General features: G+C 38.5%; 1 protein-coding gene across 2 annotated transcripts; it reads left to right on the forward strand.

Moving 5' to 3' along the window:
• Positions 1 to 1,352: 1,352 nt before the first annotated feature.
• Positions 1,353 to 58,155, forward strand: LOC131067801 (probable amidase At4g34880). Of its 2 annotated transcripts, none has more exons than XM_058002963.2 (5): positions 1,353 to 1,521; positions 3,164 to 3,378; positions 56,744 to 56,980; positions 57,190 to 57,385; positions 57,473 to 58,155. In XM_058002963.2, the coding sequence occupies exons 1-5, from the start codon at positions 1,504 to 1,506 to the stop codon at positions 57,827 to 57,829; spliced, it is 1,023 nt and encodes a 340-aa protein (XP_057858946.2). In that variant the 5' UTR covers positions 1,353 to 1,503; the 3' UTR covers positions 57,830 to 58,155. The 2 variants fall into 2 exon arrangements, with proteins under 2 accessions (XP_057858946.2, XP_057858945.2); XM_058002962.2 differs by lacking the exon at positions 1,353 to 1,521 and adding an exon at positions 1,528 to 2,354.
• Positions 58,156 to 72,089: the final 13,934 nt, after the last annotated feature.

Genomic DNA, 72,089 nt, shown 5'->3' on the forward strand with positions numbered 1-72,089 from the left:
TAATAATTTGATAATCCTATAAAAGTATTCTTAAATACCACCAATCCAAATAGTAGACTACATTAGAGGTCATAGGCATGTACACCTAGTAGGATCAAATTCTCATGATAGAGGATGAATCTATAGATATGGATTCAACCTAGACAAAGCCACAAATCTTGTTGAAATTTGATACTGTAAATAGATAAATAGTTTCTATTCCTATTCTTGATAGGTTTCAATTTAAATACTACATTAATTTTGTTAGTTTCTATTCCTATTCTTGATAGGTTTCATTTTAAATACTACATTAATTTTGTTCCTCTTCATAAAAGATAAAACTAAATACAATTATGTATATCACATTTATTTCCTACTTAACATTTAAATCAAAATTTAAAGTGCAACTTCCATTCATTAATATAAGAAATTTAATTTATTGAAGCAATACAAATAAAAAATTGCATAGAAAAGAGCAACAAATAGGTTTTGAGTATAAAGTAAGAAATAGATGGATAGCTAACAACCCCTCTAGAACTAGAAAGATGTTCAAAACATATGAAACATTACAACATATTTAAACTTTGAAGTTCAATAAATATTGCATCTATTTATAACACAAATTGAAGAATTTGATATTTAATCTCATTCCAATGCTTGTTGATTTTTTTCTATTTTTTTTGGACACTTCTTACATCTAAAAACACAAAAGGACAATTCAGAAAATGACACTAGAGTAAACTTAAGCATTTCTGTTTTCTAATGAATAAATTGTTTTGTAAAATTGCCAAACACCTACTTTTCTACAGATTAAGTAAAATGGTTTGTCTCATAGAACTTGACACAACATTGTCATGGAAGCTTAAGTCCATCCAAGAATCGTCATTTCTATTTTCTATTACAATAGACACACGACTTCTTCCCGACATAAAACATGATAAAAAATAGCAAGAAGGTTCTTGAAAATAATATTCCATTTTTCCCAGGCCCATGAACACTTCCCAAAAATGTGTTTCAAACTTTCATTGTATTGACGAAATAAACATTTAAGTGGTCGAACTATCCTATATTTCATTTCCTTTAATGTTTAGATTGGAAAGTCCTTTGCTACATGGTTTTTGGACTTCATCTATTTGGTGAAACAGATTTGTTGAAGATCAAAATCAGCCCTGTTATTGCCTTTCCAAGACAAGCTTTATCTATTCAATAAAGAGATGATGTTTAGAGATATGTTTAAATGGCATGTCTAAAAGATTTATTGTAACTTAATTATGAATATTTGCAATCCATTTTACTGTAATTTTGAAAAATTGGTTGTAGCCGTGCAGAAATCAGTTTAATTGCTTTCCTTTTAGAAGTTAATTTATACTTACGTGTTTGCATCTTATTAGACATGAGAAGTTCAAGTTTATTTTCCTTTCCAATGATATACTCGTACACTTTTCCGAATGCTTTCTTTGTGATTGTGGAATAAAATCTGAACCTTTTGTTGGCGCCCGACCTGTAGGGCCGAGGGAAAATGCCATGAGGCAGGATAACGAGGTATGGTCAACAGAACTAGTACTTAGTTCTACATAAGATAATAATTAATAATAATAGCTGTACTCTTTCCTTCTGTGTCGAGGTGAGAAAAAACTTGGCCATGAGCGCTGGGTTGTACGCTGAACAATTGGTTTCAATGTCGGTTCATTTCCATGGTTTTAATCCACGAGTTCACTTTGCCAAATTCAAACCAGCCAACTGGCTGATAAGGCACTAATCCCATCAAAGCTGCTGGATATTCTAAGCTATAATTATTGACTAGGCCTCATTCGGCGCAGAGCATATCCAATCACAGAGAAAGGATGTCCTTCTTACAGTTCTTTTTGCTGATAATGTTTTTTTCTATTGACGCTCGCCACAATGCTAATGCTGTCAAGCATCCTTCTTTCCACATAGAAGAAGCAACCATTCCACAAATTCAATCAGAATTCAAGGCAGGCAGGCTTAACTCCACAAGCCTTGTACAATTCTATCTCCATCACATTCGAAAACTTAATCCCCAACTCCATGCTGTTATTGAAGTGAATCCTGATGCTCTACTGCTGGCTAAGAAAGCAGATGCAGAGAGGCTAAGAGCAGGAGGAGTTCTCCTTGGTGGTCTCCATGGAATCCCTGTACTAGTCAAGGACAACATTGCTTCCAAGGACAAGCTCAATACCACTGCAGGCTCCTTTGCTCTTTTGGGCTCGAAGGTCCCAAGAGATGCAGGTGTTATATCGAAGCTCAGGAAGGCAGGTGCTATAATATTGGGCAAGGCCAGCTTGAGTGAATGGGCGAATTTCAGGTCTTCCAATGCATCCAATGGATGGAGCGGTAGAGGAGGTCAACCTAAGGTCTTGTGCTTCTTACCTCATTTAGAATCATTAATACTTTGTCTCTAGATAGAGCTTTATGATCGGAGAGAACTTCATTACTAGCTTCTTCACGATCTGCAAATGTTAGGAGAGTGAGTACAATCATAATCTTGGTATAGGGACGAAGTTTTCACGGTCCAGGAAAAAAAGAAAACAGTGCTTAGAAAGATCATCAGTGTCTTGGATCATATTTCGTAATACACCATCATAATGGAACAAAGATATATGACTCTATGATCCAAAATATTGATAAAATGTCTCTATTTTTTTAACAGCAGCTCATTTTGTTATTAATTTGGGTTATTTCTACCTTTTTCCAAATAAAAAAATAATATCTCTAGACTGAAAGTATGCCAAAGCTGAGTAAATTTAGCAGAGAAATGAGTTCCAGATCTTGGTAGAACATTTGTTATGTGCACATAGCTTTGGGATGTGATTCCATTCTGTCTGCTTTTTTAAGAGGATAGACTACATTTTTTTAAAGTAATGTATATGCTCTATTTCATGAAAAAATAAAAATTGGGTTATTAAACTTAGCAACTTATGGTTTTGTTGCTTTGCCATTCTGTTTCTATTTCATTTTAGTTTCAGGCGCTTCATTATTTCATTTTATTTTGATTATGAATAATTTGTGAGGAAATGCTTTAGTCACTCCCATTATATACTGTGGCCATACGCTTTCTTTTCAGTGCCATTTACCATTTGGCCAATATTGAATATTAATGTTTGAATTGAATCAGACTAATAGCTTAATCTGAGTATATATCTGTGTATGTGAGATTGTGCAGAATCCATATGTGTTTACAGCTGACCCGTGTGGATCAAGCACTGGATCAGCAGTGGGAGTGTCAGCAAACATGGTAGCAGTGTCATTAGGGACAGAAACAGATGGCTCAATTCTTTGCCCATCTAGTAACAACGGTGTTGTGGGAATAAAGCCTACAGTTGGGCTTACAAGCCGGGCCGGAGTCATTCCCATTTCTCACACACAAGATACTGTGGGGTAATTTTGCAACTTTATAAAGTTAATATTTTCTTTCATAGCTCATTGGAAATGTAATGCAGACTACTGGTCTGTCTTTCAAGCTAGCCAATTTCTTACAGTTCCATAGGCTGCTGCTTCTTTCTATTCTGAGCTTGCTGTACTTTTCCAGCGCCTTATTTTCATTATCTGTGGGCATTAATTTAAATTTTCTCTTGTTTCTTTCTTTCTTGCGTTGGAATTATATTTCACTGAAATAGCAAGAAGCTACCATAAATTCAAGAGATGCATACTTTATTAAGGTGTTCATTAAAAGAGCTCAAACTGTCGGTCAGTGTAACATGTAGATTCATCACAGAGAGCTTCGAGTGCATGTACTCTGTCCCATACAACAGTTATTTGAAGCGCTTTTAGGCAATTCTTTTTTTAATCTCTAAGAACAAACAAAACTTCTAACCACACATGCTCCTTTCCCAATCAGAAGAAAAGAAACCTGGTGCAGGAGCACCTAGAACATGAAGATCACCTCGAGTTCAATATGGTATAAGCATAGGATCTTTAGTGATTTGTGTTTTTGTCATGAATAAGGTCTTAGAAGACCGTTTTTCAAGCAATCAAGGTCCTTGAGACCATTATGTAATGTTTTGAGTTCTTAAGGAGTCATGTTGCTATACTATACTTTGTCAAGATTGTCATAAGAGACTATAAGTTGCTCATATTCCTCCCATGACACTTTTTGATGTATTGAGGCTTGTTTGGCCCTTATGTAGACATGTGTGGGTGATTTCAAGTCAATGGTGATGGTTTTGCTAAGTTTTGCGGTCATTAGAAAAGGAGGACAAAAGTTGTCATTATTGACAAGAAATTGTCAATACAATCTTGTGGTGCAACATTGGTAGTTAAATGCATTTTGTTAGGCAAAGTTTAAAAAGCAGTTGTAGCCGTTGGGAAAGGCTTGAGTAGCCTTTAAATGATCCTATCCTTGGCCAATGTGAAGGTTAATGGGCAAGTTGATGTATGAAGAAAGAAGATCAATAAAAACAATCTCTGAGTTCCTTCATTCTCTCTCTCTATCTTTGTCAGACGTTGCAGTCTGTTTTTGGGTGTTTCTCTTTGTAAAAACGTTCTTGTTGTTATTGGAAACCTATTGATCATGAAAGAGGCGTGAGATATCTTCATTTTTCTTTTGGTCCTGTTCGGTTTCATCCATTGTTGAACAAGTTACAAGGGGTTTGGTAAAAACTGTCAATAACCTAGTTCCCTCATTAGAAGCACATGTCATTGGGGGGGAATGATCCTTGTAAGTATGTTTTTGTATTCCTTTGTTTGCAGGGCTCTGTGATGACTTTGGCACGTGCAAAATGTGGTGAAAAGTTCTGATTTTCCGAGTCTCAGTCTGAATTGACAGTGAATGATGGTGGAAGAGTAGTGTATATGCAAGATTAAACCTTAGAAGGTTAAGTGAAGACAGAGAGGGGTGTGTAGGGAATCTAGGGATATCACAAACATGTTCCAAGTGTTGTTTAGCCTTTGAACAAATCAAACATCAAATGAATGTCACTGTCCTCATAAAATGCTTATGACTGTCTCAGTGAACAGTGCTATAGTAGTAGTTCTTTGTTTGGCCTTTTGGGGTGGATGGGGGGGTGAAGACCGGTGGATTTGTGTCTTTTAAGTTGAGTAACATCTTATGCATCCATTGTTGGAGTAGAAGGTTGGAGGATCTTGTGGAGATTTGAAGCATCCTCTTAGTAAGGAGTCCTAATTGCACCTAGTAACCAGGTTAACAGTCCCTGTTGAGCAAAATGTTCCAAAGTAGCCACAAAAGAATTTCACAAATGTTATAGAGTTCCCTAACGGGTGCCACAAAATGCTTTTGGTTGGTGGATATCTGTTTGCGTTGGTGAGTTATGCCTTGTTTTGACAATTTGGTAGCCTAGTAGGAGATAGGCTTGTGTGAGTAGGTTTTCAAGGGTTTAGTGTGATCTAAGTGTTGGGAGGACTCAAATAGGCCTTAGACATGTTTATTGGGCCTAACCTAATGTGTTTCAATGATTGGACAAGGGTTGTGAGGCATGGATCCAATTTTGGGGTTTGTAGCCTTGTGAGGGCTTAGTGGCTTGTTAGAACCTTGTGGGTTTGTGTGAGGAATTTGGATGCGATGTTAGAAGGAGAGAAACCTCTGATGCAAATGTGTTTTGTGATGACCTTGGGGTGTCATGAATCTGAGTTTGGAGTGGAGAACCTTTGAGGGGTTTGTTCGGTAAGTTGGGAGAAATAAATTCCTAGTGGGGGTTAACATCAAACAAGGAGAAGTGAGTGTGTCTATTTTGTTCTTGGGAGGTTATCTCTGCATCAAAAACCCATATGCTTCAGCCTTAGAAGAAACTTTTGTACTCCCATACGCTTCTCACCCTGTTGGAAGAAACTTTTGGACTCCCATAAATTACCCACCCACTTGGAAGAAATTTTTTAAGCTTATTATTTCAATATCCATAATTCTTCTTTTACTTGTTGACCTGTCAAACCTGTTCTCGAAATCAAGCAACTTTGCTATTGTCTCTTGAAAACATCTTCAATCAATATATCATCATCTTCAGGAATATTTGCATCCCAATTGTCAACTTCTTTTTGGTTTGCTTCCTCCTTGACACAAGGCATATTCGACCAAATTTCATTCATCTCATATGCATATCCACTTTGTGCTTGCATATATTGGTGATTCAATTTCATTTCTTGAACAAAATTTTGGTATCTTGATTAATTACATGCTTCAATGCTATCTTTTCACCTGATAAAAAATATACACCACCTTCTTTGACACATTCTTTTCCCCCTGACTCTTCCTAAGTTCTTATATTTTTCAGGTAGTCTACAACATATTCAGCCTTTTACTTATCCTTAATCTTGATGATTCTTTTTGAAACACCTGTCTCTAAATTTATACATTTATCATATGATCTTCAACTATATTTCTATTTTAGTTTCCTTATGTGCGCACAAAATAATAGTTTTAACCACATGAGAATAAGAATGGGAACCTTGTGATGTCAGGCCTCTTCTTTAATTGTAATCATGACTTCTTTTCATTGCTTGTCATCGTCTTTTACATTTCTATCACCACCTCCTTCTATAGAATCTATTTAATCTTTCATTTTTCTAGCAACTTTACTCCTATCCAATCTTAGCTTCCATCTCATTGTTTTCCTTCCTCCTCTTATCTTCTATATTAACACAGTTCATCTCTCTTTTAATCAGTTTTTCTTGGAAGGTGAATCTTCACAGCCACCAAACTTGTCCCTTATCTTAACCATTTTGTCCCATGTCCAAAATACCTACTTTCCTTTTTTAATCCTTTTTTATTCACTCAAAATTTCCCACAAAATGATGCCTGTTTGCCCTCTTGGGTAAACAGTTAAATGCAGAAAGTAAATGCACAAAACATAATGGAAATATATTAAATAATCAGCCTCTATATTAATTCCACAGTCCATGTACAATAAGTGCTTATAACATTACATCTGACACGACTAACATGATCCTTTCAAAGAAAAGGTACACAATATATAATACCCGAAGGGGTGCGACACAACCGTCGCGACTCCAACTACCTACCCGTCGGCTAACTAACTGACCGCCGTAACTCATTATTACCGACAACAACATAAACAACATAACATAATGATTATTCCCGGCAACAATGCCCTTCTTTGTCAACTTGGTGGTTGCAAATTTTAGTCATTACAGAATGATCCTGAAAATATTCTTAGTTCAGTTGGTTGAGATGATCAACTATAAGTATATTTCCCACCACGAGACTAAAGAAGAGCTTAAGGCATGCTCTTAACTTCACTAGAACAAAATAGGCATAGATGTAGTCAGATGAGAAATAGGGGAAATCAGTGCATTGAGGTTTAGAGATGATTTGTACATCCTAGGCTTGTACCAATTGAAGAAAAGGTCGACAATGACAATTTTGGCTAGGGGTAAAACCAAGCAATAGTTTCAAAACTCTCATTATGGAACAAGGTTGCCAAGATTAGCCTGGTTGGGTACAATAGCATCTTACATGAGACAAGATAGTAGAATTCTTGCTTTAGAAGGAAATTCAATCAGTTCTTTCATCTCTCCATATGGAAGGATTTACATTCCTTTGTCCAATTAATTTTCTAATCCCTTAGCATTGAATATCCTGTGGGGTTGAGTAAAGGATACAAAATTATTGAATTGCATTTGAGCATCACTAAACAAGTTATTTATTTTATAGGGAAACATGACCACACCTTTTTATATTGATATCAAAAATAGATTTATATATTCCAAATGGCTGCTCCAACAGAGGGCCCTTAATAAAAACCCTATAGGGTGATAGAATTCATATCAACTCTATATACAGATTAAGCTATTAGATTTTATACCTATGAGTTTATAAGACAACCTTTTAAATTTCTTTCTACATCTGTCATTGTTCATATCTCTTCCTTAGTTTCAGTTTCTTCTCCCAATCCCAAGTTTAAACTTCCTACCTTGAATGAAAAAGACCAATCCAATCTATTGCACTAGCATTACTTCAGAAGCTGCTTTAAGGAATTTGATTTCCCATTTAGCCTTTTGTTTCCTCTGCATTTCATTTTGGCCCACCGCTGAGATAACAAATGAGACCCAAGGAGTAGAATATGGCAGATTGATGGCCAACAGATCCTTGCACATGGCTGAAACCCAAGACCAACCACAACATCGTTCAATATGGCCTTTAGACCCCTTTTCCACCTTGGTTTTATTAAGGCTTCTGCAACAAACCACCCTACTTTTTTTGGGAGAATTTTGAATATAAAATGCATATGCAATGCGTTGACACTTTCTAATCACCTAGATCCTCGAGTGAGCAAGGTGAGAGCATATGGCGCTTCAACCACACTACTAACTAGAATGTATGCAAACAGAATGAAATGGTAGCAAGCCAACCATAGCATGCAAGCAGCACAAATAACCTCAATCGACATTTCTTCAGCAGACGATGTGCGTTAATGCAAGCCAATAGCAGAATGTCTAAGCCGATTCAAACCAAAATGGTTGATCACACCAGCTTTGAACCCGCTTGTTCAATGTCAAATTGGGCTAATGAATTACATTGGATTTAGTGGTGAATTGACCAGGACCTATCAGCATGATATGCATATGAACCATACAAATATATAACCATCAATGGTTTACAAGACAAGCACAGATGCACTACAAAATAGCATAAATGATTGATATACTTCTGGAACAAGTCTGACATAATATTCTGATTACAAAATCTGTTACATCCCACTTGTGCCTCAAATATTTTGATGATGTTTATAAACACTCATACCTGTTGCTTTATATTGTTGAATAGTGATTCGCAATGCACATGTTAATGATTTGGTTTTGATCATTATGACATATGAGTTAATTTTATCAATGTATGCAAATGTTAGTGTTATGATAAGATTTCGGATTAACTACATGAATTTTGATTTAGTGGATGTAGGAAAGACGTAATCCTTCGAGAAGGGAGGGAAAGTATCATCAGGAATGGGAGGTAATAGAAGAAGGATCTAATGCCATCTGGAACCCTAACCTGTAAGTTTTAGGCATGTTGAGAAAGTAGGGTTTGGTATCTTCAGTTCAGTGTCTATCTAGGTAAACCCTACTGGCCAGTCTAGTGGTAGGATTGTTTCATCCTAGTCATGAATTATGTTATTCTTTTAAAACAAAGTATAATCTAAAACAATCGAACGGATGATTATGATCCTTTGGTTTAAATCTCAATGATTCTATCAATAAGATGAATACACACATGATTATGTGTGAGGAGAAAGAAATGTAGTTATATAAATGTGTGTGTGCGTGTGAATATAATATGATAATTGGCGCGTGCGCACACACACACATATATAAGACTTTGGTATTACCGCACATAATCACATATGCATTAACCAAATAACTCTGCCATGATTTAAGTGTACTTAGTTCCATGTAAAACAAGTTCAATTGTAATGTTCCCTTCTCAGTTCTAGACTGATGGATGGAGTCTTAGCCTATTTTGGAAACCCGTAGGCTAACCAGAGATTAAATTAGGGTTTCTATCTTCAAGAAGGTTTTCAAAGAGGTGTTTGTAGGAGTTCTACAGTTTGCTCTCTAGATTCTTTTTGGGTTTTTCGTGGGCTTCAAGATGGTGTAACATGCATTCCAATCAGAGAAGATTTCCGAATTTACTATTTTTAGTAAATAGCGACAGGCTAACGGTTGTTTCTTTATAGGGGTTTTCTAGGTTTTTTGAGAGCTCCAACGTGGTTCGACATGCAAATTCTTTGGAGATGATTTTCGGACTTACTATTTTTAGAAAGTCATGATTGCTGCTCAAAATGTGATGAAAATGACTTTTGACACACTTACTATTTTTAGCAGTGCTATTTTTGGCAGGAGTTCTACAGCTCAACTCAGTGGCTATGTTTGGCAGTGTTATTTTTGGCAGGATCCTGTGTTCGAACTTAGATGACTATTATCTGCAATGCAGTTCTGTACCTTGGCCTCAACTCATTTTGGCAGTATTCAGTTTTTGGAAGAAAAAGTATTTTTTAATACTTTATTATTCCCCATGGCCTAGGCGTAATTTGTGTTGTCACTTCAAGGGGTCGCCATGGTGTTTTTAATTAAATTATAACTTAAAGGCAAGTTGGACGATTTTCTAAGTAAGATTGCCTAAGTTATATTATTATTTATGTCATTTTTGAGCGCTCACTTTACACATTATTGACAATTTTAATAAGGTGACTTTGCTATGATCTTGGACAACTTAGAGAAGGGAAATATTATTTTTATTTTGTCTATTTGGCAAAATATTCCACCTTCATATTGAGACGCCAAAGTGCAATTTCATCAATATTATTTTATAAGCATTATATTTATCAAAATGGCGATTAAGGGTGGATGTGACTTGGGCGATTTGGTGAGGTATTAAAATGAAGTGAAATGAAATGTAAATTAAAGGAAATTTGAATGCCATTGTTTAATCCCATATTGGAGGGAGAAGAATTTCGATTTGGGGAGAAAGTTATAAATAAGTGCCTTGGCCTTCATTTGGGGGTATCCATGAAGAAATTATAATGAAATGTTGCCAAAATTTGGAATGAAGCTTCGAGGAATGCATACCTCCTAGCTACCTCTTGATTTCTTGCTTGCAATATAGCAACTAGTCGAGCTTGTGACCTCTCTTCATTCAGAGGAGTGGATTGAAGAACAATGTTGCAAATTTATGTATCAATTTAAGATGTTTGGAGTGTTATTGAGTGTTCAAGTTGCTAGTTGCGAAGTGTGTAGAAGTAGATTATTGGTCCTTGGTCTCAGTGTGTTATTCTCCTCGTTCTGGGTATTTCATCTATCTCTATGTTTGGTTTAGGCGATTCATTTTGTGAGTTTATAGAGCTTAAAATGGTGTGTTGGATTTTATTTTAGCAAATCGCCCCCTTAGCTGGCCATACTATGTGGCTGAGTGCTTTGGGATGCGTGCATAATGTATTTGGGTCAGTTTGCTATAGTTTGTTGTTCTAGGCTTGATCGCCTACCTCCTAGGAGTCATATGCTTTCAGTCTCATGTCATTCGGTTAAGAATTGAGAGAGTTGTGAGTGTTTTAGTGGGATTTGGTGTTGCTGGTCAGTGTGTTTTCAGCGTGCTGGGAGTATATCAGATTTAGAGATTTCTAAGTTTGGAGTGCTTTTTCTTGTGTGGAGAGTCCCTTGTACTTGTGGAGCTGATTGAGCAATATGTGTAGCTATGTTTAGTGATTTACCTTTGTTGCAGACACGAAAATTATTGTAATGCTGAATAGCAGTACTATCAGCAAGTTATATTTGGAATTGCTCTTCATTTCCCACTGAACAAGTGGAAGAGGCTGGCTTGCCACCTACATTTGAATTTTGTAATACTGTCCTCTTGTTGCATAAGCGGTAGAGTTGATTGTTAATTACATTCCTAGTCCTCCCGTTGGATAAGCGATTGAGTGATTGTTATTTCAGTTTCTTGGCTTGTCCTTGGTCGGTTTACGACCAAGTGTTTTTTTAGTGTTTTCAATATCCAACTGTATAAGCGGAAGGGGTTGGCTTGCCGCCCAAGCATTGTAATAATTTCCAGTGATTTGAAGCTAAGGATCCCCTCAACACTGTATGCTCTCACCTTCCCATGTTGGGCACTTGGTGATCAAAAAGTGGAAGGGTTGCATTTTCAGTATTATTGTATTTTCATTGCTAACCCTAATGAGTCCTTGTTATGTTATAAACTAAAAATTATCAAAAAAAATTGTGGGGATATTATAGTGGTATCAGAGCTGGTTGTCCTGCCAGCCTGTGTAGTTAGAGATTCCCATGAGTGACAGAGTCATCAAATACTACAATAGAGAGCAAAAAAGGCAACAGTATCAGATTCCACAGTGCCAGTTGAAGAGACTTTTTCAGAGGTAGCAGTTGATTCAGTTGATTCTATGGCATAGAGAACAACAAAACAAAAAGAAACCCCTGATGCCAGAGCAGAAAGAAAGTTTGATGGCATGATGGATATGATGTCACAGTTGTTGGCCAAAATTAGAATTATGGTGGGACTCCTAATCAGCCCACTAATGGATCTGAAGCTAGCACTTATAATAACCCTGGAGGAAATGGAAACGAGAGTAACCATGGAAGCAACAATAGAGGAACACCTGGAGGGTCAGTATCAAAACCTTTGCAACCCGTCTTCCTACCCAAGGAAGTGCCTCAAGCTGAAATTGAGATACCAACAATGGATGAAATAAGGAATAGTTACATGGAGTATGCTTCTCTCCCTGTAGAGATTCGGAATATCCTCACCTTGGACCAGTTTATGAACCAAAAGAAGAAGAGAGGTGGAAGATATAATAACCGCCCTTATGCTCCACGAGATTATCAGCAAGCCCTTGGAAAGGTTACTCTAGCCCACTTTGACATGAGTGATAAGTGTTCTTCTGGATCGTGGGTTCGGAAGTTGGACAATTATTTGTCCTTGAGATCAATGTCGAAAGAAGATGAAAAAACAGTAATTGAGGTTGTGCATGATGAATCTCTTAATGTTTCTTATGGAGCTAGTGACAGTGTTGAATGCACTCATGTGCTTCTAGAGGAAGAGGAGATGAAAATTGAAGATGTTAAACAAGAGGAAAAAGATAGAAATTCAGATTGCTTTTGGGATGTCTCCAATGAAGATCATGTAACTTCATATGATAAGGAAATGGATACATCTAAGGATGCCTACATGGTAAATTTAGAAATGGAAAAGGTTAACAGGTTGTTGAATGGAGATTCATGTTATGAAGCTGAACATATTGCAGCTAATGAAGAAGTTCCTAATGACCAAGAGGCTGTCCTATTTTGTGTGTTTAAAATATACCAAGATGATGACATTCAAGGGGCAGATTTAGAGGACCAATCAGAAATTGCATTTTAGAATAATGGTGTTGAGACTCATAGTTTGAAAAATGAGCTTGACCAAATTCTGAAAGTCTTTGACTTGGAGCAGTTTCCTAAATTGGAATTTTCAGATTTAGGACAGCAGGATAGTTGGTCTAAGTTGGAAAAGGGAAATACTTCTCAAATTGTTGATAACCCTCTTTTTGTGATGAGTGTTGATGTGACCTTAGATAATCCACTCTTTCAGTTGGATGATGAGATGGCTCTTAACCCTAATGACATGAATGAGATATGGGATCTAGGAGTGGTATGTAATTGTGAAGTAGAACAGGTCGAGTTGTCTATTGGGCCATCCAAGTTTGTTGGTGACTTACTCTCTTCAGAGGACCATGATGGTGTGGATCGCCATGATTTGATGGTTGACCTTAGAAGCCTATAGTTTGACAAGGAGTATTGCATTGGTGATGAATCTACAAGCATCATTGAATGCATTTTCAATGGGGGCCAAATGGGAATCTTAGGAGTGCAGCAACAACATGGCAGAGCCACTCTTGGGGTTGGTATCTATGCACCAAACCCTTTTCAAGGATTGTTGGTGACGAAAAATGATGGAAGAAGTATACCAGGGAGTGTTGTGAATCTGAAAGGTGATTTTAGTGTTGCTGTTACCTCATATTTCTGTGACCAAATGAGGCCATTTGAGTTCTTGCAAATGGAATGGAAAGAGATTATGAGTAAAACTTGGCTTCCCACCAAGTTGGTGATTCTTGGGAAGTCACTTATAGCACATGGTTTGAAAAGAAAATTGATTTTGGTTGAAGTTACTCAGTATTGCTGCGATGGTTTTTTAATGCAAAGGTTATATATTGAAAAATCAGATTTTCTCAGCTGTAGATTTGAACAATTTCAGTCCAATCAGCTTATTGTCAAGATTAATTTTGCGCTTCAGATAGATTGGATGTCTGTTTGGGCTAACCAGTTTGGGTTTTGGTTGAACATCCGAGCACTAGATTATTGTTATTGCTTACACTCGGCTTGTATTTGCACTTGGGACAACAGATTTGATCTTAGAGACAATTTCTATGATAGAGTGCAAGGAGTGGAGAAGAACATCATTGTGGCTGAGACTTTGTCCAGATGGTCGCATTTGAGTTCGTTGGTTGAGATTATTGCTGATTGGAAACAACATATTATTGTAGAGTATGCCAAAAATCAGTTTGCTACTAGCCTAGTGGAGGGCACTTTGCATGATGGAAAGTATCAAATGGATGATGATTTGATACAATATAAAGGTAGAATCTTCCTAGTATCTGATTCCAAGTTCAAGAAGAAGATTCTTCAATCATTTCATGACATCCCCTTGGCTGGTCATCAAGGGTATTTCAAGACATATTGGGAGATCCAAGGAAGATTTTCTTGGAAGGGACTCAAGGATGACGTCCTTCGCTACATTATAGAGTGTTAGGTCTGCCAATAGAACAAAGATGCACACACTTTCCCAGCTGGTTTGCTGCAGCCCTTACCTAATCCTGATCAGAAAGGGCCAAGCATTTTGATAGCTTTCATCACTGGGCTACCAAGGATGCAAGAGAAAGATTGCATATATATTGTTGTGCACATATCGGCTAAGTTTGCACACTTCTTTGCCATTACCAGCTCATTTTGCAGCGGCTCAAGCTGCTGATCTCTTCTTCAGAGAAGTGTTTAGATTGCATGGTTTGCCAAAAACCATTGTGAGTGATAGGGACAACAAGTTCCTAAGCATCTTTTGGCAGGAGATCTTCGGATTGAGTGGCACAATATTCACTCCTAGCACCAGTCATAATCCTCAGACTGATGGACAAACTGAGGTTGTGAATAAGTGGTTAGAAGGTTATCTCTCCTTTCACAACCCTGTATGGATATGAGGCACCTAGCTTTGCTGATTGACTTTTGGAGATAGTAGAGCCCCTCAAGCGAGGGATATGTTGCAGCAAAGTCAAGACATTCTGATATCTTTGAAGGACAACCTTCAACATGCACAGAATCAGCAGAAGATGTATGCTGATTGGCAGCAAGCAGAGCGCTCTTTTGAGGTTGGAGATATGGTCCACTTGAGGCTTCAGCTTTACTGGCAGTCCACTCTCAAGAAGAGTGGAGCAGAGAAGTTCAAGCCCCATTTTTATGGACCATTCAGAGTCACCAGGAAGGTTGGAGAAGTGGCTTATCAATTGGAGTTACCTAAAACAACAATATACATAATGTTTTCCAGGTGTCACGCCTCAAGAGGGCACTTGGAAATAATGTGGTAGCTTCATCAGATCTACCTCCCCTGGATGAGGAGGGGCAATTGGTGTTGATTCCAGAGGCCATTATTGATTCCAGGGAATGTTTGTTGAGAAGGACTCTCAAGAAGTATTTGATTAAATGGAAAAACCTACCAATTGAGGATGCAACTTGAGAGAATGAGCAGATTTTGCAGCATCCAGCCTTGCTATTGCTTGAGAACAAGCAATTTTGGGGAGGGCGGACTGTAATGTTCCCTTCTCAGTTCTAGATTGATGGATGGAGTCTTAGCCTATTTTGGAAACCCGTAGGCTAACTAGAGATTAAATTAGGGTTGCTGTCTTCAGGAAGGCTTTCAGAGAGGTGTTTGCAAGAGTTCTACAGTTTGCTCTCTAGATTTTTTTTGGGTTTTTTGTGAGCTTCAGAATGATATAACATGCATTCCAATCAGAGAAGATTTCCGAATTTACTATTTTTAGTAAATTGCGACAAGCTAACGACTAGTTGCTTTATATGATAACCGCCCTTATGCTCCACGAGATTATCAACAAGCCCTTATAAAGATTATCTAAAGTTCAGAATGGAATCCAAAAGCTGTAAACATTAAACCTCTCTTAAGCTTTATTGATGGTTGTACTATGTTATGTTTATGCAATAAATCTTATGCAAATGTTTTACATCTTTTCTAGTTTAATTCCTTCTTTCTATCTAAATAAAAAAGTTATCTAGATTTTCAAGTTTCCAATTTTCAATTTCAATGTTGCAAATTTTTAGTTGCTAGTTGTTGCATGTTACAAAATCAGACTGCTGCAATAACATAAATTAGTCTAAAAGACTCAAAATGAAAATGGAATATCATATCGAGAATGTGTGTTCATCAACCCAGCTGAAGTATACATTGAAAGTTGAAACAAGAGGCTGATATAGTGCTGATACAATGCTGTATTGCTGTTACACTATCAAAATCAAAACTGATGCATACTGAAAATACTCTGTTATCACCTTCGATGCTGAAACAAAGGCTCAATGTGAAAGCAAGCAAACATAACCCTTTAACAACAATTGTAAATTCTTCCCAAACACATGAAACTAATCGATATCAAACTGAAATAGAAATCAGACTAATTACTTGTCTGAAACAGGGATCAATGCTAGGTAAAGTAGATACAGATCCCATAAAAAACTCACTGAAATCACCAAATGTTCACTTTTTATTAATTGACATCACAAAATCTTCAACAAATTGTATCAGTAACATTTACCAATCAAAACTTCCTTAAAATATATAAAATATTTCCATTTTGCCAAAACATATGAAGAGAACTCAGGTTGTAGCACAAATATGATCTAGGGTGAAATCATCATATATCTAGTAAGGAGGGTTTGTTACAAGTGCGGTTGTCGTTGCACCAAAAGATCGACCTGTTAATGCCTAATACAACCACTAGACTTATAGAATCCACAGGAGGTGGTTAAGCTATGTCACAAACCCAAGCCCTGCCTTGCACAACACAAGGAGACCAAGGGCGCACACCTTGGAACAATCCCCCCCCCGCAGCGCAAGCGAGGGGTTTGAACATGTGACCAAGCTCTGATACCACTTGTTACAAGTGTGGTTGTTGTTGCACCAAAAGATCGACCTGTTGATGCCCGATACAACCACTAGACTTATAGAATCCACAGGAGGCAGTTAAGCCATGTCACAAACCCAAGCGTTGCGCTGTGTTGTGACCATTTCACACATCGCCCCATTAGAATGGGGACCCCCTCTTTTTGCCTTAGGTTTTGCTTTCTCTTTGCTGGTTTTTCTCTCTGCTTTTAGGGTTTTGAGTGAGTGAGTGGTCTACTTGGGCTGGCTAGATTAGGGCTAAACCTTGGAAGCTTGTTTTAGGGTTTCTTTCAAGCTAAGTCTAGTCTTGTTTTGGGAGGTTGTTAGTCATCTGCCTGAAGCCTCAAGATTGCCAGAATGAAGCATGCGTTTCAAGAGAGTCAAGTTGGTTAGATTAGGGGGCGGGGTGAATAGGTCTCATGTCAGGTTAGGTCTAGAGAGGGTTTTTTCTTGTCAGGGTCCTGTTTGTTTCCCTGTCTAAGTCAGTTGGACAGAACCAGTGAAGAAAAGGAGTTGATGGAGGATGAAGTGAATCAAGGTAACATCTACCCTGGAAATGTCAAAATCGCTCCTAACCCTTCCAGAGGGTCCAGGGCGAAAATCATTGTAAATCTCTTTTTCTCCCATTTTTGACTAAGTGATACTTCCTGGGACATGTTTGGAGGAGAATTGATATGTTCTTGCCTGGAGAGGGATTTGATTGATTTTTGAAGAGCAAGATGATGCCTGAAAGAGGATTTTCACTCCTGACCCTTCCAGAGGGTCCAGAGCGAATTTCATCCTAAACATTATTTCTTGCCTAGGATAGACTTGCAATCTTGTTCCTAGCTTAGAAAATGACCTAACTTTGCCTTGTGAGGTGGTTTGAAACTTGAAGACTGAGCAATTTGGCCTGGAATGGAGATTTCGCTCCTGACCCTTCCATAGGGTCCAGAGCGAAAATCTTATTAGAGCTTATTTTTCACTAACTTTGGCTAAGTTTTGATGTGCAGGGTATCTTGGAGGGAGGATTGAACGTTCCTGTCACATTTGAAGATTTGGAAGCTTGCAAAATGAAAGATTTTTGGACAAGAAGGGAAATTTCGCTCCTGACCCTTCCAAAGGGTCCAGAGCGAAATTCCCAAAAGCTCTTATTATGCAGTGAAGAAGGTCAAGTTTTGGGCATGAATGAAATGAGAATAACTTGCTTTTGCCTCCTGAGGATGTTTTAACTTGGAAAGTGAAGGATTTTGCCCAAAAGGAGAATTTTCACTCCTGACCGTTCCAAAGGGTCCAAGGCGAAAATTCTTCAATCACCTATTTTTCTTGCAAAATCAAGTCACTCTTTGGTTTTTATGGCTTGGATGAGAGGAGAGTAGTGTTTTTTTTCCTTGAGAGTTGAAATCAACTTGAAATGATGATGAATTGAGCCTGAATTAAGAAATTCGCTCCTGACCCTTACAAAGGGTCCAGGGCAAAAATCTCTATAGGAGACATTTCTTGCTCAGTTTGGTCGAATTGAAGTATCAAAGGCATGATGAAAGGAAGAATGAGCATGTTGAAAACCTTGGGCATGTTTAGAAGTGAAGAAAATGAAGGATTCTGGCCAGGAAAGGCAATTTCGCTCCTGACCCTTCCAAAGGGTCCAGAGCGAAATTCTTTATAAACACATTTTTTAGCCTTTCTTGGATATGAAACCTTAATCCTAGCATGATGAAACATGAAATCCCACTTGGCAAAGAAGTTTTAAGGTGAAAAAATGAAGATTTTTGGTCAAGATTGTAATTTTCGCTCCTGACCTTTCTAGAGGGTCCAGAGCGAATTTTCTCAAAATCACCTTTTGCTATCAAATTTTGTTAAGCCAAGTATGGGATAAGGTCAAACATAGAAAGAATTACCCCTGGGAGTGAATTGAGGTTACAAGAAATCATCAAAAAGTGAAGGAATTGAGCCAAATGGTGAATTTCGCTCCTAACCCTTCCAAAGGGTCCAGAGCGAAATTCCTAAAAACACCTATTTTCTTTGCAAGGTTTAGACAACTTTTGGTTTTTATGGCTTGAATGGGTGTGAGGAAGTATGTTATTGCCTTTTGAGGATGATTGAGGTTGAAAAGATGAAGGAATTGACCCTAGAACATGATTTTCGCTCCTGACCCTTCCAAAGGGTCCAGAGCGAAAATCCTCAAAAGTCATCCTTTTCTCAAAATTTAGGCAAAGCTAAACTTGGACAAGGGTATGAGAATCTATTGGAAATGCTTTAGAGTTGAATTGGATTGCCAAGAATGCAAGTTTTGATGCCTAGAGGGAAATTCGCTCCTGACCCTTCCAGAGGGTCTAGGGCGAAATTTCCAAATCTTCCTATTTTCCTTGCAGTTCAAGATAAGATTTTGGTTTTCAGGACTCAAAGAGGAGTAAGGCATGATATTCTATGACTTGGAAATGATTTGAAGTTGAAAGGATGAAGGAATTGCCCTAAAACCTAAAAATCGCTCCTGACCCTTCCAAAGGGTCCAGGGCGAAAATCCTAAAACCAACATGTTCCTTTCAAGTTTGTGCTAAGGCAAGACTAGACCAAGGTAGAAAAGGCCTTTGAGACCACTTGTGAGTAGATGTTTGTTTCAAAATTTGATGATTCTAGGTCAGAGAAGGAAAATCGCTCCTGACCCTTCCAGAGGGTCCAGGGCGAAAATCTCAAAATCCCCTATTTTGCCTTGCAAGAACAAACCAAGCTTGGGTGGAGTGAATGAAGAAGACCATTGCCTAGCTTTGAGTGAAGGATTCAAGACAAAATGATGAAGGAGCAAGCCTAAGCAAGAAAAATTGCTCCTAACCCTTCCAGAGGGTCCAGGGCGAAAAACCCTAAAATCACCTTTTTCTTCCTGATTTGAGTGGGACTAGGCTCGGACTACAATGAAAGAACCTATTTGGAATGCCTTGAAGAGGTTTTGGACCTTCAAAAATAAGAATTTTGAGCTCAGGAGAGAATTTCGCTCCTGACCCTTCCAGAGGGTCCAGAGCGAAATTCCCAAAAATACAATATTTCCTTCAAAGTTTTGATGAACTAACCCAGTGATGAAGATAAATGAACCCTGGAGATTGCCTTGGAAGAGTTTAATGATCAAACTAAGGTAAATTTTGGCCTAAAATGTAAAAATCGCTCCTGGCCCTTCCAAAGGGTCCAGGGCGAAATTCACATTTTCACCTAATTTCCTCATGTGAAAGACTAAAAATTGAAATGCAAGACTTTGATCTGGGCAAAACAAACATGAACTCGCCTTCCGGGAGATTTTGGAATGAAGGGAATAAGGTATTCAAGACCTAATTTGAAAAATCGCTCTTGACCCTTCCAAAGGGTCCAGGGCAAAATCATCAAAAACCTATCATGCAACCTTGATTGATTAAGTTTAGGGCAAATTGCAAGATTGTAAAGACAAAGACATGGAAATTTGCAAATGTAGGTTGAGAAAATTTCAATTTCATCAAGAGAACAAGCGTGGATAAGGGGTTCAAACAAGTCTTGAAGTGAATCTAGACCTTCATCACTTGGAATATTTCAAAACTTAAGGAGAAAGGAAATTTCATTAAGCCTCAATTAAACCTCCATATTCCTAAATTTTCACCAAATTTGCCAAATTCAAGACATTTGGGAGGTTAAATTAAGTTCGCATAATTTGAGGCCTTTATAATTGAATTAATTAATTTTTAAAGCCTTAAAGCAAATATAAAATCCACCTTAGAGGCCTTGAAATTAATTTTAAAATTTTAAAAATAAAAGGAGAGCACTTAAAATACATTTATTTGCTTTTACAAGCAAGTCGGCCTCCTTTTAAGTGGGATTTTATCTTCTTTTTTTTTTGCTAAATACCTAAGTCGGCCTCATGAGGATTAGGATGAGCGCCCTATTTAAGGGAGATGCTTTGTGGTGAATTCAAATTATTCATTCATTCCTTCTTATGCGAATTTGAGGAGCAGATTAGAGGAGCGAATTCTAGCAGATTGGAGGCGAATTTTTTGCTAAGTGTTGGAGGCTAGTGAAGGTGAAGTTCTTTTGAAGGTTAATCAAGACGTAATTCATCCAAGGAGGGCCAGAAATTCAATTTTTGTCCAGCAAAATCTGATCTTCTTTCTTCCATTTTCCAAGGTTCATAGTTAAGCATTCAAGAGGAAGGTATGAAGAATCCTTTTTGAAGTTCTTATTCAAGACTTGTTTTGATTTCCATAGCAATCTTTTAAAGTCTAAGTCTTGAAAAAATCTAATTTCCATTCATAATTAATTTGAAAATTTAGAATTCCTGGATTCATCGTGTCATTTTCAAATTAATGTTTTGAATCATTCCCTTTGAAAGGTCTTAAAATTCTATGCTTTAAGGTATGATGCTTAAAGACTAATTTTAAATTTTGGTGTAGGCATCAAATGACAACCCCCAAAGCCAGAGGATCTACTAGTCGGCAGGCTCTCATCAAGGAAGATCAGAGGAGCGACGAATTGGAGACCAGGATCGTGTCCAAGTGGAATAATATCGGAGACACCAACTTAGGAAACTTCAATATGAAGAAGTTTCCAGAGGTCCCCTACATTGGCAAGCCATCACTTGTTGCAAGGAGGATAATTGAGAGTGGCATCATCAAGACTGCAGGTTTCCCTCCCGCAGTCAAGTATCATGAGTTGATGATCGAGTGTGCCCGCCACTATGACTCACAATCAAGGACGATCGTAACCAAAGACGAGAACATCTTAGCCTACCTTTCAGAGGAAGCTATAAGCGAAGCTCTTCATCTTCCGGACCATAAAGACATGATCTACAAGAGCTTGGAAGGAGCAAGGTCGATCTATGAAGATAATCCTGAGTCTTGTTTGAACTTCATCAATAAGAATTGGTTGCTCAAAAGTCGGCCTCGCCTAAACAAGATTCCCAATACACCACATAGGATTGACTTCCAGGAGGAATACAGAGACTTGATAACTTTGCTCAATCGAGTTACAGGTGCTTCTCAAGCCGCCTTCTTCGACAAGTGGATGTTCTTCTTCATACAAGTGATAGTCCAAGGAAAAGGAATGCTCCATTGGGCTAGAATCATTAGCAATTGTCTAGATGTACAGTTGAGAAGGCTAAGACCCACCAAATCATTCCACATGAGCTCATATGTTATATATGCCTTGATCAGAAGTTTTGAGTATGCAAGGCTACCTCACAGAGGAGTGATTGGAAGAGCACCCTAAGAAATAAGAGTTTGTGATTCTTATGTTCATCTGCATCATCCGCCTAGGAGTGACTACAAGTTAGTCAATGACACCTTCACAATGAACATTACCAAGATATTGCAAGGTGGGATTCACAATCGACTGTCTCTGGATGCACAAGAGCTTGTGAAGAAGTATGGTGCATGGTTCATTCAATTTCAAAAATTCACATACATCAGAGTTCATGGGTGTCCTTCACCTCCCTACATGTTGCCAAGATATCCAACAGACAAGATAGTACTACTTGAGGTGACTAGACAGTTGGCAGCTTATGCAAAGGCATCCAGACACAAGCATGGAAATGGAATTCCCGTGCCCATCATACTAGGGAATTCAGTCGAAGTGTGTCGTAATACTCAAGCCGCGGAAGATGCAGAAAAGAAATTATCTTTATACTAATTCACATCCTTTGCCTCGCGAGAGAATTTTGATCCTCATGGTTATATGGAGGAGACAGTCGGCAGGAAGTACAAGCATGAGTTTCAGGTAGAGGACTTTTGGATGAATCTCCCAGGTGATTTAGAGGTCAAAAGAAAGATGCATTTTAGGCTACCCTTAGATCTGATCAGGAAAGGCAAAGTTTATAGAGTAGCCGATCAAGCCCAAGATAATGGTAGATACCTCCAGTCATCCTATGAGAAAGAAGGCAAAGAAGTGAAGATAGATTGGAATGAGCTCGAGGTTTTAGACTTGAGAGCTTTGATGGCTCCTGTTTTATCCTGCACTCGCAGATGGGTGGATGTACAGCATCAAAAGTTGAAGGAGCAGAATGTATCAATGACATTCACTTTGGAGGCAAGACCAGAAGAAGGAGAAGCAAGTGTGAATGGGAATACTTCTCATTCCAAAGGCTCAAAGAGGAAAGAAGGACCTGAGAAGATAGAACCTTCCAAGAAGAAGCAGAAAACAAATCCTGATCACCCACCAAGCACATCTTCTAGGCATGAAAAGGAGGCGAGTCAAGGGGAAGATCAGAGGTAGATAGTATATGAAGTTGATGAGTCTATGGAATCCATGATACAGAATGATAAACAAGAGAAAGGACAGACACCTCAGCATTCATCAAGTCAATCTCCCCAAGTTGGTGCTAATGAGCAACACGAAGAAAAGAATGATAATGAAGCAACATCTCCTTTCCGAGAAGATAGACCACTACCTAAAGAAATACAAGTGAGGGAAACAAGATCTGCCATTGCTGATTGGCTGAAAGAGAGACTAACAAGGGTAGTTGTGGTTGAAGAAGAAGAAGATGTGTTTGACTTGGAAAGCCTTATAGGAAATTCTCATGAGGTAATGGAGAAGAAGAAGGCCACAAAGATGTCTAAGGTAATTAGAGATGAGACAGGATCCAGGAAAGTGCAGGTAGCTACACCAGTGGTAGACAAATATGAGGATGAGATTCTTGCAGAAGAGTATGACTTAGAAACATTTGAGCTTGGTCCACTTACCTCCGAGCAAGCGATGGAAGAAGCAACTGATTCATTTGAAGCACTTAAAGACAAACTTAAAGAAGAAATGGAAAAGAATAAGAAGCTTAAGAAGGAGGTTAGTGCTTGGAGGAACTATTTTAGTCATCTTAATCAGCCCTTGAGACGTCAGGATCTAGCAGTATCTCCTTTACAAGCACTCCCTCTTGAATCAGTAGGTGAGGCAGAAAGGGTGAAGAGCTTGGTTCAACTTATGAGTTCTTGGATTGATAAATCCCACAAGGTAGCCCTTGAATTTGCAACAAGAATGATGAAGACAGTTCATCGAGCTATCCAGGTCCTTGAGATTATCCATAATCTAATGATAACTGTAGCTGCATTCACTCACACTAGAGATGTTATCATTCCAGTCTTACAAGTGATAAGAGAAACACCAAGACGGATTCTAGCACAAGAAAAGATAATGGATGGAGGAACCCATAACCTCCTACAGTGGTCAGCTCTGCTCCAGATGAAGGAGGTTCTTTTTGAAGACGTCAACACCAGATGCAGCCGAGTTGAAGGCATCATTCATCCAATTCAAGATAAGGTGTTTGAGGTGTTGTGTACCATTCTTGACAGGCGAATCGAGATCAAGACAGATGTGGACATCCAAGAGTTGGAGGATAGAATCAAGGTCATCTTTTGCAAAGAGGAAAACATCATCACAGATAAGCAACGAGATCAAATGTACACTACTATGTTCCTGATTAAGAAGACCAAAGAACTTGAACCTGGATGGGAGACAACTCTTCTCACTGCTTTTGATCAAGTCCTTCACGTGGAAGAACGAATGAAGAATCTTCCTAAGATTCCCATTGTTGAGATTGAGGGAATTGTGTCCAGATTCATTGAATATGCTAAGAAAGAGCATAGGAAAGGGAACAAAATTCTGGATGAAAAGTTGTTATAGGATGATGTGGCAACTTAATTCCTATTGGTCTATGTCTCCTCAGTATTTGTGCCAATTCTTTATTGGCTATGGATTAGTGATGTTTATCTAAATGAGGACTTTTTTGTAACAAACCCTAATTAGGGTTTAGGTGTCAAAATCTCAGCGGTTGATCTTCTTTTGATCCGGGCCATTCATTGTATTTGAGGATGCTATATATACCCTCACTCATTTCATTTTAAAGAGTTAGAAAAGGTTAGAGAAAAGAGAGAGAGCTTAGAGAGAAGAAAGTTAGAAAGTTGTTGTAGCAAGATTGAGTAGTGAAGAAAGAATTTTGAACAATTGTTGTCCATTTGGCTATGAGATCAATAAAATATTGAAGTTATGGTGTTTTATTGCAAAACTTGTAGCTATCTTCATGATTGTTTATCTTCTTGAATCGCTCTCAGTTGAAATAGCATTTAAATTTTAAGTTTGAAGGACGAAGTGTTGTGCTTGATCTTTGATAAGATTCACATTCCAAACCACTAGCTTCTTACTAATTGTGAGGACGCCTTGTGTGGTCAACTGGAAACATTGAGATTGATTAAGAATTCAATCATTTTTGGAAGTATTGATATGTATCTCTATGATAGTATCTATACCCTTGATGATTTGAAAGTTATTAAATCCCCTTAGAAGATCGCATCAATTTCAGTAGAGTTGTAATTTCTTGGCGATACGGAAATTGGTAGAATCTTATCAAATCTAGTCTTCATTGAGTCATTCTTAGGATTAGTTCAAGTATTCCTTCCTTGAAACCCTTATCTTTTGATATTTTTGAAATCTGTTAGTGTTAGGAAAATCCTGTTCCTGCATTTGGAAAGAGAGTAAAACGGACAAGCTTTCTCTGAAAGTACGTAAGGCCCCTTGAAGAAACAACATACACAACGACCACTGGTGCTTATCCACACGTAGAGATCCTACAACAAAGAACCTTGAAGTCATCCCAATTGATCCTTTTCGCGACATCTTCAGCATTCGGAGACTTTATTCAAGAGAGGATAAGATACCTCTGGGTATTTTATTTTGTGTTTGGTCGTGTACAAAATACACATCAACACGCTACACAGCACAAGGAGACTAAGGGCGCACACCTTGCAATAGGGTTTTCGTCCTTGAAATTGGTATTCCAAGAGGGTTTTTGTTCTTAATAAATTTGAAGAATTTACGTTCTTTCTTAGAGCATATGAAAATGAAAAATAACCAATAACCCTTCTTCTCAAGACCCAACCTCCTATATTCACTACTTTTTCGAAAGTGCTTTTTTGTTTTTTCCAAAAAAAAAAGTTTTTTTTTCTCTTTTTGTTGCTTTTTCTAAAACATGTTTTTTTTTTCTTTTTTCATCACTTTTTGAGAAAGACCTTTTCCTTAATAGAATAATATTAAGTGTTCTTATGATCACTTTTCATCACCTTGATCCTATCTAATTTTATTTGCACACTGAAAACACCATTTTTTAATAGTTAAATTTAAGCTATCAATTATAATATTGAAAAGTAACTTTTTGAAAACTTAATTATTTAAATTATTTTCCCTTTTCTAATGCCGATTAGCTTATAGGAAAACTTTGGAAATAAGCTAATGGCTAAACAATTGCTCGTGTGGGAAGGAGACATTACAACTTCAACTATAGTCTTGATGACATCCTTTGACTCCCTTGCCTCAAAAAAATCTGCTACAAACATTGAAGAAACATTTGTGTTAACTTTGTAATGGTGGGATGTGGAGAGGAAATTATCGACCAATGTGTCTCTTATCACATGGATGATGGTGATGTTGATGTGTCTTTTGTACACGACCAAACACAGAATAAAATACCTAAAGGTACCTTATCCTCTCTTGAACAAAGTTTCCCGACTGTTGAAGATCTCGCCGAAGGATCAGTCGGAGTAGCTCCAAGGTTCTGATTGTAGGTTCTCTACGTGTGGATAAGCTCTTTGCGGTACGATGTGATTTTGCTAGAATCACAAGGGGACTTACTTTTGACGACTTGAACATCTGATTTGCTTTGGATATTACTGGAATGTGGAATTTCACCGGCCCTTGATTTTGAAAAAAGGAAAAAGGATAAGGGTTAGAACAGGATCTATTTCTAACACTAAGAACGTAAGAGCAATGAATGACCTTTGATGAAATTCTGACTAAGTCTTGCTTTGACATCCTAGGATCATCTCCACAAGATTATTGTGATCTTCTGAGGCTCGCCCTGAAGTGTTGGCAAAGCCTTTCTTTGTCATCATGTGGTAGAATGAGGTCTTGAGGCTAATTTGAACTCCTTGAACACCCCTAGTCTTCCAACGCTTCAAAGCACCTTGAGTCCTCCCTTTTTGCATGTGGAACGTCCTTGATGATGATGGATTGGAAGAGGTTGTCCTTGCCTTGGTCTGGTCTTCTTCCATCTGCAAAACCAACCAAAAGGTGATTAAGGACACATAATGAATTCATTCTAACACAACATTTTCTACCTTAAATCATTAATGAGAAGACATCAAAATGGAATTTCGTTCAATATCCTCTCTAGGGACAGGCCCTATAAAAATTTCGCTCTAGAACCTTTGGAAGGGTCAGGAGCGAATTTTGACAAAGTTGCTCAATCAGACCTCATTTTCAACATTACTTCACCAAGATCAAGTCATTCACCTCCAAAATTGCCAAGCAATAGGCTTTTCTCAAGGACCTAGGCAAAATATTAGACCACTTAGGAATTTTGCTCTGGACCCTCTGGAAGGGTCAGGAGCGAAATTCTTGTTTAGGCTCAAGTTCTATCACTTCTCCACTCCAAAATGTCTTCCAAGGCAAGCATACACTAGTCTTCTCTCCACCAAGGCCTGGGAATCCATCTCTTGACCTTCATCATGAGCAAACTAGGTGAAATTGAGAATTTCGCTCTAGACCCTTTGGAAGGGTCAGGAGCGAAATTCTTGACTTGCTTGTTTTCCTTCACCTAAGTCTACTCTTTTCACTTTCCATACCTGGAATTTCATTTTTGGATCCCTCTCTCAACATGACAAAACTTGCTTGACCGTCAAAATGGCTAGAAAGGAGAATTTCGCTAAGAATCATGGCTAGGGACAAGACCTATTTAGGATTTCGCCCTGGACCCTTTGGAAGGGTCAAGAGCGAAATCCTAGTTTAAGCTCAAAATCTTGATCATTGGTGGCCACAATCAATTCAAAGGCATGCCTAGGGGTCCTTCCAAGCTCAATCTACCTTGATCCACACTTAGCTTGACACAAAAATGGAAGGAAAAGAGGGATTTTGGGAATTTCGCTCTGGACCCTTTGGAAGGGTTAGGAGCGAAATTCTAGTTTTGAGCACATTTCTTCATTTTTTCAACCCCAATCCACCTCAAAAGGCAAGGACACATCATCTCACTTCCACCCACGCCATAAAAACCAAGGATTTGACCTTCTCCAAGGGAAAAATAGGTGTTTGCAAGAATTTCGCTTTGAACCCTTTGGAAGGGTCAGGAGCGATTTTCTAGATTTAGGCTTGATTCTTCATTCCCTTCACCCTCATTCACTTCCTAAGGCAAAAACATGTTGATTTACTTCCAAATATGCCCAAGGGACTAAGATCTTGGTCCGAACAAGGAAGAAATGGGTGTCTTCTTGGAATTTCGCTTTGGACCCTTTGGAAGGGTCAGGAGTGATATTTGCATTTTAGGACAAATTCTATCGTGTCTCTCACTTCAACTCACCTCAAAGGTCAAGGAAACGTTGCTCTATTCTTCCCTAAGCCATAAAAACCAAAAGTTTGACTTGATTTGCAAGGGAAATAGATGATCTTAGGAATTTCGCTCGGGACCCTTTGGAAGGGTCAAGAGCGAAATCCTAGTTTTTGCTCAATTCCTTCAAATTTATTGATCACTAGCAACTCAAAGTCATTCCTAAGGACATATCCAATCCTATCTCACCCTGACCCACACTTGACTTGGCACAAAACTGAGAAAAAAGAGTGGTTGTGTGGAATTTCGCTCTAGACCCTTTGGAAGGGTTAGGAGCGAAATTCCTACTCTAGGCTTGACTCTTCATCTCTTCAACTCCAATCTTCTCTGGAAGGAAAAAATACATCACTCTCCATCCAAGGAACAAGGTTTGTAGCCTAAGCAAGGGAGCAAATGAGGTTTATAATGAATTTCGCTCTGGACCCTTTGGAAGGGTCAGGAGCGAATTTCATTCTTTAGGCAAAATCTTCATCTTCCAATGCTTTCAACCACTTCTCAAGGCAAGAACATATCAATCCACCTTCCAACATGCCTTAGAAACCAACACTTGGCCAAAACTAGGAAGGAAATGGGAGCTATGGGGATTTTCGCTTTGGACCCTTTGGAAGGGTCAGGAGCGAAATCCTCATTCTTGGTTAATTTTCCACTTCATTCATCCAATTCTTCCTCAAATGTGATCAATTCAACTTCCTTCCACCCTAATCAAGGCAATCCACCATCAAACTAGCTCCAGACAAGGCTAACCTAGGGCGTAAGGCAAAAAAGGTGGTCAAATGGAGGATTTCACTCTGGACCCTTTGGAAAGGTCAGGGGCGAAATTCTCCTTCCAGGTTGATTTCCATCATTTCATCGCCTCAAACCCCCTCTCCAAGGCAAATATGCATCCAAGTCTTCCAAACCATGCCTTAGAAGTTCCAAACTTGGTCAAGTTAAAGAGCAAAATAGAGGAAATATGAATTTCGCTCTGGACTCTTTGGAAGGGTCAGGAGCAAAATCCATGTCTTAGGTCAAAATCTTCATTCCCCAATGCTTTCAATCACTTCCTTAGGCAAGAACATATCAATCTACCCCCACCATGTCCAAGGAACAAGGATGTTAGCCCAAACAAGGGAGAAAATAGTGTTTAGGGAGAATTTTGCTTTGGACCCTTTGGAAGGGTCAGGAGCGAAATTCACATTTAGGCTCAAATCTTGACTTCATTTCTCACATTTCTTCATCCAAACAAGTGTTTTGCCCTCAATAATGCCTGGGAATGAGTTAGTTCTAAGTTTGGGTCAAAGTAGAATGTCTTACGGAGAATTTCGCTCTGGACCCTTTGGAAGGGTCAGGAGAGGAATTGAAATTCGCTTTGGACCCTTTGGAAGGGTCAGGAGTGAAATTTGACATTTTGGTCTTTCCGTCAGGATTCCATATATACTGTCAGGATGTTTGAGAGTGGTTTCAGACCTCCAGGAGTTATAATGCAAAATCTAGTTTTTGGAGGATTCTTCAATTTTCCAGACTTAGTCAAATTTCAGGATCAGGATGACATTCTAGACTTAGCCAAATTTCAGGACATTTGAAGATCAGGATGACATTCCAGACTTCATCACTCACCAATTTGACCTAACTCAGATCTTCAAAGATGATATTCACTCACCAAGCTTCATTGACCTCCTGAAACTCAAACAAGACACTATTAGCAACAAGAGCAAAACTAGGCCTAAGGAAGACTTTCAAAGATGACCCTAACCCGAAGCATCCACTGACTCACCTTTAGCTAAAACAGAGCCTACTATCTTAGTGATCCCTCTGGCAACACTCAGCATGCAAAGGCTAATAGGCAAAACCCTAAAAGACCTAGAAAAACAAACCCCAGAAAGCAAAAAGTAGGGGTCCCCATTTGCAATGGGGCGATGTGTGAATACGTCACAACAAGTAACCTCTCTAGTCTTAAAGATCTTTTTCAGCCTCATTGAGGAAAGTGATTTGCCTTTTCTTTGTGGTTAGCCTCATTGTGGTATCCATAGCAAACCATAGTTGGACTCAAAGAGTACTTGCCATTTTTTCCTCATCGAGTAACCTGCAGGAAAAATTGCCAGTTTGACTTGTTGAGTACTTGCCAAAAACTTGGGGAGTCTGACAAACAAACTTGCCAGATGCATTAAAAATTGAAAAAAAAAGAAAAAATAGTAAAAAAATGTTTCATTTTTACCCTTTAAATGCACAAATGCCCCTCACACTTCTTCACACAACACTTGAAGAGCAAATATACTTAACAAAAATGTGTCAAATACCTAATTTGTCCCTTAAGTGATAAAATTGTGAAAATGGTGTGCGATATGAAGTTTTTCTTGGTTTCAAAGGCCTTCATTTAGGCTTGGTAACATGGGCTTTGCCCCTTGACCCCACCCTTTATTGCAACAGTGAATGCAATAGGGCGTTGCCACCGGACTACATGAGTGGTGTTGCCCCTTGACCTCGTTGGGGGCATTGCCGCCAAACCCCCATTAGGGGCGCTACCCCTCAACCCCGTCGAGGCATTGCCCTCGAACCCCAATGAGGGGCATTGCCCTCGATTCCGTTGGGGGCATTGTCCCCAAACCTCCATGAGGGACACTATTTCTCATTATTGTCACCAATGGACTCAATCCTTCAGGATCACCTGCAAAACCAAAAAGATGCCTTCCACAAGAGAGCAACAAGAGAAAATAATGCCTAAATATGAGCACAATGGATTAGATTGATATTGGATAGTACATCACAAAATGCACTTATGATGCTTTGTGTACAACAGGTAGGTTGATAGGTAGGATTAAACAAGATTGTGACGTGTCTTTATCCTATACAAAGAGAACTAAGATGATAAATGTTTAATGACCTAAGACTCAAGAATTAAATATCAAAATATAAGATAAGTTCTAATTTAAAACTAAGGCCCTGCACGAATAGCAGAGTTGGCTTGGGCCATGGGTTTCCTCCCCATTGGTCTTGAGTTCGAATTTGAGGCTTGGGCTTACCCGATGCCTGTGGTTGGTGTTGACGTGGCTAAAGTCAGATTAGCAACTCCTTCCGGTCAACACAATAGAATTCGCTGAGTATCCCATCCTCTCTTGCGTAAGGAATCCCTAATGCTGTTTAGATGATCAAAAGGGACAACCTCAAGATTCACTTCGTTAGGTCATGATTGCGAGATAGCTCAATGGTTTGATTTGTTTTGCTGGTAACACAAAGGGGACTTACGTTATTAGATATAATAAGCTTTTTGGTTTATGCAAGGTCCCTAAAACTCTATAGGTCTTGATTTCATCAAATAACTCATGGGCTTGATGTTAATTTTACAGTTTGCAACTTTCAGATTTTCTAAAAAAAGGGAAAAAGAGAGAGAGAGCAAGAGAGAAATGCTAATTACTCTTTAAAATAGCATATTTGGATAAATAGACTGAGATCTTAAATTAACCATGTTTTACTTTGCCAGTTACTACACAACTAAATAAATTTAGTGCAATCTTCAAAGATAGAAATAGATTTTCTAGTTTTTAAACACTAGTGCTGAATTTAAACATTCACCCATCTAGCATTTAACAACTAAACTAAGCATATGAACAAGTTCAGACTAACCATACAGAGGGATTGACAATCAACCAATCCTTAAGGGTATGAACTCAAGACCTCTATCAAATACAAACCCAAATATACTAGTTGAAAGAAAAATGCATAACATAAATTAAATGGTGAAGAAGAGAATCATGCACTCACAAGAAATAACAACAACTTTAAACTCCATTAATTTTGTGTATATTTCGACAGAGTTCCTGCAACAATCCAAGAACTTACAAAAATAAGGGAAAACCAGTCCCTTTAAATAGACTTTCAAAACTGGATGAATAGCCCAGATTTAATCATACAAGTGGCCCAGATTCATCCTAAAAGGAATGGCTGCCCATACCTAGTAAATAGGGAACATACCTCCCTACCAACTATCAACTAACTATCAATTACCAACCATAAAGTTGTCCCCCAAAAAGTGCACCTGCACGGAGCTCAAAATCTAAAGAGTGTACTTGGGTAGTTGGGGAGAAATAACTAACCTTGGGAATGCACTTTTTACCATCCCAAGATAGATATTTTCCCTTTTTACAATAAAAACTTATTTTCTCCATCGAAGTACTTCTTCCAGATATCCCGGCCTACTGCACGCTCTGCTCGAACACGATCTTGGAACTTTATGCAGATGGATCTTAATTCGTGAAGAGGAGGCATAGGTGGGATATTCATCTTGAAGCTAAAATCTACACAGCGGTCATTTACCTCATTTAGCTGTTCAAGCCAATCGAAATCATTGTCGTTATAATCTTGGATGGCTACGTGGAATTTGCTGGCGCATGTTAAATCATCTTTAGTGTATGCAGCCCCTTCCTTCTTTGCCTGGCTCCTCCAGCGTACTCCGAACTCATCTGCGTCCATATCTGGTCTCCATTCACCAACCAATTTTTTCAAGATACCTGCATAGTTTTTCCCGACATGGAGCAGGGTTGCTTCACTTTCTTCCCATCCCTCATTTAGGAGGTCTATGACATCACCTTTCATCACCATAGCATGGTACCAGCCCACAAAAATGTCAAGGTTGTGAGGTTCAAAGATCAGCTGTGCTGTAGGATTCCAGGAATGAGTCCAGAACAACGCCTTCATAATGGGGAGTAGCCTATCAAGTGCCTTTCGCGTCCCCTCAATGTTGCTCCTGAGTGCCTGTATTGTCTTGTAGGTCCTCTTTGTATCCCGCTCCCAGTAAAGCAGATCATTAATTACTTAGGTTCCTATCTTCGCCAAATCTTCCATCCATTCCCCGGTTTGCTTAGCGGTGTCTCGGACACTCTCAAACTCAGCAATGGTTTTTTGTGCCAATGCCTAAGGAGGAACATGAGTCTCGGTGGCATGCTACAGTGGCCTAAGTAGATGCTCTACGTAGCTTTCGGCCTACTCAACACGTGCCCTATACATCTCCCACTCGACACTCATTTCATCCAGCTGTCTCAATATATTCTGCACAGAGTCCTTGAACTCTTCCCTCTCTTGCTCTTTTGTTGCTTTTCCCAATGGGATAGATGTAATGCTATAATCAACCAAAGTGATCTCTTCAACAGGTTTGCCTTCGAGCGGAGCAGCAATTTGAATTGTCCGATTCCTTTGTGCATCCTTGGTAATCCTGGAATAGGTTCTCGGCTTCTTCTTTCCTTTAGCTCGAGATTCCCCTATTCAAGAGAATAGGTCTTCCAAGTTTATCAGTGGCTTGACAGTTGCCTTTCGCTGGGCTTGAGCTAGCAACCACTCGTGAGAGATAGTTTGACTTGAAGTTACTACTAATTCCCTACCCTGTTCTCTTGATGCCTCAGCGAATTCACTGCATAGCCGCGGCTGATCGAACATGGAAGAAGGTTGATTAGGTGCTGTATCTTGATCTTTGCTTATAGTTGAGTTTTCACCCACCTCACTGAGCAACTGTTGAGTAACTCCTAATGCCTGTTGCTCTCCAGTATTGTGGGACTCCTTAGTTCTGTCTCCAGATTTGAAATTCGGGAGTCTAAGTCCTTTAAATGATCTTCATTTTAAAACACCTCCTTTGCAATTTAACCATTTTGAGAGATTTCAACCTCATCTTATATTTTCAAAATCTTGGCTTATTTGGTTAAAAGGTGAGATCTTTGATTTGTCTTAGGCACTCAGAGAGCCAACTTTTTTCTCAGCTCACAACTTATTGTCAGCTTGGCAATCTAACCTAGTTGCAAAACTCTTCTTCTTCTCTCCAAGGTTTAAACCCTCTAGAATCTAGGATTCAGGCTAGCTCAACTTTAGGTCGGATCATTGTCCCAACGCTCGAAACCTTCACTATTGCGACTTCCTTGCTCAGCTACAAAATTTCACTCAGGATCTCAATGAGGTAACAGATGAAAAAAGGGGGGACCCTGTCGACGACGAGGAGTGTGTGCAAGGCACAACAAATGGCAACTCTGCTGGAGAAATGCTCCCAATCATTTCAAGGTCGTCAATCTAGATCGAACCCAGAATCTTTGGTTAGCCACCACGGGTTAGAAAAAAGATAGAGAAAAGTCTTTCAAGACTAAATGATGTTGCAGGTCAAATCAAATCATGCGTTATCGGATTAGCTAGTGTGCGCAATGAGGTTCATTCTAGCTTAGAAAGAGTTGAAGCATCAATGTTTCACTGTGTCAAGCTACCTTGGGGACTCATACTCCAAAAGCAACCTAGATAGAGCCCCACTGCCAGCAAGCGTTCATAGGCCCGACGAAGTTATCGCTTGTAAGCTCACAAAGATTGCTCTGTTTCCAGTAGATTTTCTTTTTTTGATACCGACAGAAGTGTCTGCACTCCCAAAGCCAAGCTTCTTTTGATATTTCTTTGCTTTTCAGATTTCTTTTCACTTTACTTTTCTTTTTGGCTTTGTAGGCAATGAAGCCTATGTGGGATTGAGCGTAACAGTGGTCGTTGAAGCAGAGCTTCAGATTTTGACATTGACACAATGTCCTTTTGACGAGCAACTAATTCTATGCAATTGTTAAGTGTATTGTGCAATAATCACGATGTTGAGGATGAATTTTGACAAGAAGCAAGATTTTGAGGTGAAAGGTTATCTAGATCGATCCAACCTCCCTATGGGGCGCTCCGGTGATTAAGTGTCTTACTAGAGCCAAGATCAAAGAAATAATAGGTCACCAAACTCTGACTTTGTACACCAATGCCATACAATGAACGCAAACTCTCCTTCCAAAATGACAGAAGACCAACCCTTTTAAAAGCAAACCTAAACTAAAGCAGGAAAATGAAAAGAACTATTCTAATATTTACACAGGAAATGATTCAAAAGAAACCTAAGGCTGGAAGTAATGCTTAAGGAATTGACCGTTTACAGGCAAGGGAACGTCCTCACCTGTTAGGGTCTTCAATCGGAATGCATTTTCTCCAAGAATTTTAGAAATCTGGAAAGGACCGAGCCATAGGTTATCAAATTTTTCATGCTCTCCTTTTCGCTCATGTGCTTTATCCCAACAAAGGACGAGGTCAGAAATGTGAAAGGCTTTCACTTTTGCTCTCCTGTCAAACCAGCGTTTGACCACCTCCTGATGCTTGACAAAGTTGTCAATTGCGTTGTCTCTTTTCTCTTCCAAATATAACAGTTGGGACAACCTGACTTCAACATTGTTATCGATCCCTAGATACTCTTGCATGAACTGCAAGGTGGGAATTCTCAATTGTATGGGGAAAATGGGGTCTAGTCCGTATACTAAGTGATACGATGATGTTCCGATGGCTGACTTAACTCTTAAGTCTCGTGCGGTCTACACAAAGGGCAAACCTGAGCTGGGTATGCCAATCCTTAGGATTCTTGTCAAGCAGTTTTTTAATCACCTGTAGCAGGTTCTTGTTGATGGACTTGGCTAGACCGTTCCCTTGGGGATAGTAGTTGAATGAAAATTTTAACGCAATCCCATAATCAAAAGCCCAATTAGAAAATTTTAAAGATGCAAATGGAGGACCATTAGCACAAACTAAAGCATGCGGACATCCAAAGCGTGTAATAATATTTTTTTCTAGAAATTTAATAATAGCATCAGTATTGCATTGTTTCAAAGATTGAGCCTCGGACCACCTCGTACAGTAATCGAAAGCGGTTAGAATGTACCTGTGTTGCACAGAGGAAGGTGGATTGATCATACCAATAAAGTTGAGCGTCCATTGAGGGAACGACTTCACCTCCATGACTGGCTGCAGCGGCATTGCTTGGGTCCCTTCCCTAGTTGCAGCCACTTGGCAAACGTGACATGTCTTCACGTGTTCATTAGTATCCCTAAATAGGATAGGCCAATAATAGCCTGCCCTTAATATCTGGTGGGTTGTTGGCAAACCTGATCCATGTCCGATTCCATACTTCGTGTGGAACTGCTCCATGATATGCTTTGCTTCTCCTCGATTTACGCATCTTAGGTAAATCCCCTCATGGTTGTTCCGGTACAAGACAACTCCTTGTAGCATAAAGCGGCTTCTTTTCATCCTTAGAGCTCTTTTCTGCACTGGATTGAGGTGTGATGGACATCTCTGATTAAGCAAATAGAATGTGATGTCATCATACCATTCATCGGGCGAGACCTGTTCAAGTAGGTACTGCTGATGTACGATCCTCGAACATTCTGATACGAGGGTCTATGTTAAATCCTGACCTCTAACTAAATTCATAGGCTGGATTTCAATATCGTACTCTTGGATGATGGTCACCCATTTACCTCTCCTTTCCCCCAACTCATTCTGCATCAGCAGTGTCTTCACAACAACATCCGACACTATGGCATGTATCTTACTCCTCAATATGTAGTGTTGGAACTTCTTGATGGCTTTAACCAGCGCATAGGTGTGCTTCTCTGTATTGGGGTACCTTAGCTCTGCATCCTTCAACGGGGAACCTATGAATGCTATTGGATGTTCCCCTTCTTCTTTCCTCTGAGTTAGAATTGTGACACAGATATGCTCAGAAGCAAAAGAGTAGATGTAGAAGGGCCGTAAATAATCCTAGCTTACCAAAAATGGTGCCTGGACAATAACCTGTTTGATCTCCTCAAAAGCCTTTTTGGTCACCGGGGTCCATTCTATCTCGGCATACTTCTTGAGCATGTCATTGAGGGGCTGCACTATATCTGCAAATCCGGTTATAAATTTTCTAACAAAATTTATCTTCCCGAAATATGATTTCAGCTCCTTTTTACTTGCGGGAAGGTTGATCTGTAGTATGGCCTTGATTATGTCGGGATCAATTGAGATCCCTCTATCTGAGATAACATGACCGAGCAACTTGCCTTCAGTTACTCTGAACATGCAATTTTGGGGGTTTAGGATACCCCAAATTGAAAGCATTGCTGAAAAAATTTCCTCAGATCACTCACATGGTCTTCCCTCTTCTTGGAAAATACCGTCAAATCGTCCATGTAAATGATTATACACTTGCCTACCAGGTCCTTGAAACCAATGTCATGGGGCGCTGAAATGTTGCACCTGCATTGATCAAACCGAAGGGCATCTGTCTATAAGCAAACACTCCCCACTTGGTGGTGGATGTTGTTTTCAATTTGTCGTCATACTCAACCATTACCTGGTTGTATTCGAATACCCATCCAGAAATGACATCATTTGGGATCCGTTGACAATCTGCAACACCTCATCCAAAGAGGGCAGCGGGTAGTTATCTTTTTTTGATGCCTTGTTCAAATTGCGGAAGTCTACACACAATCTGATTTCACCGTTCTTTTTCCTTACAGAGACAAGATTGGCCACCCAGGTAGAATGTCTTACTGGAAAGATCCCGCCAGCAGCTTCTTTATTTCTTGATAAATCAAAGGCTCCAAAAGAGCATTTACTGGTTGCTACCTCTGCCTAAATGGTTTTGAATCCGGCCTAGTGGTATAGTATGTGTTATGATTGAGGTATCATAAGTTTTCAGGTCTTCATACCCCCAAGCAATGATATTTGGAAATTCTCTCATGTTTCTAAGAATTTCGTCCCTTTCTTGGGTTGTGCATACTTTTCCTATCAGTACATTATTTTGATCATCCCTCGAGCCTACGTTGATCTTGTCACATATGCCTCCTTCAGAATCTCCTTCCTTGCAAGACTTCAGCTGATCTTAGTCAAAGATCCTTTCCAATTGTACCATCCCTCGAGGAATAGTGTTTGTCTTGAGGTTCAAGACACCTTTGATGTCGATTTCTGCTTCTTGAGGTTCTTCTTCATCAATGATTTGTGTTGTGAACACGTCTGAACTTGTGATGAAATCTATAATGTGTCTGTCATCATCCAATACTTGGAAATTGGTGACATTATCAAGAATGGACGAGACTGATGTCAATTCAACGGTGAACTTTTTAAAACTCTGCATAGATAGTGGTTCCAGCGAGTTTGCAACTTGTGCCAAGGAATCAACAACCTGATTTTGTGATCGGAAAATGGTTTTAATGTTCAAAGCATACAAAATTTCCACTATGTCCCAGACGCGGTTGCGATAACAATTTAGCCTTTTTGTCATGACATGTGTACTGCTTTCTAACCTGTCTGACCACCACTTCTGAATCTCCAAAACAGTGCAATAGTCATGCTCCCTTTTTAATGACCAGCAACAGCCCATGAACCAAAGATTCATACTCTGCTACATTATTGGTACAATGAAACTGCAATTTGTAGGCGGCCAGATAAGAGTCTCACCATTGGGGCTTATCAACTATATTCCTGCCCCGGCTCCACGCTTAGATTTTGAACCATCAAACCTTAGTGTCTGTTGGTTAACAAATTTGTCCTTAAATAATATTAAAAAATGACTCCCAAATGGCCAAATTGAAAGACAAAACAAAGAACCAACAATTGAGTCATTTGTAATGGAAATTGCAAGTGCTCTCTGAATTTTGATATGAAGGTACAACTGCTTTCGTTGGATAAAATGTATGTTTTCTGAATATGCTTTTAACTAGAAAGCAATAAAGGCAAACTAACATCTACCCATAATCATGAAAGTATATATGAAAAACTGATTTAAAATGAAGTGAATGAAGATAAGTAAAACACAATTTAATTACCCACACCCACGGAAATACCCTTTCCAATAGAATCAAAATGCCCTAGACTCTGATCGAGTCTCTCTCATGCCTCAAAGAACAAGGGGGATCAGAATACCCAGGCAAAGAGCTAACAACAGATTTCTTTCCAATTTACAAGTTATTTCTGAAATCAAAGTTTCAGAATCAAATGCATATACACAATTTGATGTAACAGAAAAAGCAATGAAAGGTAATCACAAGAGAAACAAAGTTCAAGGTAATCAAAAGAAAATATTGACAGATGCACAAATCAGCAAAATCTTTTTTATTTCATCAATGCCAAAATGTGGGCTCACAGACTCCACACCACTGTAAAATAAAACTATGCAGTTCAGAAAACTATGCTGCCCTTTCTTTTTATAGCAAAAAAAAAAATCTCTAGCTCTTTCTTTTTATTACATATATATAGCCTCCTTTTTTGAAGAGACTTTCAGTTATCAATAACTGATTCTTGATAAAGGGAATAAAATTCACATTCCCGTGAAATTGCTGCTCTCAAACATATTTTAAAACATCTTAAAATGTTTTAAAATATTATACATAAATAAGTAAGAAAGTTTAATTCTTGCAGCCACTTTTTACTAAATTCACCCCGGATTAACCGAACATCCTAGAGCCATGAAAATTTGCGAGTAGTTATGATATTTAAAATTACAAATGGGTTTTTAACCATCTTTGTACAGCTCGCCAAATCAAGGTACTTCCTTTGTAAATTGACCTTGCCAACCATATTGCTGCACTGAAAAAATATTAAAATAATACATCATATGAGCTCATACGGTCACAAAATTAAATCTGGGAGCATTTAAGACCAAAATATTAGGTGGGTTGTCTTTAGATTTTGAAAATTTGTAGCTTTGGTTTGGCTGCATTTTTTGGTTGACGGATATATGTGCAGAATTGGACTATCAGACTAAACCGTTGAACCTTGAACCTTGAACCGGAGGTTCAACCAGAAATAAAATTCATAACTTTCAATTGAAAAACTCCATTTCCCATGAAATTTTGATAGCAGAATGAATCATTGAACCTTGAACCTTGAACCGCGAGGTTCAATCAGAAGGTTCAAAATTACAGATTTTGCCCACAATATGTTTCATTAATCATTTTTCCTTTGCATTCTCCTGCGCGTTGAACCTTTGAACCTTGAACCTTGAACCAACGAAGGTTCAAAGGTTCAAGTTCATTCTCCGGAACGAACTTTTCTGCACAAATTAGACTTGCCGCGACTAAGGCATAATACAAACAGAGACTCGATGAACCAATGAACCGATGAACTCTTGAACTAAACTCCAGGTTCAAAGACGCGAACACTTAGGCATAAAGATGCATTGGTCGAGACAGACTTGAAGCAGACAACTTAAGAGAATTAATTATGCTGAATTAAACACACATTATCTCGACACAAGTATACCAATGTAAGAAAAATTATGAGTGCAAAAAAAATATGGGGTAACAATTGGCTCTGACTGGGGGACGAGGACTGCAAGGATGAAGAGAATCCAGAACATCTTTGGGTGAGACTAGTGCCTTAACCATTGGGCAACAGGGTCAAAGAAATTGCAGGAATAAAGGGTGGTGCTTTGCAAAGGGGTGGAGGGGAACATGGCGAGAACTGAAAACTAACAAGCCAAAATTGATCAAGCTGAAAAAGAGACTAAATTAACCACAACTCAAAACCGGAAAGCCAAGCCAAAAGACACACAAGAGGAAAAGGAAACTAAGACCCTTATGCACCTGGACTAGGTGCAGCAAAACCAATTCCCAAATGGCTATGCAAAGCCGTTAACTGGCTGGGAAAAATATGAGCCCTTCCTCAGCAATGGACTGTGGCCATGAAATGTAGCAGACGATAATGACCCTCTGGCGACTGCTTCATTGCTAACTCTCAAATTAATGATGTGCAAGAAAAACCTGTATATGTGCTCATCTTCAAAACGCCACCTTTCATCATAAATTTTTGAATTTTCTTGAACTCCCTGCATGGTATTATTCAAGCATTTTTCTATTTTTGATTGCAAATAATAACATTCAGAGATATCTGAAGGGATGGCTGCATTATCTTTAGAATTTCTACTATTAAAATTATCGCTCTTATAAGGACTTTCAGCATTTATACCGAGCTTGGAATAAAGAAAGACTTCATCAAGCTTAAGGATCTACAATAGCTGAAAAAAATTCATATTTCTCTACTGCAATCAGATCTGAAAACTCCCTATCCACAACCAAAGCATAAAATGCATTAATACCTGAGCTTACATGTAGAAGAGCATTCTCCTTCAATGGATGACAAAAACTCATATGATTTCCTCTTCACAAAAAGAAATGTCTTCCAAAACCTTCGAAAATTCTTGAAACTGCAACGCTTTAACAACTTGGCTACTTTCTTGCTCTAGATTCATTTCAAAAGCTTCTTTTTCTTTCATATTTTCAAAAAAATCTTCAACAGAGCAAGATTTTGTTTTATGTCTAACACAAGTCCCATTAGATAAACAACCTTCAAACAACGTTATTGCATCTTCAAAGTGAAATGACTCCAGAATAGATTCATTAAAATCTTGCAAAGAATCTTTCTTACCATCTTCTTCTATAAAATTGAAGGCTACATATTTTGGTTGTGTTAATCTGAAAACTTTCATCTTTAAAATTTTTTGGGACAAGTTGAATTTCAATAATTTCAAAATTGAAACTTTCTATTTCTGGAGAAGAAAAAGATTTCAACGAATCATTATCATTCAGACTCACAAGTCATCCAATGTTGTCTTGGTCATTCTTGCTTAATAATGTTAAATCTTCATGAGGTTGAATCGTTACTCCTAGACTTCTTGCTCACTCAAGATTGGAAAGTTGCAAGAATGAAAAGGAAATGAAATAGCTGGAGCATCCTCATCATCAACTCTTAATTCCTCTTCAAGTTGTGATATTCTCTCTTCATGTGCATGCAACAAATTTGTTCTTTCTTCCAGCTCTTTCAACTTGTGAAACCAAGTGCACAGACTCATCCATAAAAGTGCAAATACATGGTCATCTTCCTTACTTTTTCTTTGTTTTTACAGCTTTAGTAATACTTTCTTTGCAGCGATCCCAAAAGTCATGCAGCACCTTATCATCCATTTCAAAAATTTCTGTAATGGTAGACGGTTTTCTCCCATTTCTTCTATTTTTTTGATTTTGCATAGTTTTTCGATAGAGTCACCAATCTCCTTGCACACAGAGATGTCTTTAAAACCCAAGGAAAGAAAGGACTGATCTTTTGTTTTCAATGTCCCTAGTAGATGATGATGAGATATCATCATGTCCATTTTGCACTTCAGTGTCTTCTGTAATTCTTTCTAAATTTGGAACTGGTCCTGAACATTGAACCAGTAAGACTTCATTTGTGGGGCCCATATCAAGCCTGTAGGTTCCCATATCAGACTCCAAAAACAGAGTCTCGTTGGTCTGATTATATTCCGTGATCATCAACTTAAGCCTAGGTTCAGACTCAATTCGGATTTGGTTTGCCACACCTCTCCATGGCATCCACATGTGGGTAAAGCTTGAGTGCAACCATCCATTGAGGACGCGGGTCCAATCTCTGCTCAGTAGCATACCATGTCTCAGGAAAGTACCACTTGGATGCCAATGTACATCTGGATGCGTGGATCTGCTGTCAACTACATATGAATGTTGTTTAATTCACCCACCGCATTTACTTCAATTTTGTCTAACTGTGTCACTTTTCTGTTGGTCTTGGCGGGGGTTAGGCCTAAAGCAGTGCATATAGATAGATGCATAACATTAGCTGAAGCTCCTGAATCTATTAAACAGTTATGCAGATTTTTACCAAAAATCCTAAGCGTCAACAAGAAAGGTGGGGGTTCCAGGTTTTCTGTAAACAAATTTTTGGTGGGTTCTTTCGGGATTATATCATTTTCTGTCACCGGGGTATTTTGAGCTCTTCCCTGGGCTCTGACTTCAAAACCAGTTCTTATGGATTGATCAACCGAAGATTCCACTTGTGCCACATAATTCATCGTCGCACTCTAGCATTTGCTGGTCCTCTTTCTCTTACTTCATTGTTGATTTTCACAGGTTGCTCGGGTGGAGCTCTCTGTCCTAAGTTCTCATCACCCCTTTTTGCCTAAACCGGCGAAACTTCCCTAAGGCTGCCCAATATTGCGTCCCTTAACTCCTAAACTTTCATTAGTTCAGCGAGCGACAGACTAATTTTGACCTTCCTAAACTCTTCTGCCACCAATTGGCCTAGCCTATTGATTTCTGACTTATCAGAGGGCTGCTCTACTTGAGATGGTTGAGCGGCTGTATTCTGGCTTGAGGCAGTAGTTAGCTAGTTTGGGAAAACTGGTGCCCTAGCAGGAGCTTGTGCTTTCTGAGGTGGACCTTGGTTTACGTATTGTTGTGGCGCCCTTGGATAACCTAGTTTATTATTTGCATTTTGGTCTAGAGGGAGTTGAATGTCCTTTGGAGGTGTGGAGGTGGTATACGGGCCACTGTTTTTGATTTGATTGTTGTTATAGTACCCCCAGTTGTCGTGTTGGTACTGCTAAGAATGCATTCACATCTATGGGCTAGCTTGCATCCGGCACTTCATTTTCTTCCTGATTAGGGAAGAAAGGAGGGATATAGGTCTCTAGAACCAAGGTTGTGTCAAACCTGGGCGACAAAACTATCTCATATACAGTAGGAGGAGGTGTCGACCGAGATGCTGTATGTTCAACTTCTCGCTGGAATATGTTTGTTGCCACCTGAAATTCGTCACACTGTAATTCTAAGTGTTGGTTGGTGTTATGCAACCTACACCAATTGGATAGAGCGGCTTTGGCAAGGAATACCATGTCTGTTGGTCTGTTTTCAAATGCAGTCGGGTTGTCTAGTGGCGTAGGAACTCTACCATTATTAGGACGGGTATTCCATGTCCTATTTGGCCTTTGATAATTCTGCTTTTGGTATTGGTTCTAGTGTTGGCCTTGGTGCTGATTCCTTTGTGCATTCTGCAACTGATTATTCTGATTGCGTAGATAAGTGACTTCAGTAGAAAGCTTTTTCATCTGATTAGTCAACTCCCGCATCTCATCCTTCTCTTCCTATGTCTTGGTAGATGTTGCGGTATTTTGCAAATAAACAGGTTGGCTAGGAGGTATTTGAGATATAGGTGGTCCAGGATGGAGCACCAATTGATTTGCAAGCTGCGAGGATTGATATGCTGGTTGCGGGATTTGATTCATGATGGGCACTTGGTGAGCTAAAGCTTGACTGATTCCCTGAATCTGGTTGAGCATAGCAGGCGGTCCTAATTGGAGCAAGGGTCCTGCAACATTCTGGCCTAAGTTCTTATTGATCTCCATGGCCTTAGCATATGATTCTGTTAATGTGGTTGGGGTAGGCTGTGATTGTCGGATAAACATCGTTGTTAGGTAATCCAGGGCCGAATAATAGATTTCCCTTGCTGAAGCGTCACTTACCACATAAGGATCTTGCAACCTGGTGAAGGCCTTGTGAAACCTGTTGTTAAAGGAGCGGATTGGTTCACGCTCCCGCCTCTTTACTTCTACCAACTGTCTATACAGCTCCGTGGGTGTGTTGGGGATCCGATATTTGTCAGTGAAGGTTGTTTCAACTTTTCCCAAGAGTCAATGGAAGATATTGGTAGGTGGATAAACCAGTAAAAAGCGTCTTCTCCTAAGGAGTAAGGGAAAAACCTACATGCAACATCTGCATATTCAATCTGCCTATTGCGGAGAGCATCTTCAAATATCTTTATGTGTTCCTCTGTGGTTCTGTTTAAATCATTTGGATGGAAGATCGAACAAAATTTATCCGGGCTCTTAGGCATATCATGGTAGTTTGTGAAAATTAATGGGGGACAGATTGTCGACCAACCAAGTCACACCATTTGGAGCAGGTTGTTGGTGGGCCATTTGTGGCTAAACAAGTGGAACTAGAGGAGTTGTTTGAGTGATATATGTTGGGACTGTATAAACTGTGCTCACCGAGACAACAAATCGTTGACTTAACGAACTGGGTTTGTTTGGGTCTGCAACCCTGCGGTAATTTTTACGCTTGTAGAATTGAAATCCAACAAATCTTTCTCATTCAGGGGTGGATCTTAAAACCCTTTCAAACCTCTCCGGAGAAAAGGATCCGATTCTATCCAGCTTGGACCATCCTTCTAGCGCCAATTTTGTTGACGTGGCTAAGGTTGCATTGCTACAACTCTATCCAGCCAACGCAAAATAGAATGTTTTGTTGAGTATCCTATCCTCTCTTGTATAAGGAATCCCTAATGTTGTTTTAGTTGATCAGAGGGGACAACCTCAAGGTTCCAAATGTCAGTTCATGATTGCAGGATAACTCAGTGATTGATGTGTTTTGCTAGGAACATAAGGGGCCTTACGTTTACAACAAGCCAGTCTGTTGCAATTCTCAAACTGCGAAATAAAATCAAAAGGGAAGGGTTTGGGCATCCTAAGGACAGTAATGATAACAACTAATGCAGCGGGTAGACAAATTTTGATAAACCAATTCTTGTTTCACCAGAGACACCCTCACAACTAGACAAGAACGGTGCAAGCTCCAAAGGATAAATGGATTTTCAGACTATGGGGATTCATCTAGGGACCCAATTCTGGTGCAGCCTAAAATGAACACCTACAGTTGAACTAAGCACAACTTTGGGTTCAGACTAACCATGCACGGTGACCTACAATCAACAGATCGCCAATGGTATGAACCTGAAATGCATCAAATACCCTCACACTTTGCTATTAAAATCATTGAACTCTAACTAACCAATTGAAGGGAAACCATGCAAACAGAAGAAAACAAAGACAACAAACACCATATTTCAAAGTTCATATATTTGCTTCAGCTACCATTACAATAATTTCTGCAGCAGTTCTATGCTACTCCTAATAATCTAACTACTAAAATCTAACTTTCTACAAAAACTCAACCCTTTACAATGAGAGGCATCCTGCCTTTTATAGATTTTACAATTTGAATCGAAGGCCAGGATTGACGGCATCGAACAGTCTTGATTTGCCTTCTAGAACTTGGCAGCTTTAACCCATACTTAGTTATTCTTAGCTGTCCTCCCAACCACTTTTCAACTACCAACCACTATTTGACATCAATTCGATCAATCCAATAGTTGGAAATAACTGACCAATGTCCCTTCATTTTGAATACATTAGGTGGGGCCTATAGGCAACCCTTTACATTAACAATTTAGTTTTTTAAACTGATTATCTGCAATTAATTCCAGTTGTGTTTTTGAGAATGCATACTCTTGTAGCATTCTATGTGTTCTTTATCTTCAGTCTTGAGGGTGGACTTCATCTTGTGGTCTGGTTGTGGTGCGTTTCCCCGTGATTGATTGTTGTTTTGATCCTTTGCGCTGCATCTTCACTTTCGGGCTTGATCGCGATCCTATCTTCAATCTGCACGGGGAGCTTCGGGTTTGAAAGCACAGGAGTGCGATTTGTTTTTCTTAAATGCCTCTGTCTCTCCCCTCTCACATGGGCAAACTTCAAAAACAACGGGGGTCCCTCGAAACAGGGGCGTGTGTGCAATGAGCACAACAAGAGTCCCATGACTCGGTCGAGCAGTGTTATCATATCCCCATACTCCTGAATGAAGTCGCTTCGATAGGTCTTCTTGGTGATCCTAGTGCTCAGGGGTCTCCTCACTTTAAACCATTCCTCATTTACTTCCCCCCTGCACTTATTGGGATCGATATCATAGGCTGCTTGGGCTTCATCCATAGTCACTGTAATTGCATCCTCAAGAAGTGGGATGTCGAATGCCTCTCCAATGGCCTCCAGAGTGAAGTGGGCCATCATCATTCCATTTGCGACTACCACCTAGCTCTCTGGCTAATAGTACTTCGTGGCCTCTACCACAAGCTCATAATTCTGAATAGTTTGTGGGAAACCTACAACCTATGCAATGCCACTCTTCGCCATCCGCTTCGGCTTCCCATATGCGTTTGGAGCATATACCCTGTCTTTGAAATTCTGGAGGTCCACATGTCTTAAATTTGTATCCCCAATAATTTCCCAATCGCTCTGGACCTTCGAATCTCATATCACCCCCTGATACTGATACTTCATCTTTTCTAGCTTGCAAGGAAAGTTAGCTTTGGGTGCCTGCGATGTCCTTGGTGAGTCAGGTGCCTTAAAAGATTCAGCCACTTGGCAAGGCATCTATCCTGTACACTCGAACACGAATTACGAGGCATGCTTGAGGTAAAAATAAGGTTAGCGGTGCTAGAAGATGGCGTTAGTATTGAAATCATTGGGACAGCAACATTATAACAGCATGGTAACCAGAATTTGAAAATATTACTATAGTATCCTGCTTGACATTTGAATTTTGAGGCACGGCTGGGGACAAAAATTAAGTGTGTTTTGGATACTGGATTGGTTTTAGATTTGAAACTCCATTGGTTGTTGATTTTGAATGTGCGCTTTAGAGACAATGTTCCCTATATTGCTGGTGCGAAATGTGAAAGTTCTCAATTTAAATGCACTCTGTTTTCAAACTTGTTTGTTTTGTCGAACAGTTAAGGGAGATTTGAATGTTTCGTAGGTGCTTGCAAGGATGGTTTAGTGTTTCTGGTTTAAGCTTGAAATCTCTAAAATTTCTCTAAGTTTGAAATTTTCATGTTGGGGGCCGAATTTGGTAGATGATTGTTGCTTGGGTTAAGATTTGAAGTTTACTTTGCATTCAAACCCCAGTACTTCATGCTTTCCTTCCCCGTGGAAATTCAGTGATATTATAGTTCGTTGTTTTGTCACTTCTTAGCTGTTTATATACTTCATGGTTGTTGGACTAAGATTTTCTGAAATTCCCGGAATTATATTAGTTGAGTTCCCCTATCCGATATCGGGAAAATCTCATAAAACGAAATTTACGTATTTCACTTGCAATTAGACTTCTCTCTGTACCCATCGCAACTTACTATGTATGGTGGGCGTTGTAAATGTTTGGCATGGGTCAATTCATGGACTATATACTACAGTTCCTTCAATTATCGGAGTGATGATCTGAATCGAACGAGCCTCTAATTATTTGCTATCAAGTATATAGATCACGATGTGTGGTGCCTTTCTTCGTAAAGATTGCTGCCTTTCTTGTCTGTAGTCTCAGTCCGAACACTATGGTGGCGATGTCTTTTCTTAGCTCCTTAAGCCTCTTATGACTTCCCCTCTTCCAATACAGAAATAATAACCATGTCCCCCTTCTTGAAGGATTATGCCTGCCTCTTTATACTTTGTGCTGTGTGTGGAAAGTCGCAAGGATGAGACACGTCTCGTGTCTCTTGTTGATCATTTCCCTTCATAATTATTAATCGCACTCATTACTTAGATTCTTGTACTCTTAATTACTTACTTAAGATAATCGCACCTTTGTTGTTATAATCGGTGTCCTTCATATCTTATTTAACGAGTACCGATGATTTTATGTATTCGTTGAAAGCCATTCATCACGTGGACTTGCTATTAACAGAAGAATTCTTCATGGTATCGATCTTTTCTTTCAATGTTTGTCCATAAACCAATTATTATGTGAGACTTAGTCCAATCTTATATACAATACTTGAAAATTATATTAGATATCTCTGCGACCCTTATCTATTCTTTATTCCAACGTCTAAGTCTTCCTTAATCTGATCAAAGGTCTTGTTCATATGTCATCCCTCTGCACAGTGAGCAAGAAACAATTAGGATGATGACTGTATGTAGAGGTCTTCACTATAATATTTAACTCATAATGCTAAGAATAGTTTCTGGAAGAAAAACATATCTTGATAAATTCCCAACTTTGTTTCATAAGCAAATCTTATACAGCCTTATTTTTAAATACATCATCTACTTATTCTCTCCTTTATTTATTATATATTTAATTATTTATATACTTCATGCTTTCCTTCTCCATAGAAATTCAGTGATATTATAGTTCGTTGTTTTGTCACTTCTTAGCTGTTTATATACTTCATGGTTGTTGGACTAAGATTTTCTGAAACTCCCTTATATTTCTTACGGGGATTATATTAGTTGAGTTCCCCTGTCCGATATCGAGAAAATCTCATAAAACGAAATTTACGTATTTCACTTGCAATTAGACTTCTATCTGTACCCATCGCAACTTACTATGTATGGCGGGCACCGTAAATGTTTGGCATGGGTCAATTCATGGACTATATACTACAGTTGCTTCGATTATCGGAGCGATGATATGAATCGAATGGGCCTCTAATTATTTGCTATCAAATATATAGATCACGATGTGTGGTGCCTTTCTTCGTAAGGATTGCTGCCTTTCTTGTCTATAGTCTCAGTCTGAACACTATGGTGGCGATGTCTTTTCTTAGCTCCTTAAGCCTCTTATGACTTCCCCTCTTCCAATACAGAAATAATAACCATGTCCCCCTTGAAGGATTATGCTTGCCTCTTTATACTTTGTGCTGTGTGTGGAAAGTCGCAAGGATGAGACACGTCTCGTGTCTCTTGTTGATCATTTCCCTTCATAATTATTAATCACACTCATTAGTTAGATTCTTGTACTCTTAATTAGTTACTTAAGCTAATCACACCTTTGTTGTTATAATCAATGTCCTTCATATCTTATTTAACAAGTACCGATGATTTTATGTGTTTGTTGAAAGCCATTCATCACGTGGACTTGCTGTCAACAGAAGAATTCTTCATGGTATCGATCTTTGCTTTCACTGTTTGTCCATAAACCAATTATTATGTGAGACTTAGTCCAATCTTATATACAATACTTGAATATTATACTAGATATCTCTGCGACCCTTATCTATTCTTTATTCCAACGTCTTAGTCTTCCTTAATCTGGTCAGACGTCTTGTTGATATGTCATCCCTCTACACAGTGAGCAAGAAACAATTAGGATGATGACTATCCTTCAATGTTTGACTCCGATATTAATCGCTATCTTATGGGGATATTCTCGGCACTCTTTATTTAATACTGATTTAGGAGATCATTGCTCTCACTGTATGCAGAGGTCTTCACTTCAATTAACCCACTTCCGCATGACTTCTCCATCTGAATTCGATTTCCTTTATTGCTGGTGTTACTTGTATTGTTCTCCATTTCTCTATTGCGATCATAGATTATGTGAATGAATTTCAATATTTAATTAAAACTTATTTAATCATTTATTGACCCTTATTGATTTGAGGTCTTGAATGGGGACATGACAATTCTCATCTTCTTGCCCCATATAGCATTTCTCACTTTTTACTTCATTGAGAATGTACAGATTACCATCTGTTCTATACGCATCGGCTATCAATTTTCTATTTTTCATAATTTTACATCCTCTAGAATGAAATGTGAAGGTGTGCCCTTGGTCACACATTTGACTCACACTTACAAGATTATGCTTCAATCCTCCAACATATAAGACATCCTTAGTTTTAGTTCTTCCATTATCTAGATAAGTGTGCCTTTGTATTTTATGTTTGTCATAACATTGTCCCCAAATTTACTATTCCTTCATTCACTTTCTTTAGAGAGAGAAATTTGCTTTTTTCACCAGTCATGTGGGTTGAGCAACCACTATCAAAATACCATTGGTCTTTATCATCTAGAGCATGTAGTGCAACTTGAACAAGTATGAATAATTTTTTTCATTTCTTGCTTCTTTTTCTAAACTTTGTTTGGTTCATCCTTTTTCTTGTCACAGCCATCCTCCTTTTTTTTGTCTCAAAGGCTCAGCAAAACTTTTCTACATGCCCAAAATTGTTACACATATAGCATATGACGTTATAATCCATTAGAGGATTGAATGAATTGAAGTTTATTTTGGAAATTCCAAAATCATTTCTTGTATGCACTCTACAATCTATTTCTCTACGACCATATTGATTGCATGAAAAAACAATAACCATGAAAGGAATAGTTGAACCTGGTTGTGTGTTGCTTCTTTTGAGAGAAGGACCATTTACACTCTCATGTGGGATTACACTTGTGTGAGCACCAAGCATGGGAATCCTATAAACGTGGGATTTGATTTATAGGATTACCTCTAGAATTGAGAAGCTAACTCTTTCCCAGATTTTTTATGAGCTCTTTCAACGCTTTGCAGGAAAAAGAGAGGAAACACTAGAAACACAAACCTATTTTGACGGGCAATGTGCTAAATGAGGTTTTGTGTTTGCATGAGACTAATTGCATAGGATTTAATTGTCAATGGAATGAACAGACAGTTACAATAGTGAAGGTTAGAGATATTTATGACTATTGATATACAGAAGGCTAGAGATCCCCTAAAAAGATCAACTAGCCCAAGATACATAAATCAAGGCTGCAGATATAGACAAAAACAAGAGGCAAACTCATAAGAAAAAAACGTAATAGGACATTAAACAAAATATTTTATTCAATTGCAAAGATATATTGACAAATAAATGTAAAAGACAAATGGGAGAATCATAAATAATGCCATGATTTGGACTACGATAAGAAACATTTGCCCAAGAGGCTCAATGCACAAAACAGCAAAGTTTTGGCTTCTGAAATCCCCTTTTAAATGAACAAGTTACCAATATATAGAACCTTGAGAAAGAAGAGAAAGGGAATATACTAGAGAAGAGGAGAAAACTGAAATAATTAAATCTTCACAATCTCCTTGAACTTCTACATTATGTGCACTTGCCTGGAATAACACCAACACCACAAAAATCCATTTCCATTCATTATTGTTGCATGGTAAAACTGAAATGGTCTCTACTAGTCAATTGCTACTCTTTCCATTTATTTCTTTCCATTTTTTGGTTCACTACATGCCAATAATCTTGCCACTTTTACTATTCTCACAACCACCAAGCTCTTTAGTTTTCTCGCTCCTTTTATGAGCTCTAAATGATATTGAGGGAAATGTCAAATAATAAAACTTTTTCTTTGTAATATGTGGATGATATTAAAAAAATGTGTGCTTTTATTGTTCATGGAACATAAAATAAAGTCGTTCTTTTTGTATACTTTTAATTCTTGTGAGCCTTCTTTTAAGCTAAAATGAAATGTGTAGGGGTTTTGACTTTTGCAAGTCCTTTATTTTGTGGAGTTTTGTTTACTTTTAGGGCAAACTTTATGGCACAATAAAGTTTTTTATTTTGATGAATCAGCCTAATTAACTTTTAATTAAACAAAAAGGTAATAGATGGAATAAGTTTTCCACAGTTCATGAATTCAAATGCAAGTTTTTTGGATCAAATGAGTATATTTTTTGGATTAAAAAATATACACAGTTTAATCCCAAAAACTTGCATTTAAAAGATAATAGTACAATATTAAAAAAAAGTGGGTGGTATAAAGGAACACTCCCAAAGTCTAGATGGGACCAAGTCCAAATGATAACAAGTCATAGGGCTAAGCTTGAATATAACATATAAAATTAAGCAGATAAAGCAATTCTTATAGGTGGGAGGTCTTTATCATTAGGATTCCCCCATACATCATTAGGGGTAGGATTATCATCAACCAATTCCTAGCCAATGAGTGCAACCTCTTCTTTAGATTATTTCAAAGGTTATTGAACAATCACTAGAGAACTGGCCAGCTCTAGTCGAGGAACCTTGCTGGATGTAGCCTTCTGATTGAATAATGACGTGTTTAGAAAGAATTGAGTCTCTATGGCCTTGGGTTTGGAAAATTGCCGCTCAACAAGAAATTGTATTGGAAATTGGTTTGAAAGGACAATGTTCAACAAAGGCATCACTAACAATGAATAACCACTAGAAAAGGAGGAAAAAGATTGTGCTTACATCATAGCATGATCAAGACGCTTGAGTACTCTATCAAGCCCTTCTCTAAGATTACTTCAACTGTACCATGTTGTATGATCTTGGCAGTGACCAAGATTGGGATAAAAAATTCCCAATTCATTGCACGTGAAGAATTGTGCCTCTTCATAATTAGTCGTCTATTGCATAGGCAATGCCCCATAGTTAAATTAGGCCATTACAATCATGTTAAATTCCTTCACAGAATCCAAGTGGCAGGATGCATTGAATTAGCAATCCACCTCTAGAAGGTAGATCTCTCAACAACATCATTTAAAGCATAAAGATCAATAGCTCCAAATAAATGATTATTTATGTTGAAAAGAATCCACAACGCTTGGTTGGTGGGGTCACATCCCTAGTCAACTAAGTGTTAATCCCATGTAGGAGAGAAAAAGGTGACAACACCACCCCAAATTGCTTCATGGTTACTACCCAAACAATAACTCTAAGGCCAAATGATATGGCAAGCTGCAGAAATAAAAAAACTAGAAATTTTAACTTCTTATAAATAAAGAGTATCCAAACCTAGAAACTATAGTCGAGTGTCTCAAATGGAATACTTACAAGGGAGGTCCATTAGACCTTGAACGTTCTAAGAGATACAATTCGTAAATGAGTGTTGAGAGTCATCTCCTAGTTATCCAGCTCATCTAGAGTGGAATAACTATCTACGACAAGCATGACTTGATTTGAAACTTCCTATGTGAAAGTTTAGATGCACAATTCTCCATTTTTTTGACACATATTCTCCCTCTTTCAGATAATAATGATGCCACCAGTGGGGCTTTCACACATTTCGCTTCAGAAGTTTCCCAAGAGGAGATGAACAAAGTTTTTAGACTTTGGAAGCTTTGAAACAATTTTTGGATCTTGACTCTAGGTTTGAAGAAGGCTTTGGGGGAGAAGCATTATTACTACAAGAGTTATGATGCATGCCTTAACTTGAAATTCTCACATGTGGAGGTGGTGACGAATTCATGTCTTCGGTATGAAACTCATGGTACATGTCTCTATGTCTCGTAGCCATTCTTATTTCATTCATAGGCATACCATATTCATGTCTAAGATTTCTCCTACCAACTCTAGTCATTTTGTCATTGGAATCATCCAACATATAATGTTGGCAATTTGGAGGAATTGATTATGTGTTGCATTGATGTTTGTCATTGATGTCAACACTAGCTGTTTTGCTGTCTACTGGGTTCCGGTACAGTGGTTGGTTTATGATGTTGATCTGAAGATCTTCTCTGGTATGCTCCGGCTTGTGGAATTGGTTTGGATGGGTTATTCATGTGTTCCTGATGCATATCACATTCAATTGGTTTGGGATTTGATGATCTAGAAGCTATCATTTGTTCTAGTAAGCCTTTTGGTTACCGGTAAGGGTTTTACCGACAGTGCTTTATTGAAGATATTTTGATGAATCCAATAAGTGGTGTTGGTGCGGCTTCTAGAAGGTTATCAGGACGCTGATGGTTATCATGTTCATGTTCCGATTGATCAGTGGTGTTACATTTAGCACCGGACCTATTCTATTATATCTTATTGTGTTAAGTTATGGACCGGTTTATGTAACGTGTTGGTTGATGCTCCTAATGCATTACCGGTTGGATTTATTGATTGGATTATGTTGTTTCGGTCTTAGGCCAACTTGGTTTATCATTGGTTTGCGGGATTATGTAACAGATTTATTGTATTATCTTTTAGGTGGCTGACCTAATTGTTTAGGTCCCGGGTTGGTATAAATATGATGTAAGATCTCTCTGTAGATCATGGGATGGATGGATGTTATTATCTATATGCGAATAATGTTGTAATCATATGCAGAGGTTTTGGTCGATCATAGGTGATCGAATTGAGTTTGTGTAAGAGGTTTAAGACCTCCAGTATTGAGCTTAACCGGAACTGTACTCAGGCATAGAAGATGCTATTCTTGCAGTTCATTCATCTTTCCGGATTGTAGTCTGGATTTCTTTTGTAGTCAGTGAGACTCCTTTTGTGATGAGCAATGCGCTCTAGGTTGTTGGCCTTCCTGCATGTGCAAGCCCCTTATTGTAATATTTATTCATCTGATCAATGGATAGATATTGTGGGTCTCCAATCCCATTGTGGTTTTTCCTCTTTGAGGTTTTCCACGTATAAATATGTGGTGTTATGGTGTTCATCTTTGTGGTTGCATTGTTGTTTATTGTTATATGCTTTTCTGTTTACCAATTGCTGAGTTGTTGTGCTAATAAGGTTAAATTTCTCCATTCTGGTAGAACACTAATTCACCCTCCCCACTCTCAGTGTTCTTGGATCCCAACATATAAGGATATTGGTTCTTCAACCCAGCAAACATACTATCTCTACCAGAAGTACCACCAGAAGTACCAACATCATCTTTTTGAGGATTGAATCAGCAGACATACTTGTAGCTTTAGCTTTCCAAGCAGTATGCAATCTCCTTGCTTGGGCCACCATCCCCTTGCATCCTTGCACATATCTTGAATGATCTCCTCTTTGCATTTTTTATTTCTTTAACTTATAAGCTTGTTTTGGATTTGATATTCAACAACGTCACCACTCCTCGATTAGGAGAGATAAATCAACAAATGTCTTTCAAATATCAACCAAGGATTCCTACCTTCTTGGCCTATCCCAAAATGTTGTTTCAACTTAATGTTAGTGAATCACTAGGGTCTTTGGAATGTGAACTAATTTAGAATTTCCCTGACAACAGCACCAAGATGTCTGTGCATAGTGTTGTAGGTTCCAAATCCCTAAAGCTAGATGTTCTCATAAGTGCTAAGTGTGTCAAATTTAGGACAAAGACCTCAAACTATATCATAAATATGATCTTGGTGGATTATAATGGCACCAACCATGTCTTCTTCCTTTTTGGTTTCATTCTCTACCTCTTCTATTTAAGTTTCCCCTTTCTCTAATACTCTCACCTTCATTGTTCTTTGAATTTTCCAACTTAGGTGTCTTTGGAAATGTCTTCCTTTCGACAAATGCTTGCTCATATTTTCTTCATCCCTTTATGCTTGGTGATAGGCTCCATCAACAAAATGCAACATAATTAAGGCTTACTCATCTTCAAGTTGGAAACATAATCAATTAAAACACCTTGTGGCAGTAATCTTTCCATCTTCCAGCATAGTTATCTTTATAACTTCATGTATTGATCAATGTATTCTTGGACACTTGCATCTCTCTATCTCAAATTGTGAAATAATCAAAATGATTTTTTGATTATCCAATTGCAAAAAATTTAATTTGATTGTTTAAATTTTTTAAGCCACCTCTTTATCTTCATTATGCCTTCTCTTGTCTCTTAATTCTATAAGCTATCTTACCAAAGTTCAGCTTGGGATTTCACTTTTGAAACAGCATATTTACTTGTCAAGGATGAACTTCTGCTATATTACCCATCTCAAAGTGATTTTTCAATTCTCAAGTGCAATGCATAAACACTTGTTGGTTTAGATCCTCCTTGAAGTTTGAAACTTAAGCCTTGATTTTGGTGCTTCGCTTTGTCAGAGCTTCAGCAAGCCTCTTCATCAGATTACATACAACATTCCAGGCCCTTGAAATCTGTCTCTTCTTTAGAATAACCCTATTATTGCACCCTAAGTTTTCTTTGATAGTTCTTTGGAGATGCGATATCGGCTACTCTTATACTTTTCTAAGCTGGTTGTGCTTTTACAATTTCATTAACCTATTATGGTCAGTTGAGGACTCTATTACAATTTGTTTCTTTCTTCAGTTGGAAAGTTGGAATAGGTTTTATCCCTAGCTTTTCTTTAGGTTGAAAGCTCCAGCATCATAGAACACCAAATTTCATTTGATTAGCTACAATCCTTGAGGGGTATATATTCATGGAGGTAAAGATAGCTTTAAGGTAAACGGCAAGCCATATACTTAAACTATCCACAAACTTGGATGCCAAACAGTAAAGATATGGAAGTTCTATATGACGCACTTTTTTCAATAAAAAAAAACAAGAGATTAACATATGATCCACCCAACCATTTTACTTTGATATCGGCTCACATATATAACAAGCCTATCATAAGTCTGAAATCGTAAGTTAATAAAAAACAAGGAATGTGGGTGCCTTGCTCAAGATCTATAACAAGTCTATCGATGTCTTTTGGTTAATGAATAATATCTGATAGTTAATGAAATACTATCTAATAAATCAATGATTATTTGGCAAGTTCTTTTTTGCCTAGAGATAGAACATGATTCTAAGATAGTTCACTTGAATCTGTTGATAACAGACCAATTTGCAGAACTGTAACAGATGCCGTTTATTTGTTAGATGAGATTGTTGGGTATGATGTTAATGATCACAAAGCTACAAGGAGTGCAGCTCAGTTTATTCCAAAAGGTGGGTATAAGCAATTCCTCAAGACAGAAGGGCTGCAGGGAAAAAGGCTGGGTATAGTTCGAGACACAAGTTTGCCACCTACATCCGCTGAGGCAATATCCTTTGAGAATCATCTAGCAATTTTGAGGTAAGCATAACCTTTTAAGGGGCAAATAAATGTGTACTTTTTGTTTGAGAGCAGGTTTCCATCCACAAACAATGCCTCATCAAAAAGCTGCATTAACACCAGGGTGTGTTCCCACAGAATTAGAAAAGGTTTTAAAGCAACATCAGAAGCAAAAAAAAAAATCTACATTAGAAAGAACTCCATGACCCCTATTCATGTCTGATGTGCAGGGAGAAAGGGGCAACTTTAGTGGAAAACGACAATATTAGTAATTTTTTGAGTTTAAGCAGCAATGGTGAACCTGAGCATATTGTGCTAGAATACGAGTTCAAACATGATCTGAATATCTACCTTTCAGAGCTCCTGCAGTCTCCTGTTCGCTCATTAGCTGACATCATCTCCTTCAACAAACAACATGCTACGGAGGTAGAACATCTCTTTCTCACTTTGTTTTCTGCATGTATCAATTTCTATTTTAAAATATTTTAAGATTATATCTGCTTTTTCCATCAGGAGAAACTTTCTGAGTATGGGCAAGAGCAATTCCTCCAGTCTCAGAACACAACTGGTTTGAAAGCACAGCCATATATAAAAGCTCTGAAGAGAAATCGCATGTTAACAAAAACAGGAATTGATAAGGTATTAAAAAGCTATAAACTAGACGCCCTGGTGTCGAGTCTTCAGAGTACAAGTGTTCTAGCCATTGCAGGGTATCCTGGTATCAGTGTGCCTGCAGGTTACGATTCAAATGGAGTTCCCTTTGGCATTATTTTTGGAGGAGGACGAGGCTCAGAGAGCACTCTCATTGAGATTGCCTATGCTTTTGAACAAGCTACTAAAGTGAGGAAGGTTCCTCCATTGAGCAGATAGAGAAATCTATGAGTTCTTTTTTCTCAATAAAATATAGCAAAATTCCGTAAAACAACACAGATGTCCAAGCTTCTCTGGCCTCGTCATTATTTCTAATGTCTTCAGCAACGGGAATTTCTATTTTGTTCAGGTTAGCAGCTTAAAATCCGGTATATAAATTGGCACCGTGTAACTAGGTACCATAAGTTTTAAATTTTGACACAAGTTGTACTAGATTTTGCCGCCTTGTATAAGTTGCACGGATATGTATCCAGTTGGACTTATTTATTTTTGAGGACATGATTACAGGCATTATGAATAAATTGAAAGAAGATAGACTTTTTCAACATTTTTCATCAGTAAAGAAACCACAAACTGCTAGGCTGTTTCATGTTCCCCGTTCCTTCTGTTGTGTTTGTGATATACTCCACCATGATAATCATTTGTTCTCTTTAACTTTTTGTTGTTGAAGTTCTATAAGAAGATATTATGGATGGTCTTGTTTATTTTGAGACGGGTTAATTCTTTTTATTAGGTTTTGAGACGGGTTAATTCTTCTTACTAGGTCTTTTGGAAAAATAAATGTTTATGATTCATTATATTGTTTTATCATGATTTAGTTGTATAGTTCTTTAGTTAGATTTATTAATTCATATTTTATGAGTAGTGGTTCACACAAATTTATCTCTCATGATTATAAATGATTCACTTAATAGTCATTGCTTCTATGCGATGTACATATGGGTGAAGTATTAGGACATTCTAGGAGGTTACACATCCTAATAGTACTCAAACTCAAGCGTGCTTACCCATTGACTTTTCCTAAGATCAAGCCCACTTAACTTTCTATCATGTTTGCAAAACCTCATGCAAATGTTGTGCCCTATGAACCATTCATTATTGAACTCCTTTAGATTATTCAATTATAAGTAGGAGGTATTATACATTGTATCAAATTATGTTGTTTTATCACAATTTAAACATGTAATTTTTGAGTCAAATATATTGATCCACATATTTCACAAGAATAGGAACATGGATAGTGCACTTAGCACTCATTGTATCGAGGTGATGTTTAGCATGAAGTATTCAAACTTTCGATGCAGGCATTCATAACCATTGAGTTTCCCTCCATATTAAATCCACAAGCTTGTTACCTCCATATTAAGGCCAACTTTGGAAGCCCATAAGTTGTTCATTTTAGCTCCTTTTTGTTAGAGTAATTGGGTCTTTACTTGATTAATTAAACAATATTTGTTTAATTCTTTAAGTTTCCAATTATCGTTTTACACTTAAGCTAATATTAGGTGCATATTAATTAATTATTTTATTAATTATTATGTGCAAGCCTAGGGTTTTCCCTTTTTAGGGTTTATTGACCAATTAGAGGTTAATTTTTCTTTTCTTTGTATTATCTTTTCACAATACATTTTTGGTGAATTGGAGCTCTCATTTTTTGAGAATATTTTTCTTATGTTTTGTGTGTTCTTCAGATTATTGCTTCCTTGCTTCTCCTTGTAACAGGTTATTCAGCTTGCAGAAGATTTTCAGGCTACTGTGGGGTTGTATTTCTCAACTCCAATATGGTATCAAAGCTCAGATCTGTAGCTATCTGTTCCTGTTTTTGAGAATTTTGCATTAGAAGCAGATCTAGGGTTTCAGGCATTTTTTTTGTGTGCTTAGGGTTAAGGATTTTTTTCTAAGCACTTTGGTTCTAAATGGATCTCACCATCGTGCTCAGAAGACCCAAAAACCCCTATAGTCATATAAAATTTGTCATTTTTTGACTCCTGAGCATCTGGGTGATTTTTTTTCTCCCAACCATGCTATACGGCTCTGGCACGCAAATCGAGAAAAAAATTGTCTTTTTACGGCATGGAAGCCGGATCTTGACTTTATCATCAAAATCTTTCAAAAGTCAAAAAAATTCAACAAAATCAAAAGGGGGCGTTAAAAATTTTACAAAAAAAAAGGTTTTTTTTTGGAAGTTGCAGCTGTCAGAAGGTACCGCAGGCCGTCGTACGGTGCCTGCAGCCCTATCTATCAGGCCTCGTCAGCCCTTTGGCCACCACCGGCCCCTCCACCCCCCACCGCCGGCTCCCATCTACGGCCCCCACCGGTAACTCCACCCCCGTCGCCGGCTACAATCTGCGGCACCCGCCAACAGCGTCCCCGCTCAAGCATCGCCGCCGTCGCCCGAAGACTCCTGCTGGCAGCCGCTCCGCTCCGCCCGAGGCGCTCCACTTCTGCTCGGCCCGAGCGCCACCTCCGCCTAGCCCGCCACCGCCACCTCTACCCTCCGGCCACCTCCTCCTCTCTCTAGTCTTTTTAAGAGGGGGTTGGTTTTTTGGGTCTCAATTGAGCATCCGGAGTCGGATTTTGGCGAACAAATAGGCGTCGGAAAGGTGATTCTGAGTCGGACCTCGTGGTGGTGGATTGTTTTCCTGAATCTGCTGTTTGACTATATTTTTTACCAGTCAAAGTCGGGCTTCTTTTTTGCACTTTCGGGGCCGTAGAATGGGCAAACGGACTTCGTTTTTCGAAAACGAATAGGCGTTGGAAAGCTCTCAGCATGATCTATTCAGATTTGTGATCTTTTTTCTTAGAATGTTCATCAAGTACATGAGATATCAGTTTGAAGTTTTTTTGCTTATGCACTACTTCCTTCTCATTACTATGTACTAGGGTTTGGGTTTCTCAATTGTGGGAGGGTGTTTTTTTCTCGCTTTCTGTCATTTAAATCAGAAATCAAGAACACCTAAACTCTCAAAACAAACAAACCCTTCTACATCTTCTGTCTATTCTGAAAGATCGCATAATAAAAAAAAAACCAACAAGCAGGTGCAGGTGCAGAGTTTTTTTTTGTTCTCATGGTAGATCCTTCAATTGAGTTGTTGACTTCACACAACTATCACACCTAGAAGCCCCGCATCACGAGGCTTCTCAGGGCACGAGGGTTGTGGGCTTCTTTGGATGAGGTTCAACTAGTATTTCAGCGTCCTTATGAGATTCTTATGCATAGAAACAAACCGAATGAGACCATGGGTTTGCTCTCTTTGCATGTCTCCGACAGTCTTTTGTTTCACCTTGATGAGTTGCTTACTCCTCGGGATATGTGGTTGAAGTTTGATTCTCTCTTCGGGAGGGTCAATGAAATTCAGGCATTACAGATTGAGGCAGAGTTGATTTCTTTGTCACCTGATTCCTTTCCCACTATTGAAGATTTTTTGAACAAATTCAAGACTACTAGTTCTGTTCTTCAGGGATGTGGAAAGAACAAGACAGATACAGAGTGCATTCATTTGATTCTTTCGAAACTTCGGAGTCACTTTCAGTTTTTTGCCTCTGCTTTCTACTCCACCATGGATGGCTTGGGTGCTCGTTTCAATATGTCTATCTTTGATGTCTTTTGTGAGCGATTGTCTTGTGAGCAATCTCATCTTTCTCAGCTGGATACGCTCTCAGGCTCCAAGAACAAAGCATTGGTTGCTTAGTCCTCTAAGGAGAAGGAGAAACAGAAGCAGAAACCAAAGCCCAAGAAGAATTCTGCAGACAGTGAGTCTTCCTCCAAGCCACCTCCTAAGTCTGATTCTAAACCTCCATTTCCTCCCAAGCAAGGGAAATCTCCACAGTCTGGTGAGTCTTCCTCCAAGACTAAGAAGAAATTAGTAGACACTTGCAGTTTTTGTGGCAAGGAAGAACATCCAGTTTCTAGGTGTTGGAAACGATTAGAGGCTTTAGAGGAAGCCATGCAGCAGCATCACATTTCTTCACCTTAAGCGTCTTCTCCTTCCACAAGGAAAGGTCGTGCTCTCACTGCTTGAGCTTCGACGTATGGGTCCACATGGATTCTAGATTATGGTGCTTCTCACCATATGACTCACACTCAGCAGATGGTTACCTCTCTTGCCTCTTGTGGTACTTCACAGATTGCAGTGGGTGACTTGGTTCAACTTTCAGTCTTGGGTTCAGGTTCTGTCTCATTGGATGGGGGTACTCTGTAGGATGTTCTGGTTGTCCCTGACATCTCGACGAACCTCTTGTCCATCTATGAGATTTGTCACTCTGGCTTTGGTAAGACAGTTGAGTTCTCACCACATGATGTGGTTATTCGAGACCTCCATGACTCTGATTTAGTTATTGCTACTGGGAGTGTTGACACTGCATCTCATCTGTACAAATTTGATGGATTTGAGCCCTCTGAGGGTGCAGGTTCTTCTCTTATAGCACATGTAGATTTCGTGAGTAAACTTTGGCATGAGCGCTTGGGCCATGTCAATTACAAATATCTTCAGCAGATGAGTACACAAGCACTTGTTCTTGGGCTCCCATAGATTTTCTGCATTGATGGTGTTTGTCATGGTTGTGTGCTTGGCAAGCATCACAAAGATCCCTTTCCGAAGGGAAGAGCCTCTCGTGCTTTGGCACCCTTGGAGTTGATTCACAGTGACCTCATGTCATTTCCCACTCCTTTTTCAGGGGCCAAGTATGTACTCACTTTTATTGATGACTTCTCCAGACGCACATGGGTGTACTTTCTTAAGTACAAGTCTGATGTCTTTGATTCATTTCGAATCTTCAAGACATATGTAGAGAAGCAATCTGGCTATTCTATTCAATGGATACGTACCAATAATGGGGGGGAGTATGTGAATCAGGCTTTCAGAGATTTTTGCACTAGGCATGGTTTGCAACATCAGTTTACTTTTCCCTACACCCCTTAGCAGAATGATGTCGTTGAACGCAAGAACATAACTTTACAGGAGATGACGAATTGTATGATTCAGTCTAGGTCCATGGATTCGTCTTTTTGGGCTAAGGCAGTCAATTGTGCCAACTATATTCAGAATCAGATGCCTCACAAGGCTATTCGACATATGACTCCTAAGGAGGCTTGGTCTCATGACAAGCCTGATGTTTCCTTTTTCAGAGTATTTGGCAATGAGGCATGGGCTTTTATTCCTGATGCTCAGAGGCAAGCCATGGAGCGGAAGAGTTGACCACTCCTTTTTGTTGGCTACTATGAGGATGTTAAGGCGTACAGGTTGTTTGATCCTGATTCCAGAGAGGTCCTGTTTCGACAGGATGTTCAGTTTGATGAGCGCCTTCCCACAATGGATACCCCACCTCCCGTGTCTACTCCTCTGCCTACTCTGACTACTCCACCCCTTCAGGATCTTTTTGAGGATGATTCTGATGATGGTGTTGATGATCCACCATCCCCACCTCCACTTGCTCCACCTCAGATGCCCAAGTGGGCTCGCCTTACTGTTGAGGGGGCAGGTCCTATGGCTGGTGATCCTTCAGATACTCGTTGCACTCGTTCTCATACTGTGGGTTCTAGTCCTTTGAGTCATGCTATTTCAGATGATCCTCAGAAGTTTTCAGAGGCGATAGGTCACCTTGAGTGGGATTGTGCTATGGAGGAGGAGTATTCTTCTTTGATGAGGAATCATACTTGGGATCACTGTCCTCTTCCTAAGGGCAGAAAGATGGTTAGGTGTCGCTGGTTGTATCGCACTAAGTATGTTGTTGATGGTTCCATTGATAAGTACAAAGCACATCTTGTTGTGAAAGGGTTTTCACAAGTTGAGGGTATTGATTACTCCGAGACATTTGCCCCTGTCGCCAAGATGAACTCCATTCACTTTGTACTATCTCTTGCAGCTTCTCGGAGTTGGCCTATTTTTCAGATGGATGTGAAGAGTGTCTTCTTGCATGGGGATCTACAGAAGGAAAACTACATGGAAGAACCTCAGGGATTTGTGCAGGATAGTTATTTGGTTTGCAGACTTCGACGTTCATTGTATGGTCTCAAACAGGGCCCTCGGGCTTGGTATGAGAAGATGGATTCTTTCTTGCTCTCCACTGGGTTCTCCCGTAGTCACTCTGATCACATGTGTACATTTAGCTTCTTGAGGGTGACATACTGATTCTTGTGCTATATGTTGATAATCTCCTCATCACGAGTAGCTCATCCTCTATGATTCGGCATATTCAACGTGCCTTGATGGACTAGTTTGAGATGACAGATCTCGATCTTTTGCACTATTTCCTTGGCCTTCAGGTGATTCGGTCTTCTAATGGGATCTCTCTCTACCAGCAAAAGTATGCTCTTGACATGCTTCAGCGCTTTGACATGCTTGATTGCAAGCCTGATCCCACTCCATTTCAGTCAGGGGTTGTTTTGATTACTGCTTGTCCCACTCCTTCAGTCGATTCTACACTTTACAAGCAGTTGGTTGGCAATTTGTTGTACCTGACTCACACCCGTCCTGATATTTCCTTTGCGATTGGTCTTGTCTCTCGATTCTCCCATGATCCTCATGAAAGTCATTGGCAAGCTGCCAAACGTATTTTGAGGTAGATTCAGGGCACTAGTTCTCATGGCATTCACTACACATCAGGGGAACCTCACATTGTTGGCTACACTGACTCAGATTGGGCTGGTGATGTCACTAATCGGAAGTCTACTTTTGGCTTTGTTTTCTGTCTTGGCTCTAGTCCTATCACATGGTCTTGCAAAGAGTAGACTGCTCATGCATTATCATCTACATAGGCTGAGTATTGAGCTGTTGTGCTCGCTAGTCAGGAGATCTTATGGCTTCGACAGTTGATGACTGAGTTTGGTTTTCCTCCTGATAGTCCCACTGTTCTTTGGTGTGACAATCAGAGTGCTATTCATATTTCCCGCAACCCGGTAGAGCATTAGCGGACGAAGCACATTGAGCTTCACATGCATTTCATCTGCCAGTTGATTCAAGATGGTGTTCTCATTCTGGAGTACATTCCCACTTCTGAGCAGGTTGCAGACATTTTCACGAAACCTTTTGCATCGCCGCGCTACTTTCAGTTGCATTCTATGCTTGGGGTGAAGGAAGTTGTCCTTGGGGGGTCTTTATGAGGCCTTCCTTCCTTCTTCTTCTTTCAGCATGTTCTTTTATCTCTTTTTGGAGAGGAGTTTTTTCCCACAGGGTTTTCTCCTTTGTCTTCGTTTCATAGAGATTTCATTGTATTTGGGTACCTAATCAGGCCTTGTTGCTGGAACCCATCTTTCATGCTTTCAGTAGTTGTTCTAGGTTTTAGCTTCTCCCTAAGTCTAGCTTAAGGGGGGGTGTTAGAGTAATTGGGTCTTTACTTGATTAATTAAACAATATTTGTTTAATTCTTTAAGTTCTCAATTATCTTTTTACACTTAAGCTAACATTAGGTGCATATTAATTAATTATTATGTGCAAGCCTAGGGTTTTTCCTTTTTAGGGTTTATTGACCTATTAGAGGTTAATTTTTCTTTTCTTTGTATTATCTTTTCACAATACATTTTTGGTGAATTGGAGCTCTCATCTTTTGAGAATATTTTTCCTGTGTTTTGTGTGTTCTTCAGATTATTGCTTCCTTGCTTCTCCTTGTAACAGGTTATTCAACTTGCAGAAGATCTTCAGGCTATTGTGGGGTTGTATTTCTCAACTCCAATACTTTTTTAGTGCAATTATTTTTTATTTGAGCTAATTTTTCGTGCTTTTCATAGTGGTGGTAGAATTTTCTGATTTTGGTAGACAATTTTTTCACAATTTTTCATTTTTCACAACTGTATCTATCCAATTCTCAATTTTGCAACTTCAGAGGCTTCGTTCGAGCTTATACGATCTCCTTTTCAGGTGCCTTTTTTTTTAAGTGCATATTCGTCTAATTTCATGTGGTGCTATTAGATTTTCACCATTTTGAGTAGAAAATTTACTTTCAGTATTTGGTCATTTTTACTTTTATTTTGTTTGGATCTTAGTTTAGATCACTTGCAATATTTGTTGGAGTCTCTTATAGCCTATTTAAGGTAGTTGTAAAGTTGAAATCAAAAGTCCACTTTGCCATTTTTTGCAAGTGGCCCATTGTACACTTACTAAGTATAAAGTGTCAAATTATCATTTTTTTTGTGGGGAGATTCTTTGATTGAGTGAATTTGGGGGGGTGTCTTGTGTGATTGTATCTCTCTCTATCTTGTGCTCTTTCATTTTGTTGCTATGGGTTCTCTTAAATTTCCACTTTTAACTCCACATAACTATGTTTCATGAAAAATTGATGTATGGAGTAAGCTAATGGAAAAGGGATTAAGTCACTATATTGATGGAACTATAACTGCACCAACTAATCCTAAAGTTGATTCTAATGCTCACATGGAATGGCTCACTAAAAATGTTGTGGCAATAGCGACATTAAGGAAGTATATATCAAAGGATCTCATCTTTCACATTGAGAAGTGTAAAACAATTAAGGATGCATGGGATGTCTTGGGAAAATTATATGGTCAAAATGATGAGTTTAGAGGCTATCAATTTGATAAAGATTTCACCATGTTGGATCCCAAGAACTCTGATACAATCCAAGATTATGTCACCAAGGCAAATGAGCTAAGAGCGCAGTTTAAGGATTGTGGCATTGATAAGAAGGATGCACAGTTGGTCTACAACCTTTTGGGAAAGCTTCCATGAGAATATGCAACATTATTTTATAGCTTCCGAACCCATCGCTTGACAGTGGGTAGTTCATTCACTATGCCCGCATTTGATGCATTCACATAAATGTTGATGTTGGAGTAATCAAAGTTGTTGAGTATGGGGATTCTCAAGTCTTCAAAGTCCATGGCTTTGGTGGTTAATCAAGAGAATCAAGGAAAGGATTCCAACAAGAAGCAAAAGTAGTCTAAGCCTAAGACACAACAAGATAGAGCACAATCTTCCTCTCCACAACAAAAGGATTCTACTTCCTCACCTAAGGGAAAATCATATAAGGAGAGGCTTTCTTGTTCATATTGCAAGAAAAGTGTTCATGATGAGCATCATTGCCACACTAAGCAGATTGATGAGTTGACCAACATCCTCAAGAAGAACAACATTGATTTGCCATCCACTTATAAGAAGAAGGATTCATCTCCTTCCCCTTCATTGCAGTCAAAAGGTAAGGGACAAGTTATTTGTGCTACTACAACTCATGATTTAGGGAGATGGCTTCTAGATTCAGGAGCTTCTCATCACATGACATCTTTCAATCTATGTTTTCTTCATTTCAGCCTTGTAGCATGCCACCGATTTTGATGGGCAATCATACATATATGAATGTGATTGAGAAAGGATCTATTGCCATCAGGGATAACTCTTTCAATGATGTGTTGTATGTACCCCATTTGACAAACAATCTTCTTTCCATCTATCAAATCACTCATGGGGCAACAAGGAAAACTGTGGAGTTCACACTTGATTCAGTTATCATTAGAGACTTGGAGACTACAACTATTATTGCTACAGGGGTGGTGGATCATGCATCTCGGTTGTATTCCTTTGCAGATTTTGTTCCTATTGATGAGGTTGATTCTTCATATGATGATCACACTTCTTGTGTTGATTCAAATTTTGAGAACTTTGGTTACTTGAACTTGGGTGTTCTTACATGTGAACCCGTTCTTGAGCCTTGCATTTCATCTCCTCCTATTGATATCACATCTACTATTGCACTAGATCATGTTGCCACAATTTTGCCTTCTTGTGATTCAGTGCAATAGGATATTCCTTGTCTTCCAGTTTCAGATCCTTGGGATGACTACTTAATAGACATTGCAGGTTTGTTCGTGGAGTCCTACATTGCAGGTTTGTTTGTGGAGTCCTACATTGCAGATTTGGGAGACATCATTGATGACATTCATCATCTATTTGATGAAGATAATCCTTCTTCGATTGTTGCGAGGGAACACTTTAACCCTCTTGTTCATTTTCTACATGATCATTCTTTTGAGGTTGACATGATTGTGGATTCTTATGTACAACATTCGGAGGAGGTCTCTTTATCCTTAGAGGAGACATGTGAGTCTTTGGAACTTGTTCTACATTCATCTTCACTAGATCTTGGAGTGCCTTTTTCAACAGTGTGGACCAGTACACCTGATTTGGAGGAGCCAACTTTTAGCATCGACTTGGGGACACTTGAGCAATTTTCAAAGACTCCATACATCACGAGTTTTTTCCCTACATCTTCCTTTCATGATTGGGGAGACTTCATGTATACACCTTTGGGTATGTTTCTTCCTAAGGGGAGTAACGTTGTTTGACGATCGTGGAGCATTTTCTTCATTCAGTTTCGAGCTTCTACCATTGGTGCAGATTCTACATTGAGTGGGGCTACTTAGTCTCTCTTCTTCTCTCTTATGGGGGGGGAGGGGGATTTTTCCTCACATGGGGTTTTGTTCTTCTTAAACTTCATTGAGAATTATTTTGTATAGTTTTCATCTCTCTTTTTTTTTTGGTTGGGGAGGGGGGGAGTTTTCTCCCATTGGGTTTTTCTCTCTTTCTCAGTTTGTGAGAGAAAGCATTGCTTTGTGTGCATTTGCATTTGCACTTGGGACCCATCATCTTGCATTGTTAACTTGAGTCTACATTCCCCTAAGTTGCACTTGAGGGGGGTGTTGGTGTAAATTATGTCTCATAGTTACACTTTACTTAAGTTGACTTAGGGTCATGTATTTCATACTAGTTTGGATATTAGACACTTAGAGAAGTATGCACATAGGGATGATGTATGTAAGAGAAATTCCACCTTTTGTGGTCTTATCTTGTTGTTGCATTCCACCTTCGGTGGGTGATCCACCTCTTGTGGAATATTTTATTATTTCTCCTAGCTACCCTCACCTACCCTTTTTTGTCATTGAGGCAATTGTCATGATTGTGTGCTCACGTATCCATATGGCCTTACCTTTATAAGCAGACTCATCTTACATTGTATGTAATGATCTACTTGATCTTATTTTGCATCTTTGATTAGAATACAATTTTTTCTTATCAAATCTATTCGCTCTCTCTCTTGTGCTATTCATTGTGCTCTAGATCTTGGCCATATTTGACAAATTCTTACAAAACCTTTAGCAATTATTTGTCTTATGAACCATTTAAAATAGAACTCTTTAAGGTCATCCAATGACAAGTAGGAGGTATTTTTTGTAGTGTACCAAATTATGTTGTATTATTAAGATTCAATTATATAGTTTACGATTCAACTTGTTGACCCATATTTCATGAGAAGTGGCTCATTTGATTTTACCAAAATTTATATAGTTTATGCTTCAAACTTATTGACCCATATTTCATGAATAGTGGTTCATTTGATTTTACCAAATTTCAATTATAATAATTTTTCATTGCCCAAACAAAGAAACTATAATTAAATGAAATGAATCCAAATTAGATTTATTATGCTCCACTTTGTAGTTTCTAATCTTTTAAAAAGGTGGCATGTGGTTCAAAAATAGATATTTTAAACATAACTATTAAAATAACTTTAGAAAAAATTAAAAAATCTAAATAATTAAAGGTAAATTTAATATGTTTAATTTATAATGACAATCTTTATTCTTCCAACATTTTAAACTATTTTTTTAATCTTTTGTTATTTTTATCCCTCAAATTTTCAACCTATGCATCCATATATTTTAATATTGCTTTTATTTTGTAAGACTTTATGATTAAAATTAATAAATGTGCTAGAAGATTCAAATTAGATATGTATTGACAGTATCCATACAAAGTGAAATAAAATAGAAACAAAAAAAGCAATTGCGCTTTGGTGTGTAATGGGTACATCGAAGAGATGTGGACTGGCAATGAGGAAAAAAAATATTCTAGTTTTTCCATACATTTGTGTAGTATATGAGGTCAATTGGTAGGCCATTTAGCAAATGATTTTGTTTGTGCAACAAATGTCTTAATGGAGAAGTGATAGGCGCGCATGAACTATGCATCAACTTACAAGGATCCAAACACAAGTGAATCAAAAGATTTGAATCGGGAAGATAATTAGGATCCATTACCAATAGGAGAGGGGGGAAGAATGAGAGAGGGTGGAAGAGTTAGAGAGGGGTAAGGAGTTAGAAATAGGGGATTCAAATGGTGATGGAGTTTGGTGAATGATTGAGAGAGAGAGAGAGAGAGAGAGAGAGAGAGAGAGAGAGAGAGAGAGAGAGAGAGAGAGAGAGAGAGAGAGAGAGAGAGAGAGATGAATATAGAAGTAAAGAAGAAGATAGGAGAGGGGGGAAGAATGAGAGAGGGTGGAAGAGTTGGAGAGGGGTAAGGAGTTAGAAATAGGGGATTCAGATGGTGATGGAGTTTGGTGAATGAATGAGAGAGAGAGAGAGAGAGAGAGAGAGAGAGAGAGAGAGAGAGAGATGAATATAGAAGTAAAGAAGAAGATCGAGGAGATAAATGGATAGATATAGAGAGAAAGGTAGAGGAAGAGATAAATAGAGAGAGATAAGCGGTGAGAGAGGAAGGGATATAGAGGGAGAGAGAGGGATAGAGAGAGAGAGAGAGAGATAAGTGTTGAGATATACCTATATAAAGATATAGAGAAATAGAGATAGACAAATAGAGATGATGAGTGGGGGAGGGAGAGGGATAGAGAAATAGGGGGAGATGGAGGGAGGGAGAGATATGGATATATGAGAATAGTGACACAAAGATATATGGGAAGCTAAAGGGAGAGAAAGATAGATATGGGATAGGGAGGGAGCAGGGAAGAGATTGGGAGAGAGAGGGAGATAGGTAGATGTGGAGAGAGGGAAAGAGGTAGGTAGAGGGAGAGAAAATGATAATGACATACAAATGGAGTAAATAAGAGCTCGATAGAGTTAATGAGATATAGAGGGAGAGAGAAATATGTGAAGCTACAAATAAATAGGGCAAGAGTAAGGGATAAAGGTGGTGATAGAGACAAGTAATAGATAGAAAGATAAAGATAGAGAGAGGGAGGGATAGAAGGATGAAAATAGAGATATTGAGGGATAAATAGGGAGAGAGAGAGAGAGAGTGTGTGTGTGTGTGTGTGTGAAAGAGAGAGGGGGGGTGAATGAGAGAGATATGAAGATACAGATAGAGAGGGAAAGAGATATATAAGTAGATAGAGAAAGAGAGAGGGGAAGAAATATATAAATAGATTGAGAAAGAAAGAGAGGGAGGAAGATAAAGTGAGAGATGATAAAGGAGGAATAAAGAAACATAGAGATAGTGAGTGGTAGGGAGAAAGGGGGAGAGAGATAGAGTGTTAGACAGTGGAAAAAATAGAGGAAGAGAGAGAGATACAAGAAGAGGTAAAGAGATATAGATAAAGATAGAGAAGATAAAGCTACTATATATATATATATATATATATATATATATATTAGTTATAACAATTTTATAGCAATATTTAAGAATTTTTATTATAAATGTTTAATAATATTCTATAATTAATTATTTATTATATAAAATTTATATTGATTACTCTTTATATGTTAATTTAATGTGTACTCTATAAAAATACATTAATCGTTAATTATATAATTTTACATTTATATTTAATAGTTTTGGTTACAATATATAATCTATAATATCATTATAATTTTTATATTATATTATATACAATTATAAATATAATTATATTAAATATCAAATATATACTATATTATATATTTTTTATAATTTCTTCTGAATAATCATATAATATTATTTTAAAAGAAAGTTTATATTGTGTGTTAATAGAACAATGCAAGATAGGTTATGAAGAACAAACTAACTGAATGGTATTTCTTCAATCATAAGGATAAAAGTTATCTCATAGGCACACGAACAAACAGGGCTACTATAGCTGGTCTTTGGAAAGCCACGGACAGAGATAAAGAAATTTATGTAAAGATGAAACTTATTGGCATGAGAAAGACATTTGTGTTCTAAAAAGGTCATGCACATAATGTTCAGAAGACTAACTGTATCATGCATGAATAAATCACACACATTAAACTTTGATTTTTAGGTTTAAAAGTACTAAACATTTGAAATTAATTGACATTCTCTATACTTAATATGTAATATGTTGTTTAGTGTGTAATTTAAGACCAAAACTGACTAGAATGGTCCTCTACAGACAAGTACATTATGAATTTTTATTATTATATATAACTAATGATATTTGTCCATTTTAAAGTAGAAAATATATTGAAATGGATGACGTTCTAGCAAGTTCGGTTTATTAAAGATGCTATGCAATAGTTCATTTGGTTGGTTATTTTTTCAAGTTTCAATTTTACACTGGGATTGGCGACATCCTTGTTACTTGATGGGTTGCATTGAATGTGTTCCTTTTGTTGAGATTTGAATATCCCAAATACTTCCATTCTGGCTATGCCATGATTCGATAATTTTTTTATTGCTTGCATGAAAGAATAAAGTTTTTTAAATTGTTACTCATGCAAAATAATATTTTTTAATTA

This window comes from Cryptomeria japonica, chromosome 3 (genome assembly GCF_030272615.1).
Source record: "Cryptomeria japonica chromosome 3, Sugi_1.0, whole genome shotgun sequence".
Taxonomy (NCBI): Eukaryota; Viridiplantae; Streptophyta; class Pinopsida; order Cupressales; family Cupressaceae; genus Cryptomeria; species Cryptomeria japonica.

Bases quoted from the DNA above. Each gene is read 5' to 3' on its own strand.
- LOC131067801 (XM_058002962.2), top strand. From the start codon at position 1,824: ATGTCCTTCTTACAGTTCTTTTTGCTGATAATGTTTTTTTCTATTGAC. The intron at 2,355-3,163 runs GTCTTGTGCTTC...GAGATTGTGCAG, and splicing joins GTAGAGGAGGTCAACCTAAG to AATCCATATGTGTTTACAGC. The intron at 56,981-57,189 runs GTAAGCATAACC...TCTGATGTGCAG, and splicing joins AATCATCTAGCAATTTTGAG to GGAGAAAGGGGCAACTTTAG.